Here is a 70,331-nt window from a genome sequence, read left to right as displayed (position 1 = left end):
GAGACGGGCTGGACCTGCAGCACTGCCCAGGTGCTGCTAAAGTTTCTGGTAGTTTCTGTCCCAAGACGCGCCAGGTCTCAGTGGTGGCAGTGCCAGCCGAGAGAGCCTGACTGCCATCCCCAGCCTGCAGCCCGTCACCCGGGGCATCGGCATCCCTCTGCGGACGGCGGCCGGGAAACCCAGGGCTCCCTCTGCGGGCGGCACGGCGGTCCCGGAGGGGACACCGGCTCCTGGAGCTCCAAACCGGCACCGGGAGCTCCAAACCGGCACCGGGAGCCCCACACGGGCACCGGGAGCTCCAAATCGGCACCTACAGCCCCACACCGGAACGGGGAGCCCCACACGGGCACCGGGAGCCCCACAGCGGCACCTACAGCCCCACACCGGCACCGGGAGCTCCACACCGGCACCGGGAGTCCCACACCGGCACCGGGAGCCCCACACGGGCACCGGGAGCCCCACACCGGCACCGGGAGCCCCACACGGGCACCGGGAGCCCCACACCGGCACCTACAGCCCCACACCGGCACCGGGAGCCCCACACCGGCACCGGGAGCCCCACACGGGCACCGGGAGCCCCACACCGGCACCGGGAGCCCCACAGCGGCACCGGGAGCCCCACACCGGCACCGGGAGCTCCAAATCGGCACCTACAGCCCCACACCGGCACCTACAGCCCCACACCGGAACGGGGAGCCCCACACGGGCACCGGGAGTCCCACAGCGGCACCTGGAGCCCCACACCGGCACCCGCAGCCCGTCGCTCCGGCGGCCGCTCCGTTCCCTGCCCTGTCCGCTGAGGGGCTGCGCGGGGCGGGCTGTCACCGGGGCGGGCTGTCACCGGAGCGGACTGTCACCGGAGCGGACTGTCACTGGGGCGTTCCTAAGCGCCGTGTCCGCCCTGCCCCGGCGGGACCGGGCCCTTCCCACCGAACGGCGCGGCCTGTCCGGCTCAGCGCACCGGGGCCGGCGGGGCGGGGGCTGCGCAGGGGGCACGGTTTATATTCACGGTTTAGATCCACGGTTTATATCCGCGGTTTATGTTCACGGTTTATATCCGCGGTTTATAGCGCGGCCACAGCGCCGCCCGCAGCCCGGCGGGGCGGCCGCAGCCCCGGAGCTCCGCACCGCACCGCACCGCACCGCTCAGCTCCGCACTGCTCTGCTCAGCTCCGCACTGCTCTGCTCAGCTCTGATCAGCTCTGCTCTGTTCAGCTCCACACCGCTCTGCTCTGTTCTGTTCAGCTCCGCACCGCCCCGCACCGCTCCGCTCTGCTCAGCTCCGCTCTGTTCAGCACCGCCCCGCACAGCCCCGCTCTGCTGTTCAGCACCGCACAGCCCCGCTCAGCTCCGCGGCACAGCACCGGGCGCTGCCGCTCTCCCGCCCGCCCTTCCGCCCACAGCGGCCGCGGCGCTCGGCGGAGCGGCATCACAGAGCGGCGGCGGGGCCGGCTCGGGGCTGCGGGACCGGCACGGCCGCACGCCGCCGCAGCGAGCGCCGGTAGCACCGGTACGGCGGGAGCCGGCGCTGCCCGGCATCGCTGCCAGCCCGCCGGGGCGGAGGTGAGTGATGCGCTCCGCGGCCCCGGGGGTCTCAGCACAGCTCTCTGTCGCTGTGCCGTCTCCGCCACCGGCCCTCAGCGCTCGGCTCTGCCCGGGGGTCGAGCTCCCGGGTCCCGCAGTGCTTAGAGACAACATCGCTTGCAATCGTGCTTGCCTTTTTTCCTTCCTCCCACCTCTCCCCCCTTTTTTTTTTTTTTTTTCTTTTCTTCTTCCCCTATCCCTTTTTTCTTTCCCCCTGGGAATCCAGCAGCTAAATCCCTCGCTTGTGTGTTTAGCCAACTCTCCCTGGAAGCTCTGGATAGTTCATGAATATGCACAGGGAGATCGTTTCCCGGGAGGCTGCCTCTATAATGAGCGGATTGAGCTGCGCCTGCAGCAGGGCTGTTCTCCTGGGGGAAAAGTTGGGTGCCAGAACAGAGGAGCTTTGTGTCCCTGGCTGCACCGAGGCTTGGCAGAGTCACTGAGGTATTGGCCGTACTCAGTGGTGTTAGCAGGTCAGGCAGGATACTCTTCTGCTGTGTGTCCAAATGATATAAAGAGCATCATGTAACTAGTACATGTAAGGTAACCTTCCTGTTTTATACCAGCTCGTGTCGAAATAGACTTTCCCTGTCCAAAAACACTGCAGCACTTAATAAGGACATCTGATTGCTTAGCAACAGTCCCAACTCAGCTTGGTCCTTGCGGCTCTTGCCATTCAGGTGATCTCCAAAGATGTGCCAGTAAAACAGCCACTGTCCTGGAGGAAAGGATCTCTTCTGTTTTTTCCTTGGTGATGCGATGACCCAGCCAAAAGAGCAGGGCCGGTTGCTACTGCCCAAGGATTTAAGAGCACTTGTGAGACTGGGAGCTGAGTGTAACTGCAGAACTCCAGGCTGGACAGAGTAAGCTGGAAGTGGCTGGTCTCTCAGGCATGTGTGGGACCTTGCAGCTGCCTTGCTGCTGCATCCTGTGTCACCTGCACCTTTGTTTTGTGCACAGGCATGGCAGCATGCTGGGTAACAACCTTCACTTATGCAATTATTAGAATAGTGTTTTGACAGCTGTGCAGAGTCTGCTAGTGTTTAATGCAATACACAAACAAATAAGTTCCTTTAAAATGAGGCTGATGCGTGCCCTTGTCTGCTGTGACAAGACAGACTAGTGAAGTGGGGTGAGGACCTGTGCTTTGGAAGAACAATTCAAATGACAAACACACAAGACTTTTTGCTCACAAAGCCACATCCTGATACACGTAAAATGTGCTGCCTTAGAAACTCAGGCATTAAAAAACAATTTCCCCATGAAAATTAGTGTAAGCTTCTGAATCTAGCTGTCTGTTCTTATCAAACTTTGTTTGGCGACAATATTTTTCCCTCTTTCTCACCAGTACCTTATGAAGTGTTGATAAAGATAGAATCCACAGCATCAGCTTCTTTTAATTGCTCTTTTAGACTGTGTACCTAGACGGAAGCCTAGCAACACAACAGCTCTATTGAAAGGAGATGTTTCAATAGCTACACCTCTTTTATCACCCTGGATGCATCTTTAGAGGTTAGACTCATCAAGCTAGTCTCTTTACCCCTTGGAGCCTTATAGCTTGATTCCCTAAGCCTGGAATAAAACAGAACTGAGCTAGTGAAAAAGACAACAAAGATGGAATGGAAATGCTTAATATGATATAAGATCCATTCTTCCTTTCTTCCTGCTGCCCCTGTGAATACCTGCAGTATTCCCATGGGGAAGATACTCCTCTACAGAGAGAGAATGCTTGTCTAACAGGAAAATAATTCAAGGGGAAACTACCCATCAGTGTTTGTGTCCCTTTCACCTAGAGGCACGAGGGGAAATCTAAAGGACCAATGGCTCAGAGCAGTGTGTAACAGTGTAATGTGTGAGAACTGGACTGGCATTTGGGAAGAAGCATCAGCATCATCCAATCTCCAACTGCCCACAGTGGTGACAACTGTGCTTCAGTTTCTGCAATGTACAGGGCAAATTCATCCTTAGGGATGGAAAAAAGCCCCAAGCCACAACCCTGAAACACAAGCTGAAGTCACTGATACTCTGTCCAGATTTCCCTCCCTGCCTATAGTGTAGTGTTTTTAGCTGTATTGGCAGTCACCCTTGTTGTCTATAGTCTCCTTACCATAGAATAGGGCACTCACAGGGAGTCAAGGTGGCAATATCTGACTGGCTCTGTGTAATTTGGGGGCACATAAACGAGGGATTTCACACTCATGAAATTGTTTGGGGAAAATGTGTTTGCTAGTTGCTAAAAATCCTCTCAATACCTAGTGTGTCCTTGGCTGTGCCTTCCAAAGTCTTGTATTTTTTCAGCATTAATGAATTAAACATTGCCAATGCCTGTGTCACACCAGCAGAAGAAGCAGTTAAGTTACAGGAGAACTCTGACCCTTTCTCTATCTGTCATTTCTGAACTGCAGATGAAGTGTTGTTAACAAGCTGAATTTTGCAGGAGTTTATGGGGTGGCTGTGAGGTGTTTTTTATGTAATCAAATCACAAGAGAGTGGTAGGATGGGTGCATTTCAGTTTTGCCCAGGGAGAGGGTATGCACACGGTGTTAACATTTTGCATCTAAAAAAGCCACAGCACATCTATAATCCTCTCCTGATGCCAGTGCTCTGAGATAAGTGCTGCTTATACAGAGACTTGCCTGTTGGGTATGAGTACTTAATAAATAAGCTTGAGTGAAACTGGAGCGGGATAGAAGTTCATACCCTGGTGCATATGGAAGATCTGGATAAGCTGTGATTTTTATTTCTGAAGTTTGAACAGATCCTTCTGTGAGTCCCAGGGTCTCTGGGTAATGCAGCTGTGGTCTCTGTGCATGCCAACATTCAGTAAATCCTGGCAGGACTCCCTTCAGCACCCAAGTATTTAGCATACAATTGGTTTAATCCTGTAATCTTATCAAGCACTAACACAAACGAGAACTGAACAGATTAGTTCATTCTAAAAAAATCAAATCCCGTTATATTTCTCAGTGTAGCACAAAATATTTCTCCTTTTGCTTACCTGATTGGCTAATTTTTTATAACCGTTCTTTGTTTGGAGGTACCAGATTATACAGATTTGGATTTAGTGGTGAAAGTTCCAGGTAATCGGCTCTCCTGTGATGCCAGTTTACCTGCGGTTTGAACAGCTGGAGGGGATTTCAGGATCAGAGCAAGTCGTGTGGCCTCAGGGCCTGGTTACTGAGAGCTTGGTAGAGAAAGGAGTTTCTACCGAGTGTAATATGTGGTATAAAATAATTCGTGCTTGAGAATTAAAGATTTCAGGAATTGTGAGACTATGGCCGGTAACAGAGGAAAACATCGGTTTACACCAGAAAGGAGGGAGTCACCAAGCACAGATGGGCTGCCTCCGGAGATGGTTCTGACAACACTGGGGAGATGCATCCGATCTGCATCTATGATAAGAAAATATGTGTCTCTAAGGAGGTGCATTCTCAAACCAAGTTCCTGTAAAGAGAATCCGTATTTATCCCTTCCTGGAAAACTTTCCAGCAGCGAGATAAGAAAATACATGAATATGCCAACAGAGCAAGAGAGAGACAAAAGAGTAAGAAACCCCTGTTCAGACAAGAAAATGTATAAAAGGTGACCCAGCAAAGGGAGAATTTGTGAACTGAGGGAGATTTGGAGTGGTAAAGTCCGAATCTTGGTTCACCCAGTGTCGACCCCGGGCTTGGCACTGTTTTGATTGTGGCTTTTCCAAACTAATTTTGATACTGTAATAAAATCCTCTTTTAATTATCAGTTTGGTTACGTCGCTTATAACACGAGTGTCAGTTCTTCTTACCTCCTCAGTGACAGCAGTCCTGTGCATCTTTTATTGCTTTAGTGCCAGTCAAGAAAAGCAGATGTCCTTTGTCTTCTGCCTTTCTGTAATAAATGATCAGCCAATTTTATCAATAAATAATTTTATTGAAAAATTGCCCAATAAAAATCTGAAAAAGTCATGAGCAAAGGTCAGCACCGAGCCCGGGGTCTGTACTGGGTGAACCTCAGATCCAGCCTCTGTCACACCAAATCCCCCCATTCACAAAGCCCGTCTTTGCAGGGTCGGTTTTTATACAGTTTTTCAACTAGAAAGTAGCTTGCCTCATCCTTTTGTCCATCTGGTTGCTGTTGCATATTCACATTTCTTTTCTTCTCGGCTGCTGGTCCCATGAATAGTTTTCTGGGCAGGGATGGACACTTGATTACATTTAGGGCACCAGGTATTGGGATGCACACCCAGGCCGCTGTAGATAAGATGTTCATTGGGTGTTGATCACTGGGTCATGCCAGATGACAATCCCATCTTCGGAGGAGACCCCAACATCTTTATTTCTTACATGTGAAATGATTTTATATCACATTTTTCCATAAAACACGAATTAATTCCTCAAAATGTATCACAGTTTCCACATACCTCGCCGTTTCTGTCTCTTTAGAGACATGAGCAGGCCTCAGGAGGCGAGTGTGAAAACTCTCCTGCAGCTCCAGGAATGTGGCCAGGAATGTGTTTTAAACCTCGTGATGAAGTCGAGCAATGAAATATTAGTTTCCAGAACTCAATCTCCCCCCATGGTACCACAGAACAGCCTGTCTCTTTAAACGACTGACTTCACACAGGTTTACCTGAGTTTATTCATCTTGTTGTAGCTTTAGCAGGGTGAATGTTCTCTCAGGTGTGTCCTTACCTTGAGGGCTGGATCCTGCCTCCCTCTCCTCTTCCAGAGCAGCTCTGCTGCATTCAGTGACACTGTTAAAGGCTCTGGTGCCTGTGACTCAGACTAATGCAAGTCAATTTAAAGGACAGATTAGGCGCAGTGTGAGTATGGATTGCAGTGTCTGGCCCGTAATGAATAATTCAGGAGTATGGAGGAGACAGTGTAAGAGTTAAGTGCTTAATCCAGCTCTAGGTGAAGTCAGCAAAAGACTTTCCATTGACCCCAGTGCAGGATACTTTCAGCAAAGCTTAACTGTGTGTGAGTTTGTAAATTGTCTCATTGATAGCAGTGTGCTTCAGGCATGAGCTACAAGTGTCTGCATTAGCACCCAGCTGAATATTATTTATGACTCTCTTGCCTGTTACACTGTCATTATCCATCCTCTGCAGCACCTAAGGGAAGCTTCCTGAGGTCTGAGCACGGCTATCGAGTCACGCTTCTATAGTACTGGAAACCAGAAAAGATTAATAACTGGAGTGCCACACCATTAACAGAAGAAAATACAGACACGAAAAGGTTGGCGAAACAAGCTTCAAAGGTTTAATTTTGGTTGCTTAGAGCCAGGAATGGTGCCCTCCTTCTGCAAGAAAAAGGCAATTGCCTGTGATAGGGATCCCATCACGACTGGACACTCAGCCTTTCACAGCTCAGGAGTGCACTTGTGCCTGCTCTGCCTGCAGCTGAGTGTGATCCTCCGTCCCCGGGTCAATTGAACCCCCAGGGAATGCAACTGCCCCTGGAAGAGCTGATGCAGGAGTGGCAGAGCTGGTGAGAACCAGACGATGCTCTGCACCTGCAGCTCTTATTTTCAGGTATGTGTCTGTAGCACCTGGGAATTCTCTCCTTCCAGCTGCTCCAGAAGGATTTACTTTCCCATAAAAGTTCAGTTCAGCACAGCCACTAGCAGTGCTGATTTTTTTCATGGTGGCAGCAGCATCATCGACTTGGAGGGGCAGGACATCTCCTCCCTCTGGTTGTAACTCAATATACAAAAATTCCAGTGTAACCCGTGCCTTTGTTCTGAGCCTGCAGGTTCTGGCAGTGCCACAGGCTTTGCTCTCCCGTGGGGAGACAAGCACACCCACGACAGAGACTGTCTCCTGCACTGAAAATAGGGCTTCACAGATTCCTTTTTTCCTGTTTTTGAGTTCTCTCTGCTTGCTGGGAGAAGTTGTTTTGGGGGACAAGGCTGGGATATTTTCCCTGCCATCTGCCTTCAAGGCAGCAGGCTTGAAAGTTGGCACAGTTACTTCCTGATCTTTGCCAAGCTCTGTTAATACAGAACAGCTTCTCCTGAATAGAAGGCAGTTCATATTTCATAAATCATGGAGAAAGGGGAGAGACCAGTGTTTAAAGGGGTTGAAAGACACACTGGCAGTCATCTGATTCTTGAACTGCTGCTGGCCTTGACTCTCTGCTGCTTTATGGAGGGAGATTTAGGGGGAAGCATCATTTTTCTGCCTGGACTTCAAGGTGTGAGTGCTGTTGCTTTTGGGGCCTGGTTGTGCAGCTGCATCTCATTTGTAGTCATGTCAGTGAAGTCACTTTGGGTTTGTTACTGGGAGCGTTACTTGGGATCTACCTGCTGAGCTAATTACATGAATAAGCTTATTTGGGCTTCAGGGCATCCTGTCTGATGCTGGAACAGACTTTCTTCTCGTCTTACTTTTGCATAGCAGAAATCTCTTTGGCTTGAACAAAGAGGAGTGTTCTGGGAGATATCTAGTTTTACTCTGAGCTCACTGGGCTGATGTTGGGTTAGCAAGTCACAGGGTCTCTGTGTCACTGATAAATGGGGTTGTAGGTACCACTGCTGCTCCTTGTTTGGCAACTAAAGCTGAATGATGTTAGGTCTGTATTTAGCTTCTGTGAAAGTCAGCAAAAGTAATAGATTAGTTCCATCAGAGATGTGGAACCTTGCTTAATTCATTTATGAACTTGCATATAATCCTATCTATTTCCCTAGAGGAATAAGGAGTTGGATTTGATAGGTGTTTGCAAAGGGTTTATGCAGTCCCTGATATATGATGCACAAAGTACTACTCTTTGCTCCTAGGGGGATGTTGGCTTATTTTTTGGCTCTGTGTTATACCCAGGAGCTGAGAATGAGCTGCTTTTGACCTGCATTAAAATCTTTAGAGACAATTTGGAAAAAAAACCCACAAAACAGCACCTAACCCTTCTACTGCTTGGGATACTGCTGCACATGCAGCACACTTGATTCCATGAATCCAACAAATTCTCTCTTTGTTCCTCCTTTTAACAAGGGAAATTAATTACTGGAGAAGATGAGGCTGCAGACTCTTTGAGCTAGAGCCCAACAGGGCATTTTAAACATATTTGAGAAATGCCCAAAGCAGCCCTGACTCCTGCTTATAAATCGAACCTGACCAAATCCTCTGTTTTCATATTTCCACTGCCACTGCTTTCCCTCTACCTTGCCCCTTGCACACCCTCCCACTTGCTCTCCAGCTAAAACTCAGGTACCAGGTTTAATCTCTAAGCCAATTTTTATAGCTGAGCTGGAATGGGGAGGTGGACAGGCCCAAAGGAGCATGAAAGTGACTCCGTAACACAATGGACTCCAGTTAAACTGGGAGTCTGGACAATCTAGACATCAGCTTGTTTTTAAAGTTAAATTTATTTTTCCTGAAAGCTCAGATTAGTTCTTGGACCATGCTGAAAGCTGCTCCTTCTGGTGCTTCCTGCCAACAGTTGCAATTTCCAACCTTTGGGCACTGCAGGCTGGGCTTCTTCAGGACCCACATAGCACCTTTCAGTGCCTTGGACTGGACATCCAGAGTGTCCAGTCTCTGGATATGTTTCTCAGTGGAGTGTCTCACAATCTGATGTATATGCTGCAGGCCATTTCTTTTCACATCCAAACTGAACTTTACTTCCAAGGCCATCCCTTCTCTTTCTCCCCATGCTAACCCTTGCATCTCAGCTCTGTCCCTTCACACAGGGCTCAGAGATGGGCAGCAAGTGGGCAGCTGAGCTGTGGTCTGTGGTGGTCTTTGGTCCATTTCATGCTTGTCTTTAGTGTCCATGTACTTGTGCACAGAGCATGGCAGAAAAGCTACAGCATAGTAAGGAGCTATAAAACACCAGTCTACAACAACTGGAAACAAGATACATCAGCAGGTAAATGTTTCATCCCCTGTGGCAGTGCTTACGCCAAAGCAGCAAAGCTTCATTGCTGTAAATCTGCTGTCTGGAACCAATTCCTTGGTGCAAGTTTCCTCACATTAATTGCAGAGTTCATAGCATGGGTTTGTGTGTAAGAGACACAGGAAAGCATCTGGCCTTGTTTAGATTCCAATAACAGAGAGCTCTGCTGTAAGTAGAGACAAATAAGATTTTTATGACATTTCCCTTACAGACCTCTTGCAGTTTCTTGAATTTCTGATGTGGTATAGGGGATATAATTCCTTCTGGATCCAAATCTTGGTTTATAAGCAGCTAAATTCATTCCTGCATGTACACCAACCTGCCTACATGCTCATTTATTTGGTTATGTTGCAGATCCTGGCACTGTTTGCATTTCCATTCCTTTGGCTGATTTGGGAAGTGCCTGCAGTGACTTTTCTCTTGTGCTCAGCCAACAGCCTGGTTTCCAGAGAGCCAGACACAGTTCTGCATCCACACAGGGCTGTGGAGTGAGTCCCTTTGAAAATCAGTTTACAAATGTCTTTGCAAAAATAGCCTGTGTTTCCTTGTGAAGGAGAATCCCAGGAGTCTTTTGAACAAAGCACATTGTGAAAGGATGGAAGTCTCAGACTCCAAAATGTGAGAACAGTTCAGAGCAGATGATGTGCTTTGCCTCAGGAAAGCTGGAAAAACTAACAGTAGAGCCACAAATATTTCTTTCATTTTTGTGTTTTAACTGCAGGACTTGGTCCTTAGAGATAGCAAAAGTCGCATCTCAGCTTATGAACATCTGTCTGAAAGTGTGGGATGCAGTAAGAAACTGGGAACAATTGGCTGAAATGTTTTGATCCTTCCAGGTGGCAGTTCTTGTCCCTTTGGCTTGGCTGATTGCCACTCAGGAGCAGCTCCTGTGGCTGTGGATCTCTGCATCTTTGGTGGTAGAAGGGGAATAAGGACAATGCTGATGTTTGCCTCTTTCTGGACTGCTGCAGATCACAGACCTCCAGATCTGTGCTGGAAGGGAGGAGAAGAGAGCAGAGAGGAGAGACATTCCTGCTATCTCAGCTCGGTTCTGGTGGCCTAAATCTGTATCCTAGAGACGTGGCTTCCTTGGCAGCTTCTGGGAGCTGTTGCAAGCAACATTTCCCCCCTCTGCACAGTAACTAATAGGAAGCAGCTCATAGTGTCTCTTGTTTGTATTTGGAAGCATCCTGGACTTTTTCTGAGATGAATGTGTCATTAAAGCCTGTTTGCCTATTCTGAGACCCTGCCCTCCTCCCTGCTAATGGTCTGTGCTCATTGAGCTGTAGTAATATTTAATGTGAGTTTCTGCATGGCTGGTGCAGCTGGCAGTAAGCTTTAACTCGTTGTACTGGCAGGGGATCTGCCGACCTGCTGCTCAGGCACTGAGGCAGCTTGTCTTGTCCCCCACATCTCCCCCTAAGAAGTTTTCCTTCTGTTCCAAAAAACCTCGTGCTTGGCCAGGTCCTGCTCCAGAGCAGTGAGCTGTGTGGCACTAGAGACTCTTCAGCCTCTGGACATTGCACATCTGCTTCCAGATTTCTCACTGATTCCTGGAAGATGAAATAGTAGTGCTAATTAATCTAATGCCACAAGCACTGGGTTTTCGTGGGAGGAGAGCAGGTAGCTGCATCTGTTTGGGAGAGAGAGAGAAGTGTGGGAGGTAAAAAAGACACCTGCTCAGATCCCACTTCTCAGGCTGCTGAAAGCCACTCAGCTGCTTTGTGAGTCCCTCCTGATCCAGTAGTAGGTTTTCCATGGGTCACCATAAAACACAGTTTGCTGCAGTTACTCTCACTCAGCTGTAGTGACTATCAGGATGAATTTTCCCCAGAACTCACCCTCACATTCTGAGAAATAGAAGGCTATGCCTGTGCCACAGATAAGCTCAGCTCACTGCATGGAGCTGGAATGATGCACGAGTATTTCAGTATTCCTGCTGCTCCCTCATTTGGGAGAGTGCTACAGTCCTCTCATGCTGGTGTGTGCAAAGCCCTGGTGAAAAAGTGAATATGACTGAAATACCATGGGAGCTGGGTCCTCACCACAGGTTGCAGCCTTACAGCCTTCCTCTTCCAAATCTGACATTTTCTGATGTCAGTAAATTGTAGCAGTGAAAAATAAGACCTTTAGATCCATTAGATCTAAATGGGTGGCACCTGGAGTGAGACACAGACCTGCATGACTCAACACCTGCAGATGGGATTTTGTGCCTGTTCCTCCTCTTTCTGGAAGGTCAGAGCACAGTGAGCAGAGCTGGCTAAGTACACTCTTCAGGTGGAGCACTTGTAACATTTTCTTTTGAACTCCTTGTACTTTTTAAGTTGGAATGGCTGAAACAGCTCCTGTGCTGTGGTTGGCAAGGGTCTGGCAGCACAGGTTGAAATTCCTGTCTTACCTCTCATATTGCTGCCCACAGAACCACAGCCAGAAAAGCCTCCTCTGCTGCCTGAGTTGCTGAGAGGAACAGCTCTCAGATGGAGGGTGAGGAAGAAGTTTTCCTCCTCCTCCTCCTCCTTCTCAGCAATGAACTAGCAGCTTAGGTGAATAATGTGGAGAGAAGCCTTTTAGAAGAGGGTGTTTTGATCAGTCCCAGAAGTAGTGTGCACATCAGCAGGGTATTGCTGGAGAACTGCACATGGAAGAGGCTGCACAGGCAGCCTTTGTCTGTGTCCTTCCTCCCACTGCAAGGGGTGGGTGTGAGGAGAAGGGTCGGAGTCCTGCAGCTGAGCACAGAGTGATACCAGTCCTGGTGGTTAACAGAAACTGGGGAGCCTGAGCACAGGGTAGAATAACAAATGCCTGGTAGGCACTGCCAGCAGGATCTGGCTCTCCTTTTCTGGGTGACAGTGATGTGTAAAGCTGGAGTGTTTCTGTAAAACAGCAGCACACGAGCTTTGGGGTTGGCAGTTTATTCCATTGGCTTGGGAATGGATGATTCCCTCCTGTGGTCTGACACTCCTTCCTGGAGTGATACTTGGTGGGATAATAATGCAGGGCCCTGGTTTGTGGCAGCCAAATGGGCCAGACACAGTTCTGTATTCACATAGGGCTGTGGAGTGAGTCCCTTTGAAAATCAATTTACAAATGTCTTTGCAAAAATAGCCTGTGTTTCCTTGTGAAGGGAAATCCCAGGAGTCTTTTGAACAAGGCACATTGTGCCTTCTACATTTATATTTAATGATCCATAAAGGCTTTGCTCTGAGCACAGGTGCTTAGGGGTAGGTGCTGGAGTGTGAGAATCCACATACCTTTAACAAGCTTGTTCCTTTGGGCCCTGGCAGGTGGGATCCAGGGTGCTTTTGAAATCTGTCAAGGCACCCAAAGGCTCCCAGCTCAGCCAGAGGTATTGCCTTTACTGAGCAGCAGCAGCTGGCAGGGTTCAGACAAAATCTAAGTCATTTTTGTAGTGGTTAGTTAAGTCATGTCTGAAGCATATCAGAGCCTCAGCTTGCTTGGTACCTGTTTGCAGAAACCTGGAAGTGCCAGAGGCATGAGTGACAGCAGAGCTTATCATCAGCACAAGCCAGTAAGTTGAGTAGTAAACGTGGCACAAGGCTGTGAGGCATGTTTTGTGAGATTATAACCCAGACGCTGCTTCTGACACCTACAATCATTAGTTACAATAACCAGGAGCAAATTGTTTTATCAGGAAATTAACTTTCTTTGGCAGTGACAAGCATGTTAGCAAAGTGCTCATGCAGGTTTGCCTCTGCAGCAATGCCAGGATGTCAGGGCACTAAACATGCAGGGTTTGATGTCAGCAGATCTTACCTTTGGAAAGTGTCAGTTCCAGTACTTTAAAGCTTGTGTTCTGGGGCAATCTATTGTTGTTTTTTTTTTTTTTTTTTTTAGTAATGTACATGGTGTGAATTTGGCTCTCATTGTGGAGGTTGGATATTTCTCACCAGCATAAATGTTACATTGCACAGTGATGGTTATGTTTGATGATACAGCTCAAATTGTACTTACAGAACACTGTAGAGTTTTTTGTTTGTTGCACACAGCCCCCATTTTTGCCCTCAAAAAGATTTGGTATCTTGTGTGTGTCAAACTAGGCACCCAAAATAAATGTCTACTTCTTCCTTCATCTCCTGAGCTCCAGCATCTGTCAGATGCAGACTGTACCACCCCCTCCTTCTCCGAGATGCTGGGAGAAGATTCAGTTCAGCCCTGTTTGTTCAGCCCTCAGACTCTGTCGTGACAGGCAGTGTTAAAAAGCTCACGAGGAAATTAAAAATTCTGCCTGTGAGCCAGGCATGAGCGGCGTGCAGGAAATGAGCCATGAGACCACACACTGAATGATGAGGAGAGAACAGGGTAACGAATAACTGCTGGGTTTGGGGAGCATCATCCATCACATGCACTGGTGGAAGGCAGAGTCCTTGCCTTAGACACTGAGCTTGGAAGCAAAACTACACTGCAGAGCATTTACAAAAGAGGGGCAAATTAAGGATGCCGTGTTGGCCCTGAATTTCCTGACTGGTGAGTGCTTGACTTTGCAGCTGATTTTTCCACACTGTTTTTGGCATGCAATTATGAGTAGATCTAATCAGTGTCAGAGCCTGAAATAGCAGGCAGATGGATGCAGAAGATCCTCTTTGACATGGTAGGCTGAGAGTGTCCTAGGCAGCCATTGTCCAGTCTGAAAGCTGGTCAAGAGATAGTAGAATCATTTAGGTTAGAAAAGATCATGGATCCTAATCACTTAAGATCATTGATCCTTCTGTTTCCAGCTGCCAGAGTATAAAAGTTCCTGTAAGGTGGAAGAGGGGTGGAACAGTCAGCAGTGGAAGGGAACACCTCAGTAAGAGATGCATGTGCCTGTGCTTCATTTCATAAAGCTTGAGATCAGATCATCATCTTTCCTATATACAGCCCTACCTATTGTCTTGCTTTTTGTGGACAAGTGGAATGATAGACTGTAGAGCTTTAATATATATATATACATATATACTAAATCATTTTGTTGAACTTTTTTCCCAGCAAACACATATTTGTATAATTACACTGTGATTCCAAGAGTTCTGTGCTGCTAGAGCATTCTGATATCATTCTGATCTGCAAAGTGCCTGGGGTCTGGCAGTGTTTTTCTGCATCTTACTAAAGGATTTAAAGTAATCCAAGTCTGGTTTTTCTGCATCTTACTAAAGGATTTAAAGCTGTCTGGATCTGTTTTTTCTGCATCTTACTGAAGGATTTAAAGCAAGTGGAAAGGGAAGTGCAAAGCACACAGAAAGAAAATAGATTAAAGCCTTATTGTTGTGTTGTGCTTGCAACTGGGAAAGTGAACCTGCTTAACTAATAAAGGTGGAGCCAGCTCAGCCAGCAGATCAAACCAGTGCTCTTGTGCACCTCTGGGCTCATATCCCACTGACACAGGTTCTGTCTGTGTTGTATCCTCAGGTGCAGGTTCTGGTCTGGGGCTGAATTAAGTCAATGTTCTGAGAAGGAGGAGGAGATTCAGGCTCAGGTGTCCAGGGCCTGCTTTACTTTCCCAGGAGTGCAAGACTTAGAAAAGTCAGATCTCCAGCTGGAGGAAAGTCGTATCTAATTCTCTCTGTTGTTTTGTTTAACAGTTGATGAGAGGTAGTCTACACTGGGAAAGGAGTGCATGCACTCAGTGAGAGCTGTGCTGGTAAGGGAGATGGGGACCTGAGAAAGCCCCTCTTGGTTGTGCTTTAAAATTAGGCTTCCAGATTCAGTCTCAGTGATTCAAGTGTAGAGTGAGGCTGTGGTGCTGTGTCCTGGTGTTCCTGTGCAACTCTGCTTTAGCGTGGTCCATTAATGACACCCTCCAGCTGTTCTGCATGGCCAGAGCTGTGTGCAGCTCTGTGGCTTTCAGCAGGATCTGGGTGCTCTTAGGATGATTTGGAAGCACAAAGGCGATTTCCCTCCCTCTTACAGGAACTTCATGTAGCTATCAAAGGGGCCTAAAGCTGCCTTTGGTAGGAACACCAGGAGATTTCAGGAATACAAAACTGCTAGCTCTGCTCTGAAAGCTCTGCCCATGGGAGAAACCAGTGTGAAGTTCGTTTATTTTGTCAATGATAATCTCCTATATTATAGAAATTGTCTTTCCCTCCCTTCTAGTTTTGAGCTTTCTTTCCTTTTTTCTTTCTAGCTTGCTGTTGCACCAGGCTTCCTTTTTCCTGTGGGAAGGAACAACTGGGTAATTGAAATGGAACGCTAGTGAGGACTTTTTAATGTGAAAGTCAGCATTAATTAGTCAGGTCGGGTGTAATTAGTTTCCTCATCTGTCACTGCTTCTCTCCAACTTGCCAATGACTTTCTTCTATCCTAGATGTCACTGAAAACTGTCTTGTGGGAGTTGCATGGGTGTTTTTCCTGGCTGAGGTGCAAGTGAGTGACAATCCCTGTGGGGCTGTTGAGGCTTGAGCTGGATCCTGCCTGCAGGAAGTCTGTTTGCTTTGGAAATAGCAGAGGGAAGCCCAAGAAATATAAATGCCTACCCAAACCAGCTGAATCAGTGCCTCTCGTCTAAAGAAACACACCCAGGACTCAAAGGAGTGCTCCAATCCTCTACCTCTTTCAATCGGGCTCAGGCTAAGCTTGCACAGAAGTGAGGCAGAGCTTTAATGAAGGCTGCAGGATTAACTTTTCTGTGTATATCCTGGAGCTGAAAAAGTAATTGGGCCATGATTCAGTGCTGGGAGTCTCTGGATAGTATGAGAAGTGATGGAGGGAAAACAGGCCAGCCCCCAAGTAAAATTCAAGCAGAAAAAATGCTTTTCAATCCCCTTCTGGATGATTTGAGGGTTTATCTCCCCTGCCAATTCCATTTGCAGTGTTTTAGGTTGGATAGGCAGGATCTGAGGAAGGTGGCAAAGCCCTGTGGGTGCAGAGGGAGTCTGGCACTGCTGGGGACAGCCCAGGTGCCACCCACCCTGCCCTTGGCTCTGTCCCAGACCAAATCTTGATCCTTCCCTCACTCAGTTCTCATGTGAGTGTACATAGGGGCTTCTCCAGAAATTTCTGTGCTGGAGTTCACACCAGTGCCAGAATTTATGCCAGTCAGCAGCTAGAGTAATGTGTGTTGGTCACCAGACATTATAGGTGCCCATGTGTTACAAACTGGGCTTTGCTGTCAACATGACAATTGATGGAAAAGTCAGGAGATGCCTGAAATCTGATCCCATCCTCGAGCTGAGGATTTAGCTCTTGGTTAAGAAAGGAGATGGTGTGATCCCTTTTCTGCTGCCTTATCATTATGTCGCTCTCCCTCATTTCCCTTTCTTGTCACATGCAGGCTCTTCTGTCTCAGGATAAGAGTCTTTTCCCTCCTTCTCCTCAGTAATTCAATAAAATGGGAAATTATTATGGCTCTTTACCTCGCTTTCTAAAGAGAGAATACATATATATCTCACAGTAACTCCATTCTGTTGAAGGAGAGCTCAGGCCAGTGGGAGAAAAGTCAGGGGTAGAAGGGGGGTAACTGCAGGTACACGGCAACCTGTCCAAGTGGGATGAGTGAGGTTTACACCCGAGTTCCTGCAGCATCAATCTGCATTAATGTGAACTGGAGTTGTAGCCTGGCTGTCCCTGAGAGGCTGAAGGGTGACAGTCCCTGCCAGCTGAGCGATGGATGGAGGCCACACAGCAGCCAAGGGTGAGCTGAGGGTGCCTTCCAAGGGTGAGGAGTGTGGGGTGAGCTGGGGCTGGCAAGGTGCTGTTTTTGGGGGGCTGGCATGCCAACAGGCTTTGGACACACATCTTGTCATCTTGGATGGGATCATGGCTGTGTTTGGGAGTACAGAGTATGAGACAGAAGGCAGGACTGTGGTAAGAATCCTCCAGGAGAGGATTAATTTGCAGATTAATTTGCAGATTAATTTGCAGAAAGCCTCCTTCCTGTCATGACACAAATAAGGTGCTGCAAGCAACAACACAAGAGTAGGTGGGTCTGTGTTCCCATGAAGCTGAGCAGTTCCTGCAGTGCAGTGCCTGTCCTGAGCAGCATCACTTTTATACCCTTGGCTTTGCCCCAGTGCCAGCGGCTCACACAGTGATCCATGTGTATTCAGGGAAACTTTCAGGCACTTCTTGGTTGTTTAGGATTACGCATTCTGAATATTAAAGAAGTCTCTATAATAGAGTTTAAAACGAGCTAGATTACTTCTAACCTTTCCAGAGGATTAAACACACACTCACAGAGACACCCCCTTCCCCTGTGTTTTCCTCTTGCTGTCTCTGTCCTTCGTGTGAAGGGGGCAACAACACAGAAGAGTTTTGTATTTCTCAGCCTTCTGAGGGTTGAAGGTCTGGCAGGAGAGGGGCTGTGGCCTTCTGTGGCACCTGTCTGTTTTTGTACTGAGATGGCAGAGCAGGAGGCTCACCTGTCCTGCACAGTCTCCACAGTCCAGCTTGAGGCGGGTGAGCCACTGTATGAGCCTAACCAGAGTGAGGGGCTGGGACAGCCCCTGCTGCCACACTGACAGGAAGGGTGGGGTGCTCTGAGACAAGATCAGTTGCAGATTAAAGGCACTGATGAACATTCCTGCTTTCTTTGGTGTGGGGCAGGGCAAGGGGCTGGAGCTCAGAGGTTCCCTGTTCTCTGCAGGTTCTGTGATGTGGGAACACTGTGCCCAGACATGCACAGATGCTGTTCCATGGGAATCCCATGGGAGCTGCTGTGGATCCTGTGAGCTCTCTGGGAGCAAAGCCACTGGCATTGCTCAGACTGGCCAGAGCCAGAGAGGTTGCTGTGATCCTTGCTGCTTTGCTCCTCTCTCAGGGAGCATTTTTTTCCCCACTGCTTTTCCTCTCGGCCCAAGTTCATGCAGCTCCTTGGCCTTCTGAGGACATAGAGTTAAGAGGTATGGGCAATTTATCTTTCTGCTGATATAAGGCCTGTTAAAATAGAAACACTGGTGAGGAACAAAGCTCGTAAATTTTTTCTGGCCTGTGTGTAAATTGCTTTCAACTCCCAGGGTCAGATAACAAAGTGAACCTGTTGGTTCATTCATTCAGTGATAGAGGCTACTGCCTTTGCTGCCTGGAGGCAGAAAAGGGGGTGACACTTACAGGGCCAGGGCTTTGCTGGAGGGACCACCAGCTGTGGATCCCTGGCTTGGAAGACCACTAGGAGACGCCAAGGGCAAGACTGGGAACCTGGGAAACCCCAGCTAAGGAGACCACTTCCCAGGGATTATCCCTTTCTCTCCTGGCCAGGTCTGGGCTGATCAGGGAGGGTTTCCTCCTTTGTTCCTTGAAAGCAGTAACTGCTTTTTCTTCCTGATTGTTCTGTAGGAATGGGGGAAATGCACTGCACTAACAATATCCTGCAGGAGTGGAAGGAAGGGCAGGTTGTTCAGCCCTTTCCCTTCCCATGCTGTCAGTGGATATCCCGTCAGGAGCTAGAGCTGGGTCACAGTGAGTTCTTGGAAGGGTTGATATGTGCAAGTGTTCATCTGCAGGTGTGGGTATGTGCACTTCTGGCTCTGTGTGCACACACATACACACCTCGTGAGAAAGATGAATACTGCTATAAATAGGGAAATCATTGTCAGTTCTAAAGAGAGGAGGATAATGCTCCCTTGCATTTTGTATCTGGTAGCATGAACCATTCCTGAGTGTGAGAACCAGGTTAGACAATTAAATGTTCCTGCTGCTGCAGTGTGAGCAATGAACTGTGAATCCCTGCAGTGTCCATGCCTGGTGCTCCTGGAGCCATGCAGAGCCTTCCTCTGCCACAGCTCTGGGCTCTGGGGCTGTCCCTTGGACTTCTCCCTCTCTGGTTCCTCTGCCAGGCAGTGTGTGGGATACCTCATGGCCAGGCTGTGGTTTCAGTGGCTGTAGCAGATCTGTGGGGTTTGGAAGGAGTGACACTTTCCTCCTGAGGGAACTGGAGCGTGCCTTTGTCCTGGCTCTGCTGCTTTGTGTCTGTGGATTCACAGCTGTGCCTGTGACACCACTGCTGGGCCTTTCTGACTGCTCATCTCTGTTTGTGTAGGTGCTGGACATGGACACAGAGGATGACCCATTGTTACAGGATGCCTGGCTGGAGGAGGAAGATGAAGAGGTAGCCTTCAGCTCCCGGAAGAGGCGAGAGGGTGCTCTGCTGTGTGGGAAAAGCCCGTGCAGAGTCAGGCCCCTGTGTGTCACACTGCCCGTGTCTGGCTTCTGGAATATTGTTGGCTGGGTGTTTACCAACCCGTACTGTGCTGGCCTCATCCTTTTCCTGGGCTGTGCCATCCCTGCCGTGCTCGCTGTTGTCATGTTCCTCCACTACCCTGCCCTGGACATTGACATCTCCTACAACGCTTTTGAGATCCGCAACCACGAGTCCTCGCAGCGCTTCGATGCCCTGGCCCTGGCCCTCAAATCCCAGTTTGGCTCATGGGGGAGGAACCGCCGGGACCTGGCTGACTTCACCTCAGAAACCCTGCAGAGGCTCATCTTCGAGCAGCTCCAGCAGCTTCACCTCAATGCTTCCCATCTCGGGGTCAGCGCGCGGGTCAAGCGCAGCCGGCCCGAGGTCAGGATGAGCTCCCCGCAGCCCCACCTGAGCACAGGGAACCAGAGCTCCCGAGTGGGGAGAGGAGCCCCACGCTGGGACTACTCCAGCACTTACATCAGTGCCAACACTCAGACACACGCTCACTGGCGCATCGAGCTCATTTTCCTGGCGCGGGGGGACTCTGAGAACAACATCTTCACCACTGAGCGCCTGGTCACCATCCACGAGGTCGAGCGCAAGATCATGGACCACCCTCGCTTCCGGGAGTTCTGCTGGAAGCCCCATGAGGTCTTGAAGGACCTGCCCCTGGGTTCTTACTCCTACTGCTCCCCACCCAGCTCCCTCATGACCTACTTCTTCCCCACTGAGAGAGGAGGGAAGATTTACTATGATGGCATGGGACAAGATCTCGCTGACATCCAAGGTGAGCTGAGGGCCATGGGCAAGGGCTGGCATGCTCAAGGAATGCCTCTCGTCAGGTTCAGGTAGTCAGTGGTGTGCAGCTGAGTGGTTGCCTTGTATGGAGAGGAAGATGCTGTTGGGCTGTGCCTTGAGGAATTGTCTTTTCTGCACCAGGACCTCTTTTCAACCCTGCACCTCCAGTCACAGGTCACACAGATCCCCACAGGCAATTGAGTGTCCTGCATGGTACAGATGTCTTCTACTGACCCCTGCCCCCTGCAGATGGCTGTGGTTAATTAGAGCAATGCCAGGGCTAGAAAAGACAATAGGGGTGAACTTCCCTGCACTACAGAGCAGATTAAAGAGGTCTGTGGGCTGCTCTGGCAGCTTGTGAGTCACCAACTAGAAAGGCTCCTATAAGGAGAGGAGGAGAAAAGCCCTGCCTCCTCCTCCCAGCTCTTTATCCTGTACTGTGCATCTCTAGAAGAACAGAGGCTCTGGGTCGTGACAAAGAGGTGACTCACGAGGAGTCTGTGGGTGTGATGTGGGATGTACCCTCCATCTGTCTCCCAAGCCAGGCTGCAGAGGGTAGCTGTGCAGGACCCATGCAGGGAGCAAGCAAAGAATTAAGTCCATCTGCTCCAGTAACAGTTCTGCTACCAAAACAGGAAAGAACATAGTTTCTGCTCTTTCTGGTACAAACTCTAGGGAACTGGATTTTGGGAATAGATAGGCAGTGTCTCTTGGTAAGAACTAGCTGAGTGCCTCCATCTCTGCATCCCTCACACCATCAGAGGTACCAAGTCACTGCAGATCCAGGACTACTCTTCCATGGGCATTGTTTAGTTCTTGTGCTTCCAAGTTGAGAAAATATTTTCCCTGTGTAAGAGAAGGAAGAGCATCCAGCAGTGGGAGTGTTGATCAGGGTGTTGTTGGCTGGGGGTGCTGTGGTTCAGGTCAGTCAGGTGAAAGATGTCTCTGTGATGGGGAAGTGCATGTGGGCAGCAACACAAGCAGCCACAGAACAGAAGTAGGATGCTAGCCTTTGCAATCCAGATTTCCTTGGCCCTCCTTGCTCTCTGGAAGGCAGCAGGAGTCAGCATCACTCTGATGAAGGACAGGATGACTCCCAGTTTCCCTGTGGCAGACTAGACCCTGTGCCTCACCAAGACAATTAAGCAGCACCTAACACAACTGGCACTGTGTTCTCCTGCAGGGTCTCTGGAGCTGGCCATGACCCACCCCGAGTTCTACTGGTATGTGGATGAGGGCTTGTCTGCTGAGAACAGGAAGAGCTCCCTGCTGCGGAGTGAGATCCTCTTTGGGGCTCCACTGCCCAACTACTACTCGGTGGAGGATCGCTGGGAGGAGCAGCGCCGCAAGTTCCAGAACTTTGTCATCACCTACGTGGCCATGCTGGCCAAGCAGTCCACCAGGTGAGGCTGTGTGCAGGCAGGGCAGGTGGGAGTGCACAAGAGCAGGGAAGGGCAGAGGATGGAATAGACCTTTCAGGGCAAAAGTTCTGCCTTAAGGTTCACACCAGGACAGAAGTGCCTGTTCCACTCCCATAGCCATGTTCCAATTGGCTTCACTGGGAAGACACCAGGCACAGGAGGCTTGACATGCTGACTTGGACTACTGGTCAGACTTGAACAGTGGCCATGGCACAATATTCCAGATGAAGGAGAAAAAGCATCTCCATTGAAGTTGGGTTCAGGCACGGAGTTGTGAATGATGGTGGGGAGCATATGGCAGAAAACTACTCATATGCTCCCCTTTACTGCCACTTCCTGCTGCAGCAACATGCCAGAGACACTAACAGAGACAATGAAAAGAAAAGAACGTTTTAATCTACTGCCTGTTTTTCCACCAACTCTTTGTCTGGCATTTGATCTTTTTGCTTCCATCTTACAAATCCAGTTCCACTGGCTCAAACAGAACTGCCTTTCTGCTCTGAATTTGGCCACCTCTGGTCAGTGGCAGGGGATGAAATGGTCTTTGCTCAAGGCTCCTCAACCTATGGATCCAATTCTGCTTTTTTCCTTTTTTCTTTTTGTACAGAGAGGTGGGGAGGGGAGTTTCAGGGCAGGATAAGTTTCAGGAAGTGCAGGTTTTTTTCACCACCAGGTCTGTATGACTTGGTTGAACAGAGCTTTGCTCAGTGCTTGTGAGGGAGAGGTGATAAAATAGAGCTAAAAGCATCCCTGTACTCAGGCAGCTGACAGAAGGCTGTGCATCCCAGTCTCTGTACCTTCTTAGACTCCAGCTTTCTACTGCCCTGAGTCTCAGAACTTCCCAGAGCGAAGGGATGCTGATCTTCAAAAGCAGGTTAAAATGCAAGCAGCCATGGAACATTCTCAGCAATGGGCTGGGAAAGCAGGTTGTGATTCTGACAAGCCAAAAGGGAACTGAGGCCAAGGCTCAGCTCCAAAGCTCAGATCCCTAATAGCCTCCTATGGTGCCGCATTATTGTAGTCCTGGTTAAATTATGTTGGATTACTTCTGCTCTGAGCCTGCTTCCAGAGGCAGAAGCTGGTAAATCATATGGTTTCTGATTAAGGTTTCACTCTGCCTGCATCCGCTGTGCTAATATAATAAGCAGTGATTAGGATTCCAGATGGAATTGGTTTTGAAGGCTCCAGGAACTGTCTGTTAGTACCTAAGACCCACCACGCAGTGGAGGAATTTTAAAAATATTAGACCTGCTCTTTATTTTTCTCCTTCCCTGTGTGAATTTCACCTCCAGCAGCAACTTAGTTCAACCTGCTCTCACTGCTGTTTTCTCAGAGAACTGCCAGGTTATTAGAGCAGTGACCTCCTTTGGCTCTGGAGGAGATACTGTGCTTTGAACCACCTGGGTCTGCTCCTTTTGTGCTCAACTCTTCCTCTTCTTTCATATCTTCCCACCATAGCAAAGTCCAGGTGCTGTATGGAGGGACAGATTTGTTTGACTATGAAGTGAGGAGGACTTTCAACAATGACATGTTGCTGGCCTTCATCAGCAGTAGTTGCATAGCTGTCTTGGTCTACATCCTCACTTCCTGCTCAGGTAGGCTGGAGTCACAGCTACCCTGTTCTAACACAAATCCAAATGTGCCATGTCTCTCTGTGTCTGTGCAAGCCCAGGGAGAGTCTCTGATGCCCTGGCACCAGTGTGGCACAGCAGCATGCAGAAGGGCAAGCCAGTCTGATTCTCCAGAGCTGAGATTTATGGGCAGGGTGAGGGAAAGGCTCACAGGAGATCAGGAATAAGATGCAAATGCCCGTCTTGCTAACACTGGTGTAAATCTGATGTAATTTTTTGCATGAGCCTCATGGTAAAGAGTCTGCAAGCAGTACTCCTGCAGCCCTGAGCTGTTCTCTGTCGCCACCACACTCATGGGAACCAGTATCCCAACAGGGCTGGTGGGAGGTGTCTGTTCTCCTGGGGGTGGCCAGATATACTATTTTTTCCGTGTTTCTTTTCTGCTGTAGTGTTTCTGTCATTCTTTGGCATTGCCAGCATTGGGCTAAGCTGCCTGGTGGCTCTGTTCCTGTACCATGTCGTGTTTGGGATCCAGTATCTGGGTATACTCAATGGTGTGGCTGCCTTTGTCATCGTGGGGATTGGTAAGCTTATCTTTACTCAAAGCCTGTGCTTTACCTGTGCTGCCTTGCCCTGCCTTCTGTCTGCAGGAGAGAAGAAGGTGATGGTGGCAAATGCAGATTGAATTTTCAGGCCCTTTTCCATTACCTGTAAGTTTAATATTTGCAGGTCAAATGCCAAGGGGGAAATCAGATTTTTAGCAGATGTCATTTCTGTGGTCAGAGTATCAATATATCTGCTGTCTTTTTCCAGGAGTTGATGATGTCTTTGTTTTTGTCAACACCTACCGGCAAGCCACCCACCTCAAGGACCTGCGCCTGCGCATGATCCACACTGTCCAGACAGCAGGGAAGGCCACCTTCTTCACCTCCCTGACCACAGCTGCAGCATATGCTGCCAACATCTTCTCTCAGGTACCCTGCACCTTTGGGATTTGGGGTTTCCATTTCAGGAGCCTGCCAACACCATCTGTCCTCTCCTTCAGCAGTGGGCTGCCAGAGCTGCTTCTTACAGAGCTGTCTATTACAGCCCTGTAAGGTGGTGGATTATCAAAGGAAATACTTCTGTGCCACTGATAAAACACGCTCTGTCTTAGTGCTTTACCTACCAGGTTTGCTGATTATCATGACTGAGGTCAGCATGTGCTATTCTCAGGTTCCTCCAGACATCTCTTCCTTGCCTGCTGTCTCCAGCAATCCTGCCCTAGTTGATCCTAACCCCGTGTTTTCTCTCTCTTCATGTAGATCCCAGCTGTGCATGACTTTGGACTCTTCATGTCGCTGATTGTGTCCTGCTGCTGGGTAGCTGTGCTCTTCACCATGCCAGCTGCCCTTGGAATATGGACCCTTTTTGTGTCCCCATTAGAGAGCTCCTGCCAAGCCAGGTGAGCCCTGGAGCCTGCGGGTGGGAATTTGTGGAATTTGCAGTCAAGGAGGTTTGGGGTGGGAAGCTGTGGGATTTGCAGTCAAGGAGGTTTGCAAATTCCTGCCCTATCATCTCAGTTTATCCTCATTCCCCTCAGACAGCTTGGCTTTGGCTCTGACAGAAGGGAGATTTAAGTTCTGTCATTCCAGACTGGAGCAAAATGGAAGGGTCAAATCCCAGTCTCATTCTCTCTCTGTCAATCCTCTTGGTTGAATCCCATGGAGTATTGGACCATTTGTTGTGGAGCATTTAATGCACAGCTAAACCTTCAATCGGTGGAGACAAAAGCCCTGCAAGGCAGACAGATCACCATTGCTTCTGCCTGTGAGCACAAGCAGGACGTGGAGATTTGTGTTTGAAAGTCAACACATTTCCTCTTCCCCTGCTCTTTAGCACTGCAGATGACCTGATTTTATTCATTAGCAGGGAGATGAACTGCTGAAACTCCCATTGCTCAGCACCCAGTGTCCAGGGCTCAGCCCTGCTCTGTGTATCCAGCCCAGCCCTTGTCCTCTGAGCACTTAGCAATGGAATTTGCTCCTGGCTGTGCCCGTTGTCTTTCCAAATAATTGGAGCAGGTTGTTGCTGTGCTCGTTGCCACTGAAGGAGCCCACTGGTAACTCTTCACAGGGCATGTGGCTTAAACCTCTTGCCTTTGTCTCCTTTCCTGTTTGAATCCAGCTGCAGTCAGAAGTGCACCAAGAAGAGAGCCTTGCACCTGGCTGAAGATCTCTTCATTGGCTCAGACACATCCTCCAGAGCGGGTCGAGAGACCCTTCCCTACCTTGACGATGACATCCCGCTGCTCAGCGTGGAGGAGGAGCCTGGTACGTGTCTGTTGTGTGACTGCCCTCTTCATCCTGCAGTTCTCCCTACCCCTGACACTCGTCCTTGCCTCAGTTCCCTGAATTTTAAGCTGGAGATGGTGCCATCATGGGAGGTTGTAGGAGTCAGAACTCAGTATTCTTTGTAAGTTTGCTTTGAGATCTTCAGTGGGTGTCAATGCATGCTTTCTTAACTACTTTGCTAATTCTCTTGGGTCCACTGTGGTCTGCTTTCTGTCTGGAATCACTGATTGTGACATGGATGTAGCCTGGAAACATCTAATCCATAACACCAGGACAGCTCACCATGGAGTAAAGTTTTCCTTTCTTCCCTGCCATTTGGAGCACTGCATTTGGGAAGCAAGAGAAACAACACTGTTGCTCTCCAGCATCAACCCCTAGAGCAGCTCCTTTATCGTGATATGAGGAGGGCAGTGACTTGCCTGATATCACATAAGCAATCTAGAAAAAAAGCCCAGAAATTCCCTATCTGTTGTTGTTAGGAGATAATCCTTCCAGCCCTGATCCCAAGAAAAACGGTGCTTACGGGGTCATGCTCTCTTGTTCTTGGCTTTTAAAACTTGCTGGAATCTCTTCCTTTTAAAACCCTCAACAGCACTGGGCAGGGCAGTGAGTCTCTTTCAGGCCTAGAAGCAAACTGGAACTGGAGATAACTAAATCAGCTCCATGGCATGGGCAGAGCCCTTGCTGAGAGAAGGCTCTGAGATGCCTTTGACAGGCAGGCAGAGAAGCTCTGGTTCTGTGCTGCAAGGGTTCTCCTTAGTATGCCAGAGCCACATGCAGTGGTGATGTATGGAATAATTCCTCTCTTCCCTGCAAACAGCAGAATGTTTTCCTCAGGGCTCCTGGGCATCAGAGAACTGTGAAGAAGCAAAGCAGCTTGTTCCAGTCGCTGCCCAAGCGTGGTTTGTAGGTTGGCTGTACAGTGTGCCAGGCATGCTTTATCCCACTACAGCAAGTGCCCACTTCTCTCACATAGAGAAGGGGGAAGTTCCCTTGGCATCCCTGATCTGGAGGTTAGAGAATCAGTGAGGAGCCAGGCTGCAGTCAGAAATATGTCAGTTGTGTGTAATTAGCAGTAAGAGATACTTAGTGGGACAGGGACAAATTCTTCTTGGCCTAAGAAGCATGCAGTGTCCCTGTGACCTTATGGACAGTGTTTGGGGGTTTGGTAGAGCAAGGAATAGCCTGAAGCATAGATTTGGACTGAGCTATGGATTTACATGTGTAGCTGTTGCATGGCAGTGACTTGACAAAGATGCTCCTTAAAACATCCTGGAGTCACTGCCTCTGCCAGGGTCCTACTCCATCCCTTTAACTTGAGTGACTTGTACAGCACCTTGCAGAAGATTTTATAAAGGAGAGCAGAGAGCTCTGAGAGACACTCATGACACTGAGACTGCTTTTGATTTCTCTCTATTCTAGTCTCCCTGGAAGTGGGGGATGTCCCCTTGGTGTCTGTGATGCCAGAAAATCTGCAGCTCTCTGCAGAGAAGAGCAAGCAGGGTCACTTGATAACTCATCTGCAAGAGCTGCTGGAGCACTGGGTGCTGTGGTCTGCAGTGAAGAGCAGATGGGTGATTGTGGGTAAGGAAGGAGGCGAGTTGCATCTACATGGTTTTAGAGGGTTTGACATTTCAATCAGTCTCCAAGCTTTTATTGTTAGTGAAGAGGTGGAAAAAGGGACATGGTAAATGGCTTCTAACACAAGTGGAAGAGTGCTCCCAGAATAGTCAGTCCCTAAGGGACTTTTCCATCTCTTACTTACTCAGATCTAAAATGGCAAATCCTCCTGGAGTTTTTTCCAAGCATGGGGCTTATTACAAGAAAGCCCAGCTGCCAGTGTGCTTTAGTGGCTGTTCTTTTCCCAGCTGAAAATACCATCTTTCTACCACATGCCTGTTTTCTGAGCATATCTGAAGTGTGAAGTGCATGTAGGGTCCTACACTTACCCAGGTTTCTCCTTGCAGGGCTCTTTCTCCTCGTTTTGCTCCTGTCCATATTCTTTGCTAGCCGCCTCCATCCAGCCAGCCGAGCTCCAGTCTTGTTCCGGCCAGACACAAACATCCAGGTGCTGCTGGACCTGAAATACAACCTGAGTGCTGAAGGTATCTCCTGCATTACCTGCTCAGGTGAGAACACTGCTCCCCAAACCATGGTGGGTGCAGCCCAGCCTGGCCTAAGCCCTGGACTGGAGGAGCTGAAATGTGAGGCAGACACAGCTAAAATGTTCAAATGTCTCATTGGACATTAGATGGACCCCGTGTGGAAAGGAGGCACACATTGGAAGTGGGATGGTTGAGTTGCCTGAGTGGAGTATTTAGAAAAGCATTTCCTGCTTTAGCTGTGGAGAAGTCCCTTCACAGACCATGAAAACTGGCTATTTTCATTCATGTCAGTGCCCAGCTGAGGGTCTGTGGTACTGTGGCATTCTTTTGCCTGCTCAGGGTTTGGTATTCAGCTGCAGAGTCTGTGGTATGCGCAGGCCTGGTGCATCTTTTCTCATGCCATTCACTTTTTCCTCCCTGACTAACCTTGTGGGACAGGTTTGTTTCAGGAAAAGCCCCACAGTTTGCAGAACAACATCCGAACTTCCTTGGAAAAAAAGAAGAGGGGCTCAGGGTCACCTTGGGGAAGCAGAGGCAGCATGAGTGATACAGGGCAACAAGGTGAGTGGGACATGATGGCTCTGGCCACATTTGTGGCCAGGGACCAAGGATCCACTGGGGTACAAACGAAACCACATGCTCTCTGAATAGCTGTTGGGGAATAATTCTGTTCAGAGCCTGCTCCACTGAGCCCTAGGTTGATGCTGGATGTACGGGGCATCTTTAGAATCCCCCCTTCCTTGAATACCTACTGCTGTCTAGGACATGATCCTATAACTCAGGTGACAGTATTGTCTAGTGTCATATCCCTCTGATCTGAGTACAGGGCTAGGAGCTCCAAGCTTTCACATCCCAGTCCTGTTCACAACCTTGTTGGCAGGTCACAAGGACAGTAAATTCAGGTTGTAAGGGATTTTGAGGATAAAACAGTTATTGGGCCAGGTCCCAAGATGACATGGATCAACAAGCCCTCAGGAATTACTGCAGCTCAGGATGTATTTGGGATAGCCTTTGAGAGGTGTGCTGTGCTGCCACAAGGCAGAGCCTGTGCCTGGTGTCCCAGAGCAGACAGCAGACCATAAAAACCCTCCTTTGCTCTCCCTGTGTCTGTAGGATTTGCTGATTGAGATGTACTACTAAACCTCATGCCCTCTGTTTTGTTCAGAGCTCCAGGGGACTGTGTACATCTCCAAGTCCAGGAGCAAGGGAAGACCAGCCATCTACAGATTCTCACTCAATGCCAGTGTCCCTGCGCCCTGGCAGATGGTGTCACCGGGGGACGGGGAGGTGCCTTCATTCCAGGTAAGTCAGTCCAGGATCTTGGACCCCTCTAGCAAGAGGGCAGCACTCAGCAGGTGAGCACAAGAGCCTCCTCCTGTCTCTCCATGGGGTCCTGTGTAGCTTTGGTGACATTTTCAGGGCACCACAGTAGGGTAGTTAACACAGAAAGCATTGTGCTTGGCATCATCCAAGATGACACCTTGGGGTGCCACAAGACTTCACCTGTTGCTGTTGTGAGGTGACTGTCAGTGATGGGAGAAAAACTGTGGGTGTCACTGGGGCAGGTGTCCCTCACCCTGGGCAGAGCAGCCACCATTCAGCCTAGGCCACTGGGAACAGGGGTGTTAAGGGGCCCATCACACACTGGCTGTCACTGGGAAAGGGGCAGGCTGGGGGCTGGCAGGGGCTGTGCCTGCAGTGCTCATTCTGTGTGGCTGTGCCAGTGCTCAGGGAGGAGGGGAGAGTGTGATGCTAATGTGCAACAGGCTGCAACCCTGTGGAGTTAAGTGTCTGTTTTCATTAATCCATTGCTTAGGTGTATAGAGTGCCTTTCGGTAACTTCACCAGGAAGCTGACAGCTTGTGTGTCCACAGTAGGGCTGCTTAAGCAGATGAGCCCCAGGAAGTGGATGATGACCACCTTGTCCTGTGACACCAAGAGGGGCTGGAAGTTCGATTTCAGTTTCTACGTGGCCTCCAAGGAGCAGCAGCGAACACGGTAACCTTCCAAAGCCCCCTTCAGGGCAAGGCAACAGAAACAGCACAGCTGAGAGGCTGATGGCAGATGCCTAATGGCCAGTCCTGCCCTCAGTCAGTGACATCCATGGCTCTAGAATTTGCCTTGCTGCATATATGCCCCATCTCTGCAGTCACTTTGCAGGCCCATAGCATCATTAACACATAAAAGGCTCGAGAGACTGTGACTGGGGGCTTCTTTGGGTGGCAGGAAGATAGTGCTGATTTGGTACTTGCCCTTACCCCCACCTGAACTCTTGGGCTGAACAGGCAGCACAGAATATGCAATGGCTAGGGATCCAGATCTGCAGATGTTCACCTTTCCCTTTGCTTCTGTCCCCGAGAATGTCCGTTTCCATGTAACACTTTGGACGCTTCATCTTTTCTACCTCTGTTCCCCCATAACAAACTTTCTTTGCTGCACAGGAAACTGTATTTTGCTCAGTCACACAAGCCCCCTTACCACGGCCGAGTGTGTGTGGCACCTCCAGGCTGTCTGCTCAGCTCTAGCCCAGATGGCCCCACCAAAGGCATCCTGTACGTTCCCAGCGAGAAAGGTAAGCTGATGAGGTTCAAACGTGCCGAGATCCAGAAAACCAGACCTTTTTTTTGTTTTTTGCCATCTAACATAACCAACCTTTATTCTGTGTTCGACAGCAGAACCCAAAGCAAAGCTGTCAGCCACATCTGGATTTAACCCCTGCATGAACACAGGCTGTGGGAAGCCAGCGGTGCGGCCACTGGTGGACACGGGAGCCATGGTGTTCGTGGTGTTCGGGATCAGAGGCGTCAACCGCACCAGGCACCTGGACAACCACGTCCTTGGAGACATGGTACACCTGCTCTGCCACGCTGGTCTGCCGTGCTCGGGGCTGGCAAGAGAGGGACAGGCTCTCTGGATGGTGTTTAGTTCATACCCACAGCCCAGGGGCTCCAGCAGTCTGGGCAGAGGTTGTAGTGTTGTGGTGAGCTGGTACGGTTCTGTCATAGCAAATTGACAAAATAATGGAGATCAGGAAGTCCTTACTGAAAAAAAGACTTCAGACTTTTCAGAAAATCCCACTCAGTGCAATATATAACCTTCTGATTTTGAGTCTGAGCCTGGCTTTCTTGAGGATTTTAGAAACAAAGCCATCTTGAGGGCAGTAAGAATACTCGCTACAAATTCAAGACTGAGGGAATTGATATTTTTCTATAATATATATCTTGTTATGAAGTATTAACAAAAAGTAAAAATCAATTACCTTAGGGAAAGGTTCTAAATGTGATTTTTTCTAGAAACAACTTATCTCTGAGATCTGATACCTTGACACATGACAGTCTTTCCCTAGAAAAATTATGCTTAGCTTGGCTGATGCACTTCAGCTTTCTGCTGTTCTTCCTGCTCTGTGATTTGTTCTTCCTGCTCTGTGCAGAATCAGCCTTTGCCTGTTTCCTCTGAAGGGGCAGTGAGAAATGCAGGCAGTGGAGCAGGCAGGAAGCTGGAGTGCCCCTTGCTGTGTGTATGTCTCACGTGTGGTGCTCTTGCATTGTGTCTCCTTGTGAAAGGGCAGTGTTATCTACGATGACAGCTTTGACCTCTTCAAAGAGATTGGCAACCTGTGCCGCCTCTGCAAAGCCATTGCCAGCAACTCTGAGCTGGTGAAGCCCGGAGGGGCTCAGTGCCTGCCCTCGGGTAGGTTAGACTCACTCCTCTGCAGCCCTACCTGTGCTTGCTTGAGCTGGGGTCCTCAACAGCAAACCAGAAAGGGTGATTCCTGCTCGTGTCTCCTTTTCTTCCCAAGGCAGCTTGACCCTTCTAGAACATGTCATTGGTTGTGCATTTGTTCTTTCCACTTATGGGTATTGCTTGAGATACAATCTTTTGATTCAGTAAATATCTTCTTAGTAGCTCCTGAATAGCAATGAACTCACACCTGATCTACAGTGAGGCTATTCGCTGTCTCTGTGGCTTTGCACACTGACCAGTGACCATCTCACCCATCAGAGGTCACAAGGTTGTGGAGCTGAGCCTAGGAAGTGTATATTGGCTTCAGGCTAAAAGTGTATATTAGCTTCAGTTTCATACCTGGAACAAATCCCTGCCAGGCCAGGCAGACAGCCCTCAGCACTTGCTCTTTGTGCTGCTTCCTGACAGCTGGGGACAAACAGCAGTGGCACTGTCCTGTTCCATGCTGATGACAGAGACGGTCCTTTGACACTACAGCAGCTGAGAGCTGTGATGCCAAGACCTCAAGGGCTTTGGCAAACCAGAGTGGCAAGGGGAGGCAGCTGCAGACAGATGGGTCCTGCAACTCTCTTGGGGCTCTCACTTCGGGTTGTTGGTTGGGGTTTTTTTCATCCCCTTGCTCCAATGTGCTTCCTTTCCCTGTTCTGCCCTCCAGCTCTTGCTCTTTCTTTCTCTCCAGGTTACAGCATCTCCTCCTTTCTGCAGATGTTGCACCCTGAATGCAAGAATATCCCTGAGCCAAACCTGCTGCCTGGGCAGCTCTCTCACGGGGCAGTGGGGGTGAAGGATGGGAAGGTGCAGTGGATTTCCATGGCATTTGAATCGGTGAGCACATGGCATCACCTGGTGACTTTGTCATTCTGGTGACAGTTTCATCTTATTGCTTCTGAGGTTTAGCTCTGCTCTTTCTGCACTGGCCCCTTCCATTTGTAGCCATAATTTAGTGCTTATTAGCATTTGTTGCAGACAAATGCCTGCACTCACAAGTTGGTAGAAGTGGCTGCTTACACCACTATTAGCTCAGGCAAAAAAAGCTGGTGGCAGATTTGCCCAAATGCCACTTCCAGTTCTTCCTGGTTCTGCCACTCAAGCCAGGTTGCTCTGCCCTTTTCCTTGACATACATACCCTACCCAAAGAACAGGACATGAGTGATGTGTTTATCCTGTTACAGACAACCTACAAGGGGAAATCGTCCTTCCAGACATATGCTGACTATCTGAAATGGGAGACATTCCTGCAGCAGCAGCTCCAGCTCTTCCCAGAGGGTTCTGCTCTCCGGCATGGTTTCCAGACCTGTGAGCACTGGAAGCAGATTTTCATGGAGATCATAGGCAAGTGACTGCCATGTTTCTCTCCCTGGGGAACCCTCTGATACATCTTCACAGCACGCTCCATCCCACATGGTGGGCATGGGTTATATCTGCAGTCCCTTGCCACTGCTGTGCAAACTCCTAGAGCCTGTTCCTGCCCTAAGCAATGTCTATTGTCAAAATTAGGCAAAGCCCAAGGAAATAGGTAAGGGAAGGGACTCAGCCCTGCTGATGTGAGATTCAAGAAACCGATCACTTGCTTTCCACTTTCATCCTCCCCTTCCTGTCTTCCCCAGTGTGAGTCCCTGCCTGCCTTGTTGCCAGCAGGAACATGGTGCCTTTCTCATCGAGCTGTCACCTTCCAGGATTCATATCAGCTGGCTATTTCCTTCCAGGAGTGCAGAGTGCCCTGTATGGTCTTGTCCTCTCGCTGGTCATCTGTGTGGCTGCTGTGGCAGTGTTCACCACACACATCCTCCTCCTGCTGCCAGTGCTGCTCAGCATCTTAGGTAAAAACACCAATTCCAGTGTGTCAGGCTTTCACTTTTCGTGAAATTGGTGGATTGTGGAACTGCTGATTCTCTGGTGGCTTGAACTGAATTGCTTCTGTTCTATGTAAACCCTTTTGGCTTTCTGGGAGCCAGTCCTGGAGAACAGACTGGCTAAGTGAACAGAAGAAACTCTCAACAAATGCACAGGAACTCCACTGGGAAAGTAGATTTGTGTGTCTAATTCCCAGTGTGTTTTATCTACACAATCCCTTCTATTTGTTTAAATAAGGGGTTTAGCTACACAAATGCCATCCCTACCTGTTATGTGTAATAATGTGATTAAGTCCCACAAGCTCTGAATAACAATTGTACTACTTTCCAAGAACCTGCACCATGGCTACAGTTTCCAAGCAGTGGGAGATGTAAAAAGTGGAGTATTTTAGCAGTTTTTTAGTATTTGAAGCAAAATTGTAAATAGTTTCCTCTCCCTGGCTAGTGATTTGATAATATTATGGTCTAACTGTGTTGCTAAACTTCTCGTTTTAAAAATCCAATCCATCAATTTGAAACCACTTAGTCTCCCACATATGACTCACAAACTAACAAGACTCTCTGCCTTCAAAGAAGTGTGCTCAGCCTCTGGGTAATTCTAGCAGGCAAAACAACAGGCTCACTTCCCTGAGGTGCTTGTGTGCACACACGGACACTTGTCTGGGCTTGGATTCATTTAGCAAGAGTTAGTCTAAGATTGGCATCATTCTGTCACTTTGCCTGATATTTAACTAAGTGTTCCACTAGTCCCAGCAGGTCTGTCACCTTAGGAAATGGTGCCTGTGCTAAGGGAAGGTGAGGGAAGTGTTTGTGGCAGGGGGGGTGGGTACCAGATTCAGCCTGGGTGGCACACAGACCTGTGGGGTATGATCCCAAACTACTCCCCAGGCTTGTGCAGCACTCCCAGAGTCCTTTACATTTGCCTGACAACACCTTTCCTCACACACAGGGGTCGTCTGCCTTGTGGTAACCATCATGTACTGGTCTGGCTGGGAAATGGGAGCTGTGGAAGCCATTTCCCTCTCCATCCTCGTGGGCTCCTCTGTTGATTACTGTGTGCACTTGGTGGAGGGCTACCTGCTGGCAGGGGAGAACCTGCCACTCCACCAGGCAGAGGTGAGCTCTGTTCTTCCTACAGCCTTGCATTCTTTCCCCTTGTGCCCTCCATGCCACTCAGCTGGGATGCAGGATGCATAATAGGCAAGGGGAGATGTGTCCTGGCACCCTCAGAGCACCCCTGGGGTGTTTGCTATTTGCTGCTTGTCCAGCTGACAGCTCCAAACTGTGAGCTTGTGTACCTGAGGACAGTAAACTCAGATGAGGGTTTCCAACCCACATGGTTGTCCCTGTCTTGCTGGTCACAGCTGTGTCCAAAGCATCCCATTTTCACGTCTGAGTGAAGACAGTCTGTGCTGTAACAGCTCTACATTCATTTTGTAACCTCTGAAAATTGCTTCGCTGAACCCCAGCTCACCTCTGGCCTTGTTAACATTTTTTTGTCTCATTGGGAAGATGGAGACCACAAAAACCTGGGATCTCTGATGCCAGGTGGAGAGCCTGCAAGCAGTGCCTGCGTGGTGTAGGCCCAGCAATCAACGTGATGTGGTGGAAAGGAGACACAAAATCCAGCAGCCTTTGCCTCTGCTGTGTTTTAACCCTACATCTCTTTCAGCGTGCTCAGAATGTCTGAGCTGCACTCAGGCAGCCTCTTCATGCTGGACTGGGGCTGTATAACCTATAAGCCACCCTCTCAAAGCCTGACACATCAGTGTAGCCCCGTGAGCTCTAACACTAACGCTGCTGTCCCTCCCAGCAGGACCCCAGGGCCTGCAGGCAGTGGAGGACCATGGAAGCAGTGCGGCACGTGGGGGTGGCAATCGTCTCCAGCGCCGTCACCACCGTCATCGCCACCGTGCCCCTCTTCTTCTGCATCATCGCCCCCTTTGCCAAGTTTGGGAAGATCGTGGCCCTCAACACGGGGGTCTCCATCATGTACACGTTAACTGTGAGCACGGCCCTGCTCAGCATCATGGGCCCCGGCACCTTCACCCGCAGCAGGACTTCGTGCCTCAAGGCAGTGCTGGGGGTGCTCCTGGCTGGTCTGCTGGGGCTCTGCATCTGCCTCGCCCTGCTGAAGAGTGGATTTAAGATCCCCCTCTCCAATGGGACAGCCCTGTAGAAGAGCCCAGGTCAAGAGCTGCGTGCTCTGTCCTCTTGCTCCCTTTCTTTTTTTTCTTTTCTTTTTAAAGAATATTTTTTGTAAGAAAAAGAAGAGGAAAAAAAAAGTCCCTTTTTTCATGAAGTTTTTCAACTCCAGATGCACTTTATTTTCTAATGGGTTTTGCTCTAAACTTGTATTTATTTTGAGTAGTGATGGATGGATGACGGACAGTGAGGGCTGCCCAGGGAATACCTCAGCCCGTGAATAGGAGAGGAGGAGGAGGTTTCCTTCTCTCAGTTTTCCTTCTGCTTTTTTTTTTCTTTTCTTGTTCTTTTAATTTATTTTTAACAAACAGGGCTTTCTGGACCCACAAAGCTAAAACAGGAGAATTCGGGAAGGTCATGTGATCCTTTCAAAAACCCTTCCCTCCATCCTTCCCCTCCAGTTGTCCAGGGTCAGCATTGCAACAATGACTCTTGAGGTGATGTCCTATTCCCACACCAAACCTGTGCCTCGTTACTTGAGCCTTCAAGAGCAGCAGTGAGCTGTTGGACAGGCCTGGAGGACAGGATTGTCTGGATCCCTTTGCCAGGCCCTGTGCCCAAGCCAGGCCAGCAGTGACCTTGCTGCACAGGAGCTCCTATGGGTGTCACTTTGGGATCCAAACTAGAGTTGTTTGCTGCTGGCACCACCTGCAGTGGACCTGCTTTCATGATTCAGGGAGGGCGTTGGGACACATGGCATTACCTTCTTTCTGGAGGGACAGTGCACCTGGTACTGGGATCTCGTGTGTCTGTGAGCAGCCATTGGGAAGCAGATGGTGCCCTCAGCAGCCTGCCCTCCTCTCCCTCATCTCAGTAGTGAGATCAAGGCAGTTTCAATGCCCAGTCCCCCCTGGCCACCTCACCAGTCACTGCCTCTGCTCTTGCTGGTGGAGAGAAAAGAGAGCCCTGAGGAGCTCTGAGAGCCCCGTGCTCTTTGGTCACAGCAGTCAGCTCTTAGCCTGAGCACGAGGTAACCCCTGGGGCCAGGCAGAGCCCATAACTGGTGGTGTGCACAGCATCCTCTGTGGCACTTCAGAGACACCCTTCTGTGTGGAGGGCAGCAGAGCTGCAGCTGCTGTCTGCTCTGAGCAGATGGTTTATATTAAAGGAAAATGAAATCACAGACTGGTGCCATTAACAAGTACATTTTAAGCATCACTGATTCTATCGTATTTTTAAAATTGAAATAGCTAAGTGTGCATTAATATACAGCACATCTTCTCCTTGGCAGAAGGGGAGGGTCAGGCCCACTGGGAGATGCATTAACCAGTATTTACAAGGGTGCCAATAATGTGGCCAGGAAGCAGCCTGAGTCAATTTCTTTGCATATTCCATGTCGTGGTGGCTTTGTGTTCTCTGTCTGGATCTACCTGTCTGCCTCTTTTAAAGATGAAAATTCCAGGAAATCCAACCCCATTGCCAGCTGCTGTGTGGGGCCTGCACTGCTGAGAGACTGAGCTGCTTCTGCTTGGCTCAATGCATCCCTGCTCTTATCCCTGCCAGTCTTACACCTTCACTCGGTGTCATCCCTGTGAAACTGGATCAAATGCTTGTTCCTAAAGTAGGTTCCCCAAGCTGCAGAGAGGAGTTCCTATTGTTTCTAGGTGGACTCCAGAGCAATCCTGCTGCAGGCAGTGAGGGTGGTGAGGATGTGAGTAGAGCAGAACATGAGTAGTTTGGTTTCTCCTTGCTATCCCATGGTGCAGCTGAGTTACTCCTTTCTGCAAAGCGCTAAATGTTTCTTGGCACCTACCTCTAATCTGCACCAGCTCCTTCATAATGAACCCTGTGCCCATGAATAAATGGTTCTGGAAAGGATTTTTGACTGTCCTTAAGCAGTGCTACTCTGATGGCTGCTATGCACAGTTCTGCCCCATCCTCGCTGTGTAAGCCATGCTGTTCCCTGTGCCTGTGCTCCAGATTTAACTCTTGGTGGTGCCCTGAGCACTCCTAATGGCAGTGACTGGAGAGGGCAAGGGTGATTATGATACACAGCCCCATGGGACCTGTGTGGCTGTGCAGGTGCTGCAGGGGACAGCAAGGTATCCCTGGTGCTGTGGCCAAGGATGCCCTGGCTGGTGGCTTGACTTGAACTGAGCACTTCAAACCTCTTTTGGGTGATTAAAGCTGGTGGATGTTTCCAGGTCAGCAAATAAGAGAATAAGGTGCTGAGGGCACCCTTTGAGGAAGTTCCTCCTTTTATAAGTATGAAGAAAACCTTTAAAGGCCTTTAAGAAAAGGCACAGAGGTGCTTTGAATCCTGCAAGGTTGAAAGCTTATGTAAGCCCCTGGTATCCTATGTTTGTGCTCACTATAAAGAGGCTACATAAACCCCCCACCTCCAGTGTGATGCTGCACATGCCATGCTGGGAACATTCATTCCGACACTGTGGGGAGGCTAAGAATAATTTTAAAGTAGAGGGAAAGCTTTTATGTCTCTTTGGTCTGATCTGGCAGTGTCTGATGTGCAGACAAAAATAACAAGAGTTCTTGGCACCTGACAGGATCCATCCTGTTTTCTGAAGCAGGTAGAGAAAAGGACAAGCTATCATTTTCCCTTTTCAGCCAGCCCAAGCTCCCTCAGTGCAGAAGGACTGGCTGGCACTGCCAGGAGCTTTCATTGCCTAAAGTGATACTGGGAATGCAATGGCTAGAACAATTCAGAAGGAACAGGGGAGACCAGGGTAAATGCAAATTATTCACTAAGGCTTGCTGAGGAGATTGTGCTCCTCCAGGAAGGAAACTGAGGCAAGGAGAGGAGGAGGAACTTACACCAGATGTAGCAGGATGGCAGAAAAGCCAGTAGAGGGTCCTGGGTGAGGTTTTATGCAGCAAGGATTTAATGAATGTTGTAAACTGAGACCCTGATTAAATACAGTCATGACACTTGTCTTAGATCTAACTTAGACATTTGCCCCATCACTGCTTCACCCTGAACAGCTCTGTGGTCAGAGTGGTTGATGCATTCTCCACAAACACTGGAGTGACAGAGACTTAAAGGTGGGGCTCAGCCTTCTGTGAAGCATTTAAAACATCCTGATGTCCCCAGGCATCTCTGGAGACAGCAAATGAGTAGCAGATGTATCCATCCATGTCCATGTAGGCAGTGTCATCCTTGTGATCACAGAATACTCATAGAACTACAGAGGTAAGAAAAGAGATGGCTTTATCTGACCAAGTGTGGAGGTGGAGCTGACAGCCCTGCTGGGAACTGGTGCTCCAAGGCAGATGCTCATGGCATTAAAAAGCAAGGTCTCACCTAGCTGGTGCTGTTCCAGGAGCAGATGTTCACCTTAAATGATTCCTCCACATCTTTGCCTGTCTTTTTTCTCTGATGACTCCTCTGTTTCAGAGGCCATCTGCTGGGCCCCTTGTCTTGCTAACCAAGGTTCAGCCTTCTCCATGGTAGGTGTTCATGCCTAAGGTGCTCACAGAGTCTGGACTGAAAGTGGCTGGAGAAATCTCAAGAATTTCCATAGGCAGAGGAAGCCAGGGAGTTAAACAGCTTCACACAAAGCTTTCAGTTTTGATGTTTCTAAACAGAACACATCAGAAGAAAATGCTCTGATTTTCCATTTCAAAATGATCTTGGTGCAATTAAAAGGCATACAGGAATTTTCAGCTAGCACGTGGCAATGGAATGTGCCTGTTAACTGCTCACTCCTTTATTTCTAGTAAATCCTGGTTTGAGGCTTAACCTCTGAAAAGTTACTGTTTGAGGAGGGGGTCATTCTGGAGCTATGCAGTCTCCTACAAAACACAGTAGGTCTTGTCCTGCCCAGAAGTCCTCTCCCTTCCAGCACAGGGCAGTAGCAGAAGGACACTGCTCTTTGGTGCTGAAACTCTGAGATTGATGCACAGAGCTGGTGTGACTGCTCTTTGCCTTCAGTGGAGCTACTGAGTGAGCCCAGGGCTCCCCATGGCTGTGGACACTTGGGGAAAGAGTCTCTGCTCACAACAGCCCTGTCCACATCAGCTTTGGAGCAGGGAGGAAGATGATGTGCTGTGCAGAGATCAGCATCAGAGGAAGGAGAAGGTCCATGACTTCTCGCTCTCTTTGTTTCTTTATGTTGTGGTTCCTTTTGAGGTTTGGGCAACTGAGGCATCAGATTTGGCCACTGACCTGAGGAACACCACTGGTGACTGACCACCAGCAGCACTGTTCCCCACCACTCTCTGGGCCATCCAGCCAGTTCCTTACCCAGTCAAGAGTGCTCCTGTCCAAGCCCTGGGCTGCCAGCTTATCCAGGAGTGTGCTCTGGGAGACAGTGTCAAAGGCCTTGCTGATGTCCAAACAGACAACACCCACAGCCTGTCCTGCATCCACCAGGGAGGTCACCTGGTCATAAAGCAGACCAGGTGGTCAAACACAACCTACCCCTCCTAAACCCGTGCTGGCTGGCTCTGATACCCTGGCCATGCTGTACGTGCTGTGTGATGGCACTCAGTATAAACTGCTCCATGGCCTTACTGGGTACTGAGCCCTGGCTAACTGGCCCATAGTTACCAGGATCCTCCTTCCCACCCTTTTAGTGAATGGGTGTCACATTGGAAGCAGCTTCCAGTCACCTGGAACCTCACCTGTGTCCCACACTGAATTTCTGTAGCAGAGCAGCCTGCCCTTCTGGAACGTTATAAAAGGCTTTTTGTTTAACCTCATGACACATATATATCCTCCCACACTGTCCACCAGGGAAGCTGTGCAGTCTGATCTGCAGCCAGGCAGGACAAATTCAGTGTCGTGGGTACTTCTTCCAATACCACTCCTCACCCCAGATAGTGTGTAAGCCATAGTTTACAGATATTTCAAAGGCTTCTGCTAACTACTCTGCTAGACATCCTTCAATGCCTGTCTCCATCCTGAGGACAGAGGTTTTTGGCATTTTCTTCTCTGCTCCTCCTTTGGGCAATTGCTGAAGGGAGGTGAGGGGCAATGACCAGAGGCAGAGCAGCAAGCAGATAAACAGAAAGGTTTGGAGGCAGAAGCAGAACAAATGGGAGGGAGGATGGTTTAAAACACAAAGGGAAAAGGGGCATGAGCATGCCATGGACAGGGGGAGGGAGGGCACTGCCATCCACCACGTTGTGTCTGGACCTTAGAGTGTCAGTTCTCAGAGTGATGTAGCACAATTCCTGATGTATGCGTGTCACTTTTGTAAGTTGTCTCCTGCCCTCACTATTTTCAGTGTTCCTTGATTTTTGGAGACCGTTGTAAATAAAAGGATTTTGACATTCGCATGTTTGGATCCCTCACTCATCACCACACCAGTGTTCACGTGCCAATGCTGACAGCCTGAGTGGCACTGACAGGATCTGTCTTGTGTGAGGAATGCAGTGGGGATGAGGCCACAGGACCAGCTCCTAAACGTGCACAGGGTTGTCTGCTCCTGCTGCAGAAACTGGGGCTCTTGAAGCCAACTCATCACATCCAGGAGAACTGGAAGTCTGGAAAAGGCAGGGCAGGAACCCACACAGGTCTGCAAGAGGACTGCTTGAGCAAGAGCTTTAGCCATAGTTTGTGGAAGATTTTTACTCCTCTGTTTCATGCTGTGCTTCTTCCAGCGTCTGAAGATTGCCCTGCAGTGACTCACTGAGGATGGGGCTCACCTGCCTGCTCCTGCATCACTGCACTTTGCCACGTCACACAAGGTCTGGCATGAATTTCTGGTGGAGGTTATGTCTCTCTGTCCTGGCCTGCAGCACAGGGTTGTTCTGCACCTCCCAGGACCCCACTGAGCTGATGCAGAGAGAGCAGCAAGGGGCAGGAGGAAGATCCCCCTCAGCTGGGTGTGCTCACTGCACCCAGCTACAGCACTGCTGGGAACACTGCTGACAGCAGCAGCAAAACCCTCCTGCAATCTCCAGCCCTCATTTCTATGATGAGGCCAGAATTTCTGGTGAAATCTCTGTTGTTATTAAGTACCAGGAAGGCTCCAGGTCACAGCCTGACATGTACAAAAAATGCAGTATCCACAGGAAGGAGGAATGTGTTTCCTTTAATGAGAAGTTGGGGACTGCAGGTAGGGGAGGGCTCATGCTTGACCTTGCTGCTGGGAAATTGCCAAGGCTGGAAATGGGTTTTTTTTGGTTACAAATTCAGTCCCTTGCCCCAGTGCAGGTGTGACAGGCACTCACTGACACACAGGCAGGGAGCTGTGTGAGATCTGTGGACCACAAAGGAGGCACAGGTTGCCCTTCATGGGACTGTAGGACCACCTGGCAGTGGTGGGTGCCCAGAGCTGCCAAAAATGGGAATGGGGGCACAGGAATGGGGTAGAGCAGCTGCAGCCATGGCCAGAGATGAGCAGGGTTTCCACAGCTCTTCAGGAAACAGCTGCTGGACTGAGGAAAGGTTTGGGACAGGGGAAGAGGCTTGGAGGAGGGATTACACAGGGTGACAGCTGCTTGGGATTCATTTCAAGCTCTCAGAAGAAAGGAATTGTGTTTCCATCCGAGGGAGCCTGTCCACACGGGCTCCTGTGCTCATGCTGACAGTCCACTCTCCAAAACCTGCTGCCCACCATCAGCAGAGCCCCATCTCTCCTCCAGGGGAGTGAGTCTGACAGTGATTGAAAGTGGGACTCAGTGCAAGCAAGAAGTCATTTTTTGTGAAATTGTGAAGTTGTCTATTGTTTCCAGAGCTCAGCTTATATACTCTTACAGCTTTACATAGAATTTTCCACTGCCAAGAAGTAATGACATTATTAATGTTTCTTAGCACTATTGCTTAACCACAATCTTGTGGGTCTTACGTGACTTCCTTAAAACAAAACACCACTTTCTTTCTGGCTTTGTCCCTTACCTTTCTGTAATTTGATGTTCCCAAGGTTTCTGGCCCACCAAAGCCAAGATGTCCACACCATCCACCATCTCTGCAGTACTCTCTGCTCCCCTGCCCAGCTGCCTCCCCACGGGAGCCTGGTGTAAAGTCCTCATCACACACAAGGAATTCCCCCGTGTCTCCTGTGAGCCTCTGGCACAGGAAAGTCTCCAGTATCTCCACACCAACATCTGGGGGCTCTGCCTGTGCTTCCTGTGTGCCTTCCCCCACCACAAAACCATCCCCCCAGTTCTGGAGCTTAGTGCTCTTCTCCACCCCTTCCCTGCAGGTGCCTTAAGCACAGAAATAGGGAGCTTTTAAACCTTACCCTTGCCTGACTCATTCATGCTGATGGGGGAAAAAAATAGTATTTTGGGGAGGTTTTATTAGCTTTTACAGCTTGCTGATTTTTACCCCCGTGCTGTTCTCACCACCACTTCCCCATGCTCTCTGAGCATTGCCCACCGCTGAGTTTGGCCCCTGGCAGGTTCCTGAGAGCCCCACATGGCTCATTATCCATTTCTGAGTAGCCCGGATCAGCCTTCCCCTTTAGTTGTTTTTTCCCTTTATAGTGTTTTATCATTCCCCCTCTGGGGACTGGCACAGAGGGCAGACAGGGAGGATGACTCACCCCTCATCCCCAGTGATTTGTCACCCTGCAAGTGACACATCTGAGTGGCTCTTCCAGGAGCTCCGGCTGCTCCCTGGGGAGCTGTGCCTCTGGGATGCTCTTTTATTTATCCTCATGGCCGTTTTATTCGGTTATTTTGTGCTCCCCAAGCCCTGAGGATGGTGGTGAGCAAACCTGGGTGCCAAGGCTGGGTGCCAGGCTTTCCTCCAGCCAGAGCAGCAGCTGAACTGAGCCCAAAGCAACGGGAACTCCAAACCATTTGTGCATCATGATTTTTCAAGTGCTGGCCCACAATGCCTATTTCTTGTGACTTTTTCCCCCCCCCCCTCAAATTAGACCAAGTTTATTATTGAATACAGTATGCAACAAGCAGTAGGCAGGGCCAGGAAGCCTTTTATAGCCCTCTGATGGGTGTTTTGACATGGAGAAAAGCAGTGAAAGAGCTGAACAAGGCCTGAAGTGTCTTGAGCTGGGATGAAAAAGATTGCCCAAGATTTGGTTTCAAACGCAGATCTGAAGCAGAGAAGCTGTTTGGCCAGGTGGGGCTGTCCATGGGTTAACCTGGCAGTGAGGGGCAGCCTTGGCTGGAAGGCAGCAGTTAGTAAACAGCTTTTGGTGGGATGTGGAGGAGAGTGAATTAAATTACAACTACAGAACATTTCTACTGCTTGCCAGAAAGGTCCCATGCTCTGGGCAGCCATGAGAGACAGAGGCTGGCCCTTGGTGGCATTAAAAGTGTGATGAGTTTGCTGTCAGGGGGCTGCTCACAGAGTTTGTGTTTGATGGACAAGATGGTTCTGTCACTAGAGGGTGAGCAGGGGCATCACCTTCACTGCCACCTGGACTCGTGGTCGTTTCCTGAATGAGATACAGCCCAACAAATGCTGCCTGTGGGATTTTGTTTCCAGCTCCTTGTTTGGAGAGGGGGAAGTTTCTCACTAGAGGAATTCCTTCTTAAGCTGCCAGACTGCTCAAGAGAAGGTGGTGGAGATGTGCTGCTTTGGTCATGTTTGCTGCCTTTACCAGTTCTGCCTTTAGACTCAGTCTCTGTACTCTGGCACTGAGACAGCACTGCCTGAAACACTCTGAGAGTCTGACTGAACTCCGTGAAAGCTAGACCAGCTTTTTATTTTCCTTGCAAAGCTACTGAGTTAACTCTGGGTACTGTTCCCACTGTATACTCTTTGGAGGTGTACTGCTCCTGGTGGCAGTTTTTAAGGTTGGCTGCAGAGGATGGTGGCTGATTTTTCTTTTTAGTTTTAACTCTTGCAGTTTTTCTGAAGGTTCTAGTTTGCCAGAGACACAGGTATGAATAAACAGCAGACTGTCCCCTGCCTCCTATATTCATGTAACTCTGAAAGGAGCTGCTATAAGGGAACCAAAGGCTGTTGTGAATGCCTGGAATGACAGTGATAATAACTCCTGATATCTTGCCAGGGCTTTGTGTCTGTAGGTCTTTAAGCTTCATTTTTCCTGATGTAAAAATGGAAGTGACATCTGTGACTAATGTGTGAGGCTGTGACCTCAGTGAAATCTGCTGATGGATGCTGCCAGAGGACCCTCATGCATCATCTAAGGCTGCTCTGCCCTTGCTTAGCTGACTCTTGTAAAGGCACCATCACCATGTTCCAGGGCTCTTTTCACTCGCTGGTGTCTGGGTTTGAAAGCCAGATGTCTGCTAGGGAAGGCAGGAGCCTCCCCTGGAATGGAGAATTTAAACCCCCTCCCTCTGAATTATAATAATTTTGAAATTAAGGGGCTCTCAGGCAAGGATATGGGAATAACTGTTCTTTACTAGGAAAATTTTAAAAAAATGCAGTCGTACAAAAAACCCAGTGACAGAATCAATATGCAGCCTGATCCCCTGTTGGTGAAGGTGTTGGGAGCAGTCCAATTGAAACCATGGCTGCAGTCCTCTGCAGTGACAGATGTGGAACAATGACACTTCTGTTGGAGCAATGATCCTGTAGAAGGGTGTAGTTTTCCTCTGAAGGTCCAGTGGGGGTGTAGATGGGTCAAATTCTCTGGGAATCCAGTGGAAAAGGCTGCTCAGGTGTTCCAAATCTCCGTTTTTCATGCAGTTAGGAATGCTGGGCTCCTCCCCCTGGGTGGAGCCTCTCTCAATGGGATGATGGAATTGTCTCAGCCCTGCAGTGAGCCTGGATGGCCCATGAACAGCAGATACCCCTGGAGGGAGGATGGGCTGGAAGAGATAAGAACACTGCTCCACTTGGTTTGAACAGCTGCCCATTGACAGAAGATATCCTCGTGGAATTATGAGGGATGGGCCATGGAAGATATAAAGAACACTGCCTCAGATGATGAATACACAGAATATTATAGAATACATACTTCTGGTTACATCTTGCATTGCAACCTCAGACAGCAGGAGCTATGGGAACTCTGGGGCCTGGGTTACACTGGCCACAGTGCAGTTTATGTGGGGAGAGGAGGCGTGCTCTCAACTGCCCCACTGTGTGTTTAGGCATCTACTGTGGTCATAGATCTCACCCTCCAGTAGGCACTTATCATCTTCTGCTCTCATCTATCAGCAGCTATCATCTGCTGCTGGAGGCTCATTTGCTGCTCTGGAGCTTTAGGGCTGAGTCTGTGCAATGTGCAGCTGGTAATAACCTTGAGAGAAGAGCATGGCTTAGCACTGGGAAGCACAGAGGGCACCAGATCAGAGACACCCAGCTGAGCAGTAATTTTGTCCTCAAGGTGTTATTGTTGTGTGCTGCTGGAGAAGTCTGCCAGTGCTCTCCCGGAAATTTTTCTCTCTGCTGTCTGTTTTGCTGAGGCCATTTCTAATAAAGCTAACTACACAAAACCAGATTCATCTTGCTCCCAATGCATGGAGACAAGTAAATTGTTTTCTCCAGCACTGCTACTCTGAGCCCATTCCTCTGAGCTGAGAAAGCTGCCTTACCCACTTGACTCTGATGCCAAACTCCATCTGCTCATGTGGCAACTGGATTTTGGGGGCGCTCTGGGGTGGTAACTGTGCTGTGGCTACTCCCATCAGGGTTAACTGGGTGCAGAGACACGTGTGGGACAGAGCTGGGCTGGCTTGGCAGGCAGAGCCACGCTCTCTCTGCTGTGTTTGAAGGGCATCAGTGGCTGCAGCAGTGGCTGGGAGCTGCTCCAGGAGCCTGGCTGGGGAAGGCTGCTGGTCACCAGCTGCTAACCTCGTGTGCACTTGCAGCCCGCTGTCCCATTTATTAGCAGTTAAAACATGCTGTCTCTGCTCCAAATGGAGTGTTTACAGCATTGACATGAGCAGCTGTCCTAGTCAGCCAGATCATAACAAATGGGAGCTGTGGCTGGAATGTTATTTTGCTGCAAGGGGGCAATACATCTTATTACTAAACAGTGAAGGTCGTGATGGATGGTGATGAGTCAGTTTGCTGTCTTGCTTGATGATCATGCTGAAAAATAAACATAAACCCGAAGATGTTGGCAGGGAGGCAGGAAAGACCTTGCATTGTACCTGGGAAGAGACAACACTGAGGTTCTCTGGTGCCTTATCTGCAACAGCCTTTGCACCAGGCTATTGGTTATGCCACCTCCTCTCAAGGAAGGATGTGTTAGGTGAGAAAGAAAATTTGGAGAAGAGAGAGGATGAGTTGCTGGTCAAAAGTTTCTTCTTCCATGGGAACACTGCAGGTCTTGTCCTGGGTAATGCTGTCTGATTATAAGACAGTGTGGGCCAAACTGTGCTGTTCTCATCCAGCCTGAAGCAGGGCTGTGTTATTGTGGGAGCTTAGAGCTCAGATTCAGGGTGTGAGGGCACTGGGAACAAGGAGGCTGTGGAGGAAAATTATTATTTCTGTGGGGAGATGGTCCTCCTGGGGCCAGGCTGCTTCAAATGACTTGTGTGGAGGACTGTAAGCCACTCTGAGCAGAAAGCTAGAGCAAATGAAATGCTTGTTTAATTCCAGCACAAAATTGGTGGAAACATCTTTGATGGAAAGGGGGTGAGTTAGTCTGATCAGCCACATGTGCATCTGCAGCAGCAAAGCTCAAACCCGTGCAGGGATGTCACCTACAACTCAATCACTGCTGATAGTCTTACACGTGGCTGGGGTGTAATGAGCCCTCTGAAGATGTATCAAGTCTGAGGGTTGACCTGCAGCCTCTCAGAGTGGCTTAATAATATTGGCAAAACGGCTCCTTGGGTGTGCTTTGTAAAGCAAAAATTTGTTATTTTCTGCTTTTTTAATAAAAGCAGAAAATAACAAATGATACAGAAACAAAACAAAGGCCATGGCAGGTGCCAGAGAAGCATCTGACACACGACTAGGACATCTTAAAAAGCCCTGGGCACCTTTTTGCCCCTTCTTCAATACTTAATGTTTTAGGAGGGACAATTTGGCTTGCTGCTAATAGAAACAGCTACAGGTTTTGAGAAACATTTCTACATCCCAACCAGTGCCCTTGTGCTTGCACTGGGTCAACGCAGATGAAAAGGGCACAGAACTTTCTAGCTTGGCTTCCTTATATGTCTAGAGGTAAACTGAAACTTTTTTCCTTATACAGAATAATTTGTTTTGGTGTGGAAATGCATTCCTGCAGCACCGATGGGTGCTTGGTCCAGCTCTGAAGGAGCTGCAGATGGAGCAGTGTGGGCTGGCTAACGATGCTGTGTGAGTCACTGATCTCTGCTGTACCTTCACCCACACACCCTTCCCCTCCTTGTTTTCAAGAGCACATAGTACAAGGACTGCTGGATTTTCTTATCATCTCTCATCCACCCTAAGGGTGTTTTCTTTCAAACGGGAACTTTGATATGATCAGAACAGATGGGGCTGTGATTTCACACTGGAATATATACGTTCAGGGCACAAGTGGGACATGCAGAACAGCCCCATAGCAACCAGAGCCTCCTGTTTGGGCAGGAGGGGGCCTGAGAGCAGTGACCTGCACTCAGGTCTTTGGTGGAACCATTCCCCCCTGCATCCAGGAGCTGAGTAAAGCACACCAACTTCACAACTTTCAGTTATGAAGTCTTTGTTCTTGCTTCAGTGTGGGTGGCACAGGCAGTGTTGAGAAAACAATTAAATCTCGTTTACACTATTGGCAGACAACAATTATTCCAGGTGGACTGGTTTCTCTGAAGGGTTGGGCAATAGGGCCTGCATTCATCATTTGCCCTGTCCCTGCATGAAAGGGGTCTGCTGGGGGAGAGCAGCAGAGGGGCCATCCCTGCAGGAAGGAGTTCCAGCACTGCACTCTGCAGCAGAAGCTGTGGCAGTGAGTGGCAGTGGAGGAGGGATGAGCTCTCAGTTGGAAATTCTGAAAGCCAAAACCAAAGCAGCTTTGTTTTGGTGTGTTAGTGGAGTAGAGGAAGGACAGGGAAGGTTTTAAAAATCCCAGTCCTCTTTTCTCCCAGCACATTCTCCTGGTTATACATTTATATTTAGTGTCTATTTAGCAGAGAGGAGGGGAGGGCTGTCTGGGAAGGGCATTTGTTGGGAGAGGATGGGTTTGTAATCCAGATACATGATACATTCAAAGACTAACTTAAATAGAGCATTAAGGGAAGAGGGAAGCTTTGAGATTGCAGCTTTCTATTTTGGAAAAGAAAAAAAAAAAAAGTTTTCTGTGCATGCCAGCTGCTGCTGGAGTGCAGGGGTGCTGGGTCCCTGCACAGAGAAGCTTTCATTTATGTGCACACAAACACTCCTGAGGGCATCTGTGCTGGTTGGGGGAATTTTTGGATCAAGTCTTGAAGAAGTCAGGAAGAGAGGGAGTGGAGCTGGCTGACCATGCCTCGTGTGTGTGCACCAAGGTGGAAGAAGCAGTGAATGTTGCCAGCTTTGGGGCTCATTTGCCTTTCCCCTGACACAGCTAAAAGCAGGCTGGCCTAATGACCTGCAGGTTGCTGCAGAACTCATCTGGGAGAGATCTCGTGGTTTCATCTTTGTTCCCAGGTAGACACTGGGGCTTTGAAGCACTCTTGAGCAGTGCCTCTCCCTGCTGCCTGGCTCTTCCAGCCTGCCTCTGCTAAACTCCCATTACCTTGCTCCTGTCCTGTCTTTCCTTAAAATCATTCTGAAATTGGAAAGCCCAGTGCTGAAAGATTTGCTGAACATCAGAGAATAGATTAAATCCTTGTACTCCGTTTTTTATTTCTTTTCAAGGTCATGGTGCTTCTGGAGATTTTATTTCTGACTGTTCAGTAAAGATGAGTACTGGGACCAAGAAACTCATCTGCACTAGATCTGTGCCCAGGGATTGTCCAGGAGCAGGCTGCAAGTTCCTCAGGTGCATTTCCTCTTTGGGTCAGTCAAAGCTTGATTTCTTTGCATTTGTATTTTTGTCATTAAATATTGATATTTGAAAATGTCAGTCATGTTGCCTGGTCGCTATGGAGTAGAGAAACGACATGGATTTGACTTCTGTGGGTGGCTGTGGATGGTGTGTGAGCAATTCCCAAGCAGCTGTCTGGAGCAGGAAGGAAATTTGGGACCTGTGGTATGGCATGAGACATCAAAAACCCAGATCCAGCAGGAGTGACAGACTGAAATAGCAGTTAGGCAACGAGATACTTAACTTCTGGGGACCTGTGTACTTGATATTACAAGAAAATCATCTGAAGAAGTCTCTTCACTCCTGTACTGGTAGTTGATAGGAAAAGTTAGTCTCTAATACCCCCATATCAGCAAAGAAACCACCAAGTGGTCCCAGGACACAGACTTTGACAATCATTTCCTGCAAATGCTTTGGCCAGTGAGTCTGTCACTCAAATATTTGCTTAGAGATGGGTTCTTAGCTCAGTCTGTGCCTGGCTGAGTCCTTGCCAAGGAGGGATGAGGATGATGGAAGAGGTGACCTGGGCTGGTGTTGATTTCTGCACTCAGAGGAATTCTGCTTCTGAAAAATGCAAATGTGGTTGGAACCAATTTTGTTCAAGAACATGAACAGACACTCTGAGGACCTTTTTTCAATCTCCCTGTGACTTCTTCTCTAATTGCTAGGATGAATGCATAAGCCCTTATACTGAAGTGTTCATAAGAGTCAGTTTACTCATTTTACTCTTTTTCTTGGCATAAAAAGTTGTCTTATTAAGCAGGTTTTAATGTTTGCTCACCAAGAGACATGAATTATAAAGCTTTAGAAATAACTTGCATCTGGAAAAGCCAATTAATAAAACAAAAATTCTGATGTCATATTCTCATAAATTAATAATTTATAGATAATTTACAGTGCTCATGTCATTAGGCAAATGGACTTTAAATTGATTTCAAATTAGTGGGTTAATGATTTCCCACAGGTACCTTTTCAAGGGGCAGCTTATGCAAGGTGTTTTTTTGAGAAAAGGGTGGGTGCACTTGTGTCTGTAATTGAGGCAGTAATTGGAGTGGTGATCACATTCAAGTGCAGTATTGATCTGTGACAAAAGTGCTGACTGTCTCCATCACTGTAGCAAAGGGAGGCAGGAAAGGCTCTGGGAAAGACTGCACTCTCTGCATATTTCTTGTATCATAACTTTTTCTTGGTGTACATTCTCTCTCTTTTGAAATGTCCCACTTTTCCTCAACAGAAGCATTTCTTGGCACCTGTCTGCCAAGTGATCATTCCCCCTCCTCTTCCCTGGGGTCTCCTAACCTTAGGCTGAAGGCTTCCCTTGGCTACTCCTCTTTTTATGCCCATTTTACCCCTTGTTGGGGGAGACTGCTGGTCAGTTGGCATAGGCTAAAGCTGAGAGACTGGAATGGGAATGAATTGACTTTCATTGGGGATCTCAAGCTGAGCCAAGAGAAATACAGGTTGGATATTAGGAAAAAGGTTTTTACAGAAAGAGTGATAAAGTACTGGAATGGTTTGCCCAGGGAGGTGCTGGAGTCACCATCCCCGGATGTGTTTAAACAAAGACTGGATGTGGCACTGGGTGCCATGGTTTAGTTGAGGTGTCGGGGCTGGGTTGGATTCAATGATCCTAAAGGTCTCTTCCAACCTGGTGACTCTGTGATCTTGGCTATATGAAAACTCCACCTGGCTCAGCTGTTAATACCTGTGTTTTCCCTGAAAAAGTTTCTCCCATAAGCTGATATTTTACCAGACTGGTGGTTTTTACCTAGGAAAGTAGCTTGATAGGGGAGACAATACTTCTAATGTTTTTCCTTCATATCTAAAGTATGAAATTCTTTTCATTACTGTTGCCTTTCTGAAAAGCTTGGCTTCCAGCTTTCCTTGGTCCTCTTTGCCTCAGCTGGTTCTTGCAGATGCAACCAAGGTGACTAATCTGGTAGCCAAAACTCCCAATATAATCCTCCCAACTGCTCTCTGTGGTGGGAATCTAATCAAATGGTTTTGGGATGGCCACTGCATTATTGCAGGTGATAATGGTACCAAGTGTGTGCCCTGCTCCCCTGTTAAGGTGGTGGCAGTTCTCTTCCATGGACAACAGCCTCTCATTTTTCCAGCAATCCCCAAAAGCCAGGCTTGTGCCTTATCCAGGCTCCTTCACAGCAATGCAATTACCACTGCATGAAAGCCAAGGCTGCCCATGCTTTAACAGCATTGCAAATTACACTCATAAATTCAGAGTGCAGCTAATTGTTGTTTTATGGAGTAGACATTCTTTTGGGGAAAAAAAAATTAATCTGTAAACACTCTGATGCCCTGCTGAGCAGAGGGCTATTTATCTTGGGGGAGGAATCGCCTTCCACAGCAGTGTGAGGTGGATCAGACTTTTCAAGGGCACTCTCATTCCCCTGATGTGGCTCTGGGCAAGTGTGATCTGCAAGAGGTTTTTGGGTTGTTTTTATTTTTTTTAATGTGGGGTTTCACCTGCTGTTAGAGTAATATGCCTTGTGATTACAGGGTTATTACTTTTTCTGGAGGCTCATCTGGCCTGGCTGAGATCAGGGCTCCCCTGTGCCGCCCACTGCCCTTGTGAAGGGGAAGGATGCACTTGGTTTGAAGGATTACACTCCAAGTGGATGTGACTGGCAGGGGACAGAGGACTCCAGCTCATTCTGCAGGGGAGGTGAGATGCTGGGCAGACTCAGCTTTGTTTACCAAGATACTGTTGTGTGGCATTTGTCACCATTAGGAGATGCCAGGAGAAGGTTTCTGCTCTTCATCTATCTTGAGCCTGGCCTGAAGATTGATGGGAGAGGCAGAAATGAGCTGCTCTGGAGACTTGGCCCAGAGCCCTGGGCCACCTTCAGTGGCCTCATCCTGCACATGGGCAAACTGGGGGTGAAGCAGCTCCTCCATTTGCTTGGGAATTCTCCAGTGACCCTAGCTAGGTTTCAGCTCCCTGCACTCAGACCCTAACACTTGTAGTCAGCCCAAACCTGCCAGTTCTTGTGGTGACAGTCCCACCCTCAGACACTGCTCCCCTATGCTGCCAGCACCATGCAGCATGCAAATGTAGCCTTTTAAAAAGTCCAATTGCTGAGCCCTTCTCTCTGTTCCTAACTGGATCTTACGTACTCAACTGTCTTCATCTGTGGAAATGTTACGAGGGTGAGTTTGCAGCCTTTATTTTCTTATGATAGTTCATCGTATTTTAATTTTGGTTTCAGTGGGTAGTGACTTGGCAGGATATAAGATTTGCCAGGAGGCAGAGAGTGGGAGGCTTCATAAATAAAAAACCTGCCTCTATTGCATCTCTCTTCACAACCAAAGGCTGATCTTTGCTGCACCAGGACAAACCTGGAAAGTTTTTCACTAAAATTTAGGGCAGCGACAGCGAGGTGTGGGTGTAGCAGAAATGAGAATGGGTGCATGTAAATTGTCAAGGCTGTGGCTCTTGGGGCTCTAAAGAGCCAATGTGTGTGTGTTTTAATAACTGCAGCCTTCACAGCAAGCACAGTTTCTGCTGAAGGGGCAGAATGTAAATCTGCAATATAATATCTGGAAAGGTTGTTTGTGGTAGATTTTGATACACTGCTTGGACTGGGCTTTGCTTTGCCTCAGGAGGCTTTAAGGAGACTTTGGAAGATGATGTGCTAATGTAGAATTCAGCAAATAACAGCTTTTTAAAGGTCCTTGTTTGGTAAGGTATGAGATCTCTCTGAAAACAACACTTTCACTGGTTAGACCTACATAAGAGGATGTCCTTATGCTGAACTGTGACACTGTAATTACAAGCAATAACTGTGCTTTGAGCTTCTCAAATGCTCTCTATAATCAAAATCCTTTTGTCCCTTCCTTGTAGTGCTGAGGTGAAGCCTGTAAGGACAGGGACGTTTTTCCTCCCAGTGCAGGGAGGCAGCTCTGGGAGCTGAGCTGTCTTTTGCCCAAGTCCAGCTCCAGAAAAGGGCTTGGAAGCTGTGAGGAGCTTTGGTGTAGCTGCCAAGGCTGGCATATGTCTGGTGCTGCAGTGAAAGTTGCTGTACAGCTGCTCTAAGATCTGACACCACGCCAAGTGGGAACCTGGTGGGAATCAGACTTTAAGCCCATAATCTGCTTTATCAGGCTCTGTCACCAGGGGATTCCTATTGTAACACTACTTGTTTAAAGGGGGGAAGCGAGCACAAGCATTTTAAATGCCAGGGTTGAGCCAGGCTTCCATGTAAACAAGATGCCTTTCCCCTGCAGTGTGTGGAGGTTTGTATGGAGTGCCCACTGGGCTGGCAGCTCTGGCACCATCCCTCTGATGGTGGGGAGATGTCCCCAGGAGGTGCAGGGCTGGCTCACTGCTGCTGCTGGAGCCTGATCCAGCTTCAGGAGAAGCAGGAGCAAAGAGGGATGAGAACAACTGGAGCAGAGGGTGCTTTCCTGCAGTGTTTTATCATCTTTTTTTGCCAGAGTTGAGATTAAAAGCTCGAGATGGTATTCCTTGTTCAGATTCAGATGTTTATTAATTCTTATCTATATTACAGTCTCACAGACTGTGGGTTCTACAGCACTTCTAGCTAACAAACTAAAAATGGTGCCATCTCTCTCTCTCTCTCCAAGGCCTTTTAAGGATAAACTTTGCAATTAAGAAATGACACCTAAATTATTTTTACTTTTAACCTAATAACCAACCACCCGGGGTCCTCAATGCGGATTTTTCTGTTCCATTGCTAAATACCACCCAGAGCCACGAAGAAGAAGGTGAAAAAGAAGAACTGGACCCTACCCTAAAACCTCCATCTTGCTTTATATATTTACTATATTCTAAAACCTTAAACTCTAAATTTTCCACCCTGTGATATCACACACTTCTATTCAAACTCCACATCCCAGGGCTGTCACTCAGTTTTGGAAGCCTTTCCCACAGCCTCAGGTCAAATGCAGTGTTTTCTTAGGGGTCAGTGTCTGTCAGCACAGAAAGTCTGAAATTCTCAGTGCCCAGGTTCCAACACTTTCTGAGTGTGGGCTTGGCTCTCCTGGGGCCTGACCCCTCTCAGAGGAACTGAACTGAGCACCTCAGTTCTGCTGCTGAATCAAGGGTTGCTCTGCCACTGAGTGAAGGAGGCAAAGGCTTCAGCTGTGATTACCAGCCTAGAGCATGTGTTAGTGTGAAAATTGTAATGCTGGCTCTTGGCAATCAGTCAGAATGACCCGAAGGGGAGAAAGATCTTCATCCACTCCAATGGCAGTCATTATTTAAAGGAGCCAGTGCCTTGGTTTAGACACAGCTTTAGGAGAAAACACTGGGAGGAGTGTTTTCTCTAAAAGGAAGGGCTTCAGCAATCTCCCCTTTTCTGCCAATAAGAGAAATTACCCACAGGTCCTGGGTCAACCACCTCAGTGACCAGCCAACCTCAGACTAAAAAACCAAGCCACACGGTTCAAGAGAAAACCAAAAAAGAAGCTGGGTGGCCAGTGCAGCTTCCAGGCCAGGGGAAGGAAAAAAGGAAACTTCTTTCCTAAACTAGAAAAAAATCATCTATTGAAAGCCACAATGCAGCACAGCCAGCAGGCTCCAGAGAGAATCTTCAAGCAGAGCCTGCGCAGGAGCCCCCAAAGCTCCCTGTCCCTCCTCTGCACTCACCATGGAGCTACAGCAGCCATTTCTGGGCACAAAGCAGACAATTAGGGAATTGAGTATCGTCATAAAATCACCCCAAGACAGTCAGGTTTTGCTCCTAGTCTGAGTGGGAGCTCACTCTGTCACTGTGAGTAAGCTCAGCTGAGTTTCTGTGTAGTCCCTCTTGGTGCTGAATTAAAGCCCCTCAGACTGACTTCCCCTGCTGTAACTCTGCAGCTGCAATCTCAGCTGTAACCTGTTTAGATTTCTTGGCAAAAGTTTTCAAGTAGAGCACCAGGCTCTGCAGGCAGTGCATGGGTGAATGTGAGCAAAGCCAGCAAGGTGTTCAAATCATCCTTTCCAAAACATTCCCTTCCCAAATCTTCTCCTCACAAAGCTTCTTTTCCCAAATCCTGCTGTCCCAGATCTTCCTTTCCCAAACCATCCCAACCCAAACATTCCCTTCCCAAACTTCCCCACCCAAATCATCCCTTTCCAAACATTCTGTTCTAATCTCAAGGAGAGAAGATGTGCTTTGTCAGGGTTCTTAATCCCTCAGGCTGTGCAGATAAAACTACAGACCTGGAAAGACAGCCAAGAAGGAGGATGTGAATAGTCAGGGAGAGAGGAGGACACTGAAGAAGGAGCAATGGGACAGGGATAAAGGTTAGGAGAGAGTAAGTTGTGTCACATTTTTCGTTTGTATTACTCATCCTATTCTTCCAAGATGTGAACTGGAACAGAGTCAGCAGAAATTTGGTCTCTCAGCAGAAGCATCAGGAGCTGGTGTACAGGAATTTAGGCACATGACATTTTTATTATTTTATTTTACAGTGCACTGTGACTGGGGTTCAGCCTGGAATATCTTTTCTGAGACACCTGCAAGGCAGCAGAGTGCAGGGGACTGTGCTGGGATCAGCTCTGTGGCTGTTTCAGGCTTTACAAGTACATTGCAGGGATTTTGCTTTGTGAAGAGCTGTGTAGTTAAATCCTCTTCAGCTGGTTTATGACTGGCACTGCCCATGTAAGTTACTTTCTCTTCTGATAGCTCTGGTCCTTGTGTTACAGAAGAGGAAAGCCCAAAGCTTCACAGGGTGCTGAGGGCTAAGGCAGCTGCCTTTGCTGAATATTCTGAAGGCATTTGGCTTGCAGAATGAAATGGGCTCAGCAGCCTCTTCCCAGAGTGCCAACAGCAGTGGTAGTGGGCTGGATCTGAACTGGGAGAGCTGATCTCCAGTTCCTGGCAGGTCCAGAGGCTGTGTGCTAGGTAGGTATGTGGGAAGATACCTTTTGAGGCTCCTCAACCATGCTCCCCCCTTCCTGATTCAAGGTGAAGGGCAATTGAGAGCAGCCCTTCTCCCCTGTGATTCTCTTGCAGGGCATGCATGGGACTGTGTGACTTTCAGTGGGAGAGGTTTGGGGCTTGAGATGTGCAGCAAGAATTAAATGCAATTTATGAGGATATGGATTTAAATGAATTGGTTCATTTATAAAATCAACTTCTTCAGGCTACTTAGCTTTTGATGTCTCACCAATACTTAATTGTCTTAACTTGGTCTTAATAGAATTATTAGGTTTTATATTCCTGTAGGTCTTGATTTATTTCCCTGCTCTTAATCTATTAGCCTGTGGCAACACTTCTGCTGAGCTTTGATTTGTGTGGGGGGGAAGTTATTAGACCAGCAAGGTTTTTTTGCATTAGTAAAGGGAATTGTTCTTAACCAAATTGTCTGTGCCTTGTGAGGTAGGTTAAGCAAAACTATAGCAATACTTACCACACTGGATGCACTGGATGAGTTAATTCTCCTTTCCCACCTTGGGATGACCTCAGTCCCTCAATACTGCATATCTGAGTCTGAGGAAAAAAAACCTTTTTCAAGAATACCTGGGAAGTTTTGAGCAAAAGCTGATGACAGGAGGGTGAAGTGAGGCAGGAGATAAATATTTCAAGTTTCAGAATTTGTGTTTTTCTGAAATGTTTAAGCATGTTTTAAAACTAAGACTCTATTTATGTTCTATTTGATACAAACGAGGAATTTCTGGACTTGAACCAAGAAGAAATTTCACTTTTCACATCTTTCTTGGTCACTTACTAAGTTAAAGAAAACAAAGAAATGAACTCACTGAATCAAGTCCTTCCCCAGGCTGCCAAGGTTTTGGCTGAGAGAGATTGGTCCTGTATCCTTGGGGATCCTGGAGTTGTTGGAGAAGAGGGTGGCCAGCAGAGAAGGCACACCAATGAATTTAGCTCAAAGTAACCGCTGGAGTCAGTGACAGCTCTGCCCGTAGCTGATAAGTAAAAGACCAAGCTCAGAACTGCAGGTCGAGAAACAGCAGCTGACATTACCATAGGAGCCCTGATAACATAATCCTCTAATAATACCAACATCACACCAGCAGCTGAGGGCAGGGAGGGAGAGGAAAGCTGGGAAACTTGGCCCTGCATTTGGTGTGGATTGACATGAGAGAGGACAGTGTGTGCCCCTGGCTGGGGCACAGTACAGCTGAGATTGGGTCTCTCTGAGCACAGGAGGTGGCTTTGCTAGGAAGGATGCATGCCTCAGTGAATTTTTAATTACTTTTTCCCCACTCCAAAGGGAGCAGTAGGATTTGTGCTGCTATTCGTGCCCTGAGCTAACACTGCAGCTAATGCTGGGAGAGGAGGAATCCCCTTTGGAGCTGGAGATCTTCACACTTGAAGACCTTGGGACTGTGGTGAGCCTTTGCAGAGGAGGGCTGTGTCCTCAGCATTGCAGCTTTTCAGAAGTGGGGAGTTTGTGCAGAGCACTGAAAACAATGCAAAAAAGTGTAGCTTGGCTCTTACTGGGTGTGCTGTCCCTCTGCCCCCACTCTAAGAAAATATTGCCCTCCAAATTCAATCCTGTAGCCCATTATTCATGAGGTCATTACTGTTTAATTTAATCACCAAATGTCAGCTGAATCCCATTTATTCTGCCAGCTCGCTAGAGATTTACCTATTTATTTTACATTTCAAATGAATTGCTCATTATTCTGTCATTCTGGGATTTTATTCTGTAATTTATTTTGTGGACCCTGACAAGTTGAAAATGAGCCGTGGTTCTCTCCTGTCTCGCATGTTAATTGTCAGGTCCATGGCTCAACTGTTTGCTTGCAGGGCCAAGGGACCTGACCCTGTGTGTGGGGAGGGAGAGGAGCCAAGCTTTGTAATCCCACAGCTGCTGGTGATGATTCAACTGTGACAAGAAGGAAATACTTTTTCTTCTTTTCCTCCCTGCCACACTTCTTGGGTCAATGTCAAAGGACAAGTTATCCTGAGCCAACTTGCCCCTGAAATACATCACAGCAAATCAGAGGTGAGTAGTGTCCCTTTTGGTGTGTGGGTGTGTGGCTGAAGTCCTGAGAGAAAGGCTGTAAAAAGAAATGTTGGAGAGAAAACAATATTTGGGGTATAAGTCCCAATCCTCTTCTGCAGCCCTGGTTCATGCCTGAGATGGTTTGGTTTTCTGAAATCCTTTGCCCAGGGAATTTTCTGTAAATAAGAGAAGTGTTTTCTGCAAACTTTCCCTAGGAGGGATTTTTGATGTCCCTCTGCTCTGACCAATGTGAGTGAAGAGGTTTTGCCTTTGTGTCCCCAATTGAATTGGTCTGTGTAGAATAGTATAAAAAGGAGACACATCCCAAAAAATAAAGGAGTCATTTCCAGCCTTCTGAAGTTCAGAGTCTGTGTCGTTGTGGTGTAAAACAGAGTCACTCTTTTAATGAGGTTAGGGTGCAATGGTCCTCAGTGAGGGGTAGTCCTTACATCAGCTATTTCTGGCTGCACTTTTCTTTGTCCTTCCTCTTTGCTAGTGTTGGTGCTGGAGAAGACAGAGCAGTGCTGTGTTCCAGCCAGCCAGGTCCCAGGCTCCTGTGGTGTCCCTTCACCTGGATGAGCTCTGGCTTTCTCTGGTAGGTCCAGGGATCCTGCACAGCTGAGATCAGCCCCTTGCAGACAGGATGTGTTTGTGTTTGATGGTAAACCATGATTGCTGTATACAATCTGAGCCCCATCCAGTCCATTCCATTCTCCTTTTGCAGAAGGCACAATATCATGGAAAACAAATTTTCTGGGATTAGTTCTTTATCTGCCAGTTGATCAATCTGTGGGTTTCTCTCAGTTGCCCTGTAAGCTGCTGGGCCCTGCAATTTGCCCATTAATATCCAGTTGAAGAGCAGCTCTTCTGTGCTGGAGAGGAGACTTGTTAAGGGAATTCACAAAAGGCCAAAGACACTGGCAAGCTCTAGAAAGAGCAGAAGGAGCAATTTGGAGGATTTGAAGGGGGACTTCAACCTTCAGGCTCATTTCTGGGTGGAATTTAAACCGAGCATTGTCTCAGCTTAATTTACACAAATGGCTGTAAAAAAGTAAAAATCCATTGTGGTTGGTGCTTTCCCAGTTGCTGACACAAATCCCAAGCACCTCACTGATTTTCTGCTCTGCCCAGCCTGAGATCAGCAGCGTGACATTGCTCCTGTTTGCTGGGCTGAGTTATTGCCTGCTGCTTCTGGTGAACTTCCCTGGAGGTTGTGAGAGCTGGATGAAGTAAACCTTTTGGCTCTTCTTCTGAGATGCTCTTGGACACGGTGTTTTCCCACCCTACTCAGCCTGGGCAATGAAGGGTGTGTTTTGGAGTCAGTATTTACAGGACTGGAACAAGCTTTCTTGCTTGTGCTTTACTGTGTCTGTGAAGCCAGGCAGTGCTCCTGTAGCTCTGCTAGAAACCTGAGGTACTGTCAGCAGCTCAGAGTGACCACAGCCACACTCTGCTACCTTGTCTTCATGTGTCCATTGCTCAGTCTGTCTTCTCTGGTGTGCTGCTCTCCAGGGCAGTGGCTGATGGATGTTTTGGGGCAGGTGGCTCTGCAAGCCAGGCTGATCCAGGTGGGCTCCTCCATGCTCTGTGCAGGTCTGTGCTGGCTGTGGGCTGGGTGAGGGATGAGAACAAGCTCTGTGCCTCCTGGTGTGTGTTTGTGGTCTAAGCTGCTTCAAGCAAGGAGCACTTTTCAGGCCACTCTGCAGGAGCAGGGGCTGAAACAGGGCCTTTCAGACATGGCTGGGCTATGAGCAATTGTAAAAGCACTTAAAATATGTGTGACTTGCTCAGGTGCTGTTGCCTGGGTTTCCTCCCTCTTCCTGTGGTCTGGTTTGACCTTCTGTGTCTTCAGTGGGGAGGAAGCCTCCCAGCTGATGGGTAGGGAGTTACCTGGCTTGCACTTGCTCAGTGCAGGGGGAATGGGGTGGCTAAGTGCTCAGTACTTGCTCTTGTGAACAATGGCAAACATAATTGTCTACCCAGATGTCTGGCGTGCTTATTTCTGGAGTACTAAAGTACTCTTGACTTGGCCCTAACTGAATTTGTGTCCTAGCAGTTTTCTTAATTGGGTTCTCTGGTTCCTCTATGTCAGTGTTTAATTGGAGTTTATTTGGGAAACACAGTGGTACACATCCTGCTAGAGCAAATGGATCATCTTCCTGTCTCCTTCATGCTCTTGGCAGGCTCAGGGGAGGAGCCTAGTTAAATTTTGGTCTGTCCTCCCCGTTCAAGGTCATGGTCTCCTCTGTTTCCTTCTCTGCTGCAAGGCTGATGCCAGGGAGGATTGCTGAGTCTCTGGATTGGTACCAGTCCTGGGCAGGTGGCTGTGCTGGGAAATGTGATGGGCTGAGCAGGCTCTCCCTGCAGCCTGGCCCTTTGTGGTGTCGTGGGGAGGGGTGTTAGATCATCAGTAGGTGTTTGGTGGCAGAAGAAAGGCTCTGGAGGGCTGCCGAGCACTCCTGGCTCTGCCTTCAGCTGAACATGGGATGATGAATAGAGGTTATTGCTGCAAATGCTCCTTCCACCCATTAACAAGCAGTTAATGGTACAGACGTGCAGTAACAATCCCTCAGACTGGCTCCAGAGCCTGTAAGGCAGTGTCCCTGCCAAAGAGCATCTCTTCATTAGTGCTGTGTCTGGGAGAGCAGAGAAGGGGATGAGGAAACCACGAGGAGAATCCTGAACTCCTCACTGTCCTCCAGAAGGTGTGTAGCTGTGACTGACACAGGGGTAGGGGCTGCTGTCTCTGGGAGCCAGGAATGCAGGGCTCCATCACTGACTGTGCTGCAGGCAGACATTTGGTTTCAGCCCATCTCCCCAGGGCTCAGTGCTCCCAGACAGTCCAGGGAAGGCAAAGAGCAAATTTTGCTCAATTCAATAGGCTGTACAGGAAGGATTGGGGTGGCTGTTTGATGTTGCAGAGCTCCATGTACCTCTTAACATTAAAAACCCTGCTCCTTTTGAAGCTCCATAAGCAGTCCTATTACTGAGAGTACTAAGTAGAAAATAAGAGCCCCTCCAACATCTTCCCTGCTGGTAACACATTGTGAAAAGCTTCCTGTCCTTTAAAAAGGAGCAAAAAGCCTTGCTTTACTGTCAATAGAAGATGCATTTCTCTGGTGAGTGGCATAAAATAAATCTATTTAAATACAGGTAATTTGGTACAAAGGAATTGATTTTGCTCTCGTAGTATGTTGGCTAACAGTAATTTCTCTTCTTTCTGGTTTGTTTGGGTTTTTTTTGGGGGGGGGGGTTGGTTTTTTTTGTTTGTTTGGTTTTTTTGTTTGTTTTTGGGTTTTTTTCTTTTTTTTTCTTTAACAAAAGGCTTTTGTGGAGCAGATCCATAGTTTGTTCCTGTGTACAGCTGTATAAATGTTTCCCTCCATGTTTTTGCAAATGGTCTCAGAAGGTTGTTGCTATGTGCCCCTCCTGATAGCATGAGAAATCCCTGGGTAGTTAGTCCAGCCCCATCCTCCAGAAATGCTCATTTTGAGTGATCCCATTTCTAGAGGAGACAGAAGGTGGCATAGAAATGGCAGTAGTAAGCCTTCAGACACCCCTTAGCCCTTGGCAGAAGATGCAGGGGCTTTAAAAGCTTCTGGTAATTGCTCCACTGGTTACCTGCAGCTGGGCACTAAACACGAGATGTGTAAGGAAAATGGGTATTTGTTTGGCTTAGGCTGTCGAGCTCTAGAGTTGGCTCATTTTGTCTCAGCTCTTTCCCTCTTTATCAATAGGGTGCTGCCATGGTTTAACTCCAGCATCACACAGCCACTCACTGTGGCATCATCCCCCCAGTGGGACAGGGGAAGAATCAGATAAGGTAAAACCTGTGGGTTGAGATAAGAACAGTTTAGTAATTGAAAGAAGACAAAATAGATTAATAATTGATGTGAAAAGAAAAAAGAATACTAAGAGAGAGAGAGAGAAACCCCAGGAAAACCAAGTGATACACAATACAATTGCTGCAATGGCTACAAGGGCAGCCATCAGCCCTTCCCAGCTTGGGCAAGAGGCTTTGTCCTTTCCCAGTGGGCACTGTCTGGAGTGAGGGTGCAGAGAGCAGAGCCCTGTGTTGGGTGTGACACAATGGGGACAGTGGCAGGGCTGGAGCTGACTCCATGTGTCTCCTTCCCTTGGTGCCTGTCAGTCACAGCACCCATCAGACTTCTGACAGTAGGGGTAAGATGTGAAAGGTAGGATTGGATTATGGCAGGAAAACCGTCAGATTTCTTGGGGTTTATTCAGAATCTTATATTCAGATTTGCCTTTGTGGCCTGGCTGGTCTTGATGCCTTGAGAGGCTACCTGGAACAGAGGCCAGACAGTATTAAAGGAATAAAGTAGATATTTATTAAAAGGCCTTCAAAGAATACACCTTGGGTAGTACAAGAGCCTGGCCAAGGCTACACCCAAGATGGACAGAAGATGGACTCCAAGTCATGAGTTTTTACACTTTTATAAGTTTTGGTCCATTTACATATTTGGGTTAATTGTCCAATTACAGCTTCAGGTTATGAAGTCCCATCCTCCCAGACTGCTCTCCTCAATTTGCTGTTGTTTGCAGTTTTGGGCCTGAATCTGCAATGGTGTCCTTGGTTCTGGGGCTGGAAAAGGATTGTTTTGTCTGACTGAACTATGAAGAGAGCTCGTTAACACTTTATATATAGTTCAGAGTTACATACTAATGTGGTACAGAACCTGGAAAATATGAAACCTAAACCTTTAGCTATCAGTCTGATAATGAATTCTCTGTGTCTTGGCATGGTGTACAGAAACTCTGTCAATAGAATGCAGTTGATTTAATCAGTAAAAAATGGAGTGGGGACTTCCAACTGAAATTTAATCATTGCAACATCACTGGTGACATTTCAAGTGACAGATTCCCCATTAACCTGGAGTACCCTGTTCAGCTTGTTCCTGCAGTGCCCTCTGGTCAGCTGATGTTCGAGGGGAAAGCCCTGCACTTGTTTGTGAGCAGTGATGGGGAAGAGAAGAGTGGAAGTCCAGATCAGGGTGGTGCTCCTGCCTCAGCAGATGCAGCTCCGAACCAATACCCCACTGTCACACTGCACACTTAATAATGTTTGGCAGCAATTCATTAACACTGTAACAACTGTTTTCGTCAGGGAAATTGCACAGAAGCTGCGGATGGGGATGCTCTGCCCTGCTGGTGGGAGGCTGGAGCAAAGATGGGACTTTGACCCCAGTCAGTAACAGCAATGCTGCCTTGCCACCCAAAGGTGAGGGAAGAGCTCTCCTTGCTTCTGAGGAAAGGTCACCGCTTGCAGAGGGTGCAGCCTCTAGGCTCAGTGGGGAGTTGTAAGACATGGAAGGATAAATGAACTGTCTTTTTCCCTTGCTCACATTTTTCAGAAGCACTGTTCGTTGTCAGACACTTGTGTCATCTGCAGGTTGGTCAGAATTTAGTGTGTGGCCAGTGTGCTGTCTGCATATGGGGTGGTTCTGACCTGTCCAACTGCATCTTAGTTCTGCTAGAAATGCTGTTCAGGTTGGGGTTGCTTTGTACTTCAAGGCAGGACACAGTTCTGCAGTCAGTAGTTATTCTGCAGTGGTGGGTCACCTGCCAAGCCAGTGAAGTCTATGACACAACAGCAAGCTCCAGAGTGTGGGGGAGGCCAGGGAACCATACTTCTCTATCTCCCATCAGAGCCAAAGGGGTTTGAGGCATTGAGATTTTCTCCACAAGAACATCTGTTTTCCTTGTTATGTCATCTGGATAGGGAGCTGTTGCTTGCTTCTCTTCTTCAGTGGTGTTTCCCTCTGGCTTGGGGCTGCCTCTGTGAGGCTCAGTCCAGCCCCTGTTCTCCACACTGTCACTGTGCACTGTCCCCTTGGCTGCTGAGGGAAGAGGTCTCTCTTCATTGCTGCAGTGGAGCTGAACTGCTGCCAGCTTGTCCTGGGAGCAGCAGTGGATGGCAGTGGGCTGCTGGCAGCTCTGTCTTGCAGGAGAACCCTTTCTTCTCAGCAGGGCAGATGGAAAACCCACGACCCCCTCTGCTGGCAGTCATCTCCCGTTAAAACATCATTTCAAGCCAATACAAAATTCATTCACATCATCAGTGTGAAATGAAGAGGCAAGGGATTTCCTTGTTTTTCCCATTAAGAATAAACCTGCCCTCTGAGACAAGCTCACATAAGCCTCCCTGCTTACAGCCTTAAATAAGCCCTGTCTGGAGCAGGATCATTGCCTGCTCTGCAGGAGGAGTCATGCTTGCTGAGCACCATCTTGTCACACTGTTCTCCTGCTTGTAGAGCTGCTGGGACTCTCTCCCTGGGACTGGCAGGATTTCAGCCCTGCTGCTGACACTGGGGATTTTGTTGGGCTGGGGCAGGCAGATGGTGCCAGGACATAATGTTGAGACTAGGTGAGACTTCAGAAAGAATTTTTGTTGTTGTTGTTGTTTAGTGAAGAAAGTTATTCTACTAATTTAACTCAGGGTTCTCAAGGCTATGGGTTGGACTAATTTGTGCATTAGTTGAGGCAGAGGGAGCTGGAGGTGTGAGGTCTGACAGGAGCCCTGCATGGGACAAGCTGCAGGACAGTAAAACACTTCTCATCCATCTCCTTTGCTCTGTGATGAGTTTGGGATTGGAATATAGGGTTCTTTTGAGACAAACTTCAGAATCTTTGAGTTTATCAAAAATAACTTATCATTTTTAGGGTGCTATGGCAGTGAGATGAAATGATCTTCCAAGCCTCTCTAAACAGGAATCTACTTGCTTCTCCTCACTGGATCTGTTTTATAATTGAAAGAAGAGAGTAATAGAGCCTGAAATGTAATTATACGTGTTGTAGCATAGGGCTGTTCCACAGCAAGACCTCTTCTCTGTGCCTACCGGTGAGGAGCAGGGCTCAGCTGTAGAATTTTAGCCCCCACCATACCCATTGCTGCAGGTTTGTGCTGCACTGTACCTGTTCACCCTCTGCCTGCCAGGAGGTCCTGCCATTCCAGCTTGCTTCTCCTGAGGTTCCTGCTACAGTTCCTTTTGCTATCCAGAGGGGCAGGGCAACCAGGAGAAGGTTTGTAAAGGAAGCCCCTTCTCCATCCCTTCTGCTGGCTGTGTCTGCCAGAACCACGTGAGAGACATGGCTGGACTGAGTTCTAAATTGAGTTTTTAATTTTAAAGAGTTAAGATTTTAGCCAAGGAACAGAAATAATTTATATTGATTAACATGCAAGTTAGAAAAGCAAAGATAAGTTAATAATTACTAGATGCTTAAAGTAGAACACAGGTGATGTGTTACTTGCTATTATGTGCTTGTCTTAGTTGTGTTTATAGAAAGAAATGAGATAGATAGACCATGAGAACAAATGAAAACCAATGGAACCATGACAGCACCTGGACCCAGAAATAATTGGAAACAAAGTAGGGGAGATTGAATTGTGCCAAGAGGTCACAAAAGCCAGAAGAAAGGTCATTGTGAGGGAGACATCCTTGACTTCATCTTTCAAGACCACTGACCAATTTCAAGGACCATTGGCCCAATTCGAGTGAAGAATTGTGCAGGTGTGAAGGACTCTGGGCTCATTTTAATATAAAGTGATTGGGAGGTCCTGGGATGATGCCTATGTATAACCATTTTGAGTATGTATGACTGGTAAATAAATAGAGGTCAAAGAGCCTTGTAATTCATGGGCACAACTCTAGAATGCGACTCCTGACGTCACAATAAAACATAAAACACGTGACTTTCTAACTTTAGCTGCTTAGAGTGTTTGTCCTCGAGCTTATCTGTTTTACAGGATTCAGTACCCCGCTACAGCGCCCCCTGCAGGCTCGGAGGACTCACTGCACCTGCCCTGCCCGGCCGGGAGCCAGCACCGCCCCTTCTGGCCGTGCCCGGAACTGCACCCAAAGGGGAAAGTGCCTGAGGCCCAGAGAGGGCTGGGGCTGGGTTTGTGCTGCGGGTAAGATTCCACAATTTCAATATCTAGCGTTTATTCAATTTCTTTTTCTTTCTTTCTCTGTGCCTTGTGAGCACCCTCTTCTTTCCTTCTTTCCTTCTTTCCTTCTTTCCTTCTTTCCTTCTTTCCTTCTTTCCTTCTTTCCTTCTTTCCTTCTTTCCTTCTTTCCTTCTTTCCTTCTTTCCTTCTTTTCTTTTTTTTTTTTTTCTTTATTTTTAATAAACAGGGTTGTTTGTTTGTTTTTTTTTCATTTTAAACCCCTGGTATCCGTTTCTGTCATTGGCAGAGGAAAAAGGGAGTTACTGAAGCCCTTTCTTTGTAGAAGAAACGTTCATTCTAGGACATTTTCTCCTGAAATTTGTTTCAAAACTGAGACACTATGAAACCTAGATAATATCTTGAGCTGGCACTGCTTGGCTATAAAACACTCTTCTCTGACATAGCCAGGATTATGAAAGAGGGTGATGCATGTTTATACACCAGCTGTGTTGGTGACCTAGTAACTAAGAAGTAGGGGGTTTGTTATGTGGAGTTTTTTGTTGTTGTTGTTGTTAAAGGATGGAATTGGTCCAATTTGGCCTGTACAAAGCAGCTTTTTAAAGGTGGTCCTGCTGTGTGAGTTGAAAACACGTTGAAATAAAAAGAAACCTTCATAAAGAGGAGATCTTGAAAACTTTATCCTAATTGTATGGATGCTTTCTGCATTAAAGCATTACTGTAATGAAAATATGTCAAAGGCTTTGCTGGAAAAGCCATTAAAACAGATTAGTGCATCTATCTGCACCACAGAAAGGTCTTTTTAGTAGGACTGCCCATAATTCTGTTTTGTGACTGCCCGGCTGTCACAAAACAAGAGACTCCTGAAATTCCCAATGAGTAGCCATTAAAACAGGGGAAGACTCAGCCACATGATCTTGCTTTGATTTCAGTGTAAAAAGTACTTTGACCTTTGGGCTGTCATTGCCAGGGAACATCTGCCTAGAGGAATTAATGAGCCCTCATTATATCAAGATAATAGTCACCTCATTTCCCAGCCAGCTGCGAGGAGGAGGATGAGGGCAGCACTATGGGATGTGCTGTATCATGTGGCTTTCCTCTGGTTCCCTGACCTGTCCCCACCTCCCTGAATACAAATGTGAGCTGGTCAGACAAAGGCTGATGTGACTCAGGGCCTGAGAGGGGAAAGCTCCAACAAAGCTGGGGAAAAAGAGCTTACACAGATCCATGTAGGGTCAGGGATTCTAGTCAGGGTGCAGAGACAAACTTTGGACTTACAACAATCAGAACACAATCTTTTCACAGGAACAACTTTGATGTCTATCCACATCCCCGCCTCTAACAAATATGTGTTTTGTAAAAATAAAATTCTCACCCACCTCCGAGACTTTGGCTTAGGTGAAGTTACATTTTCATATGAAAAATATGATGAAGAGAAATATCTTACCTCTTTGGCCCTAGCTTCTCCCTCATCCCCAGTGAAGTAACGGGGATATAAGGACAGGACTGAAGGAGCTGGGGAGTATCTGAGAGACTAGAGGCAGGATATGTATTTGCATCAATCCACTTGAGTTTCTGTCAAAGTAACAGTGCAGACACCAGTCCCCAGATCCTTGTTTTGATCCTTTTGACCAGGGAATATAAAAGGAGTGCTTTTCCATATTCAACAGATGCATCTCAAGAAGGAAGAAAGGGGAGAGAAAGTGCCAGATCCTTTAACTCCTTTGAGAAACTTATTTTAAGGGGGGAAGAGGAAGGAAATTAACAGGGTTTAAAAGTACAAGAAAGAGAGAGAGGGGAGAAAAATCATAATTTTAACCTGTAAGAGTCCTCTCTGCTCCTTTCCTTTGCTGAAAGCCCCAGGTTGTGTGTCAGAGAAAAGTATTTGGGTTGATGTCTGTCTCTCCATCCTTTAACAGATGTTTATCATCTGAAAAATATCCATTGCATTGCCAAGCAAATAGCCACGGCTTTTGATGGGTGAAGAGGGACAACTGAGCTTAGTTTTGGGGGCATCTATGAACTTGTGATAATAGCAGCTGGTTTAGCAGCGAGACTACATTTTTCTTCAGTGGTTTGATTGTATATATAAATTATAGTCCAGTTTTCTCCATCAAGGTTTGTTGGGGAATTCTGGTTTTGTTTATCAGTTCTTTTAATGACAGTGTAGGAGGGTGAGTAGATTTTATAGTATCTGTAGCTATGGAGTGGCCACTTGGCATCTACAGGGTTTGCAAGGGGTCACATTGTTTCAACAGAGATGCAAATTCCTGTTGTTCTTTTATTGAATCCTTAAGCAGGTGGAACCCTTCCTTAAGAGAAAACGCCAAGAAAAGTCACATCACAGCTTTACCATTACTGCCGAGCACTGAGCAGTGACTGTAAAGTGCTGCTGCATTTTATTTGCTTCCATTTACAGTCAATTGACTGACCTTCACTCTCCAGGAGCAGCCATGGGATCAGAACTTAATGAGTTGGTGGCAAGGGGGACAGAGACAGGTGTCTCCTCTTGGCGTGGATGAAAGGCACATTTCTGTGTCTTATGACTTATGTTAAAATCGATGGGAGTAGAACACATCCAAAGCACACTGGCATTTAAAAGGGCTCTGTGGCTGTTAATGGTCACCCAGTCAGGCACCCTGTAGCCCCTCTGGGGCTGGTCCATGTGTCCTGAGGCTCAGCTCCAGTGGGCAGCTGTGTCCTGGCACAGGTTTGTCCTGTTTCTGTACTAAAACTCCTTGTGCATATATTGAATTTCTCCAAGAGACAGATGCATTTAGCTCTGCAAGGGTTCAATATCTCTGAGGGTATCCAGCACCTCACAGAAAATGGCTTAAAATATTTAGCGAGACGGCATGGTTGAGTGTGTCTTGAAAAAGCAAAAAAGTTTTAATAAAATTAGAAAATAATACAAAAACAAAGAACAAAAGCTGCATACAGTGTAGAGAGAGGTCCCACACACTTGCTACAACACCCCAAGAATCTGCTGAGAAGCCTCGTGCTCTTCTTTAAGTATTGATTGATTTGGGTGGGTTTTTTGGCAAACAGCCCAATAGACAATAGCTACAATTCTGAGGACCAGGCAAAGAGACCTAATCAGTGGTTTTCTCTTGGCATCAAGCCAATTGCCATGAGGCGGGCATAGAAACTTCTAGAGTTCTTCTCTTAAAAGGTCCTGGGGTGAAACTGAGACCCTTTTCCTTTCACAGAAAACCTCCACCTGCTGCAGTGCAGCATGCATCTACAGTCATCTGCACTACCACAGACTTATCAAGTGTGCTTTCTGCCCGTGCCAGCTTTGTTTGTGAAGTGTGGAGCTGCACCTCACTTCCAGGCTGCCTCTTTTTGGGGAAAAAACACCAGGTACCAGCCCTTCAGAGGCAATTCCCTGTCACAGTGCACCCTGCATAGGCACAGTGCCAGGCTGAGGGCTCAGAGCATCCCCATCTCATCCTTGCTGGAACCAGCCTTGTAAGGACCCTGCACAGCCCAGATCTGAGAGTGCTGAATGATCCCCTTGGTACAGCTGCTTTGTAACATAAAATAAAAATCAACCATCTTCTATATGTGAAAGACTGCAAGGTAATTAATATCCTGGCCATTAAATTCCACTGCAGTATACTCAGTGTTAATAAGCTAGCTAAGAGCTCTGCTTGAAATTAATAAGTTGCAAATGACCTAAGGGCCACTGCCTCATGCTTGCTTTTTTTTCCCCATGTACCCCCCCAGAATTACAGAATCTAAATAGACAATTTTCATTTATGAGCTAGTGTAATTATTCATAACTGGAGAATTTTAAGGAATAAAAAGCCTTTCTGGTTAATTGGAAACACCAGCATCTCAGGGAAATTAGGAAGGGAATAAAATCTGGGTTTGACTGGGGTGCACAAATACAAAGCACAAATCAAATGGAAAGGTAATATAATTTCTGAAGAAATTTTTAAATGCATGGTCCTAAGGGTCTAGCTGTCTGTGCAGGGAGCATGAAGAACACCAGAGGTACAGTTGCCACGTGTCCAGAGCATTTCTCCAACTCCTGGCTACTCTCAGGAGAGGAAGATAGAGGGATGTGCTCCAAGGAGGAGAGGGATCAGTCTGA

The 70,331-nt window shown here is 48.1% G+C and overlaps 1 protein-coding gene across 2 annotated transcripts; it reads left to right on the top strand.

The window, feature by feature from the left end:
• The first annotated feature begins 19,437 nt into the window (after window positions 1-19,437).
• Window positions 19,438-36,460, top strand: DISP3 (dispatched RND transporter family member 3). Of its 2 annotated transcripts, none has more exons than XM_066334352.1 (20): window positions 19,438-20,359; window positions 21,554-21,773; window positions 23,250-23,386; window positions 23,812-23,946; window positions 24,176-24,336; window positions 24,667-24,806; window positions 25,529-25,674; window positions 27,118-27,279; window positions 27,663-27,824; window positions 28,239-28,361; window positions 28,966-29,102; window positions 29,617-29,798; window positions 30,242-30,372; window positions 30,476-30,648; window positions 31,364-31,490; window positions 32,224-32,369; window positions 32,717-32,876; window positions 33,251-33,364; window positions 34,347-34,513; window positions 35,214-36,460. In XM_066334352.1, the coding sequence occupies exons 1-20, from the start codon at window positions 19,438-19,440 to the stop codon at window positions 35,574-35,576; spliced, it is 4,008 nt and encodes a 1,335-aa protein (XP_066190449.1). In that variant the 3' UTR covers window positions 35,577-36,460. The 2 variants fall into 2 exon arrangements, with proteins under 2 accessions (XP_066190449.1, XP_066190448.1); XM_066334351.1 differs by having other exon boundaries at window positions 30,473-30,648.
• The last annotated feature ends 33,871 nt before the right edge of the window (window positions 36,461-70,331 follow it).

The sequence above is a fragment of the Sylvia atricapilla genome, chromosome 22 (assembly GCF_009819655.1).
Source record: "Sylvia atricapilla isolate bSylAtr1 chromosome 22, bSylAtr1.pri, whole genome shotgun sequence".
Lineage (NCBI taxonomy): Eukaryota > Metazoa > Chordata > Aves > Passeriformes > Sylviidae > Sylvia > Sylvia atricapilla.
Note: the sequence above shows the minus strand (reverse complement) of the source record. Positions and strands in the feature narration are given on the sequence as shown.

What these genes read in the sequence shown, in the direction of transcription:
- DISP3 (XM_066334351.1), top strand. Translation starts at nt 19,438, where the DNA reads ATGGACACAGAGGATGACCCATTGTTACAGGATGCCTGGCTGGAGGAG. An exon ending in GAGAGCTCCTGCCAAGCCAG is followed by an intron (nt 24,807 to 25,528) that starts GTGAGCCCTGGA and finishes GTTTGAATCCAG; the next exon opens with CTGCAGTCAGAAGTGCACCA. An exon ending in TTTCCATGGCATTTGAATCG is followed by an intron (nt 32,370 to 32,716) that starts GTGAGCACATGG and finishes ATCCTGTTACAG; the next exon opens with ACAACCTACAAGGGGAAATC.